The sequence below is a fragment of the Suncus etruscus genome, chromosome 11, assembly GCF_024139225.1.
Source record: "Suncus etruscus isolate mSunEtr1 chromosome 11, mSunEtr1.pri.cur, whole genome shotgun sequence".
Taxonomy (NCBI): domain Eukaryota; kingdom Metazoa; phylum Chordata; class Mammalia; order Eulipotyphla; family Soricidae; genus Suncus; species Suncus etruscus.
Window position 1 is genome coordinate 75,979,412 of NC_064858.1, and position 72,089 is coordinate 76,051,500.

The following is a 72,089-nucleotide window of genomic DNA, read 5'->3' on the forward strand; positions in this document are numbered from 1 at the left end:
AAAGTTTTGTGACAAAACCTTGCCAACTATTTGCTCAAACCAAGGCTCTAAGATTTCTAATCACACTGATTGTCTAAGTACCTCCACTAGCTTAGTACTGTACTGAGTCAGTCTCACCTATTCAGTGGCCTTCCTCCTCCAATTCAGGGTGGCAGGAAGGACATTCTGGAGCCCTTGGGGGGTAGACTGTGCACCCATCCTGCACCCTGCTTGTCTGCTTCTTCTGCATGTCTAAGGGCGGCTGAGGCTGCTTCTGCTCCCTCAGTTAAGCATCTTTGACCCCAGGATCCCTGACCTACCCATCTGGTCCAACCAACAGCCTGTCTCCCACAAACAGCTCAAGATTCCCTTATTTAGGAAATTTAGGTTTTCCAATCCAAACTGCAATGATTTTATGAGTCACAAAGAACCAATACAAAAGTGAATTATTTGTGAGATATCAGTGAGATTCTCTGAGTGGTGGTCATATCTGGGCTGCACCAGCAATTCTCTATCTAGCAAGCCCATCAGTTCAGTGCTCAGGCCTGAGGACAAATGCTGCTTAGCTCCTTACAGTGCCAAGAATACCCAGGCCATCCCAGTGAAGCTAAGAGATCTCTGGGGCTGCACCTGGAGATGTTTAGGTAACATGTGGTGCTGGAAACTAAAATCGGGTAAGGTGCATGCCAGGTATGTCCCTAGCTACTTAAAAAGTTTTAAAGTTGTATCTTGGGTTTAAGGAAAAGATCTTTCTCCTTCAAATCTTGTCTCTTTAAGTCTGAGTTGAAAAAGGAATGGAAGGCCTAGGTGGGACGACTCTGAATTCCTGGTCTTTTGCTTCCTAGGGGGATTGCTACATTGCCCTCAATTCTCTCAATTCTAACCTTTACTCACCCAGGACAGACAAAACAATGGCCATCTCCTCCTCATCAGGACAAGAAATCACAGATAAGAGCATGACTTTTTCCAGAGCAAAACAAACTGCAAACCACAGCACGCAGGAGTCACTGTTTTTTTGTTTTGTAGACTCTAGTCCTGTTTAATATTTTTTCCAGTTACAAAGTTATTCATGGTTGAGTTTCAGTCATACAATGTACAATATCCTTCACCTGTGCACATTTCCTGCCAACAGTGATCCAATTCCCTCCCACCCTCCTCTGGCCTGCCTCTATGACCAACATTTTTCTTCTCTTTCTTTTATTCCTTTTAGACACTGTGGCTTGCAGGGGTATTATGCACATCACTTTATCTCCTTTTAGCACCGTTTTTTTTTTTTTTGTCAGGGGGTCACTGTTTTTGAGATCAATGGCTGACACTACACCACCATTTATCCAGCCACTTCCCACTCCTCCAGGCCATCTTCCTCAAGTCTCCAGGGCTGTGCCACAGAGATGAAGATGCAGAGATTAGTCATTTTCTTCTAATCTGGAGAAGACAGCTCTGGTTAAGCTGCAGACTGCAGGCAGTTCCTGTTAAAGCAAAGCAGCTGGAAAGGGCTTAGCCCTTTAATGCCAGCAGCTGTATCTCCACAGTGTGGCTGCCCTGCTGAAGGGCTGGACTCTGTCCAGAAAGAAGCATCAGGCATTTGGCCCCACAGTCAATGCACATTAACCTAGGAGGAGAGAGCAGTCGGCTTCCGAGGGAGAGGGAAAGTAGTTCTGCAAGAACCTCCACTCCTAAGCATTGCTTTTCCACAAGGAAGAAAAAGCCTAGCCCCTGATATTTCTCCTCCTAAAATATGGACAGGCTCTATAATCTCAAAGGCAGAAAGAGTGTTCTCTGTGGCAGGAGCAACTTCATCTTAAAATTTTACCTAATGGGTGAGGATGAAGGGATTTACCTAGTGACAGATTCACTTGTTAGCTTTGACAACAAAGCCGTGGGCCATCAAGCAGAATGATTTTCCCTGGAGCTAATTTTTTTTCCTTTGCACTTTATTCAAATCCCAGGTGTGCATATGAATGGATACAACCTGACCTCTTCTCAGAGATCTCTGGATCCTAGGCAGGGGAGAAGGTTAACAGGCCTCAGAAAAGCCCTGGCACAGAGCAGGCTGCTGAAGAGAGATCACTTGAAAACTTCTTACTCAAAGCCAGATGGTGAACATGAGACAGGGTGAGAGCTAATGCCACTCATGGGGAAAGCCAATAAGCTAATCCACTGACACGTTTCTAGAAGCAGGCTGAAGGCTTTGGCTCAGAAATTTGCCTGTTCTTGGCTTTGAGCTTCAGAGCACATACGATACACATGAGTGGCCTGAGAACAGACTCCCACCAGGCACAATCTCCTACACTCCTATCAGCTCATGCTCCTTCTACAAAAAACCACCCCAGGTCCCTATGCCCGACCCTTCCATCTTACCAGTCAGTAACCTTGATCCAGACTTCCTCAGGCCCCAGAAGCTTTTTCCTAGCTTTCCGAGTCTTCCTGCTCTTTTCTGGGTCATCTGTTGAGTTCATTAACTACATCACATAGAGCATATACGAGTCACATATGAACGTACCATTAGCTGGCTCCTTGATACTAATAGCTGAAATAGCTGGCCTTTACAGTAGAAGTGACAATCCTCAGGTTCTAAGCCTAGTTTAAATTACAATTTGTGGGATTCGAGTCAAATCACCTTTCTCAATGAGGTAATCAGGTAACTTCACCAGTCCGGCCACCACACATGGGAGTACAGAGGATGATCCACAAGAACACATGCTGTATACTGGAAATCATCAAATGACATTTCAGAGGGACTTTACAGAACCTTCACTGATGATCATAGGCTATTTTAGAAGCCCAAACACTCCTTTACCTGTCTGAACCTCCCACAGATGGAGTCCAACTATGCAATGTGAGAATAATGCCGCACAAAGACGTGCACCTAGGAGCTGGAGAAACAGCCCAGCAATTAAGGTACTGGCCTTGCACATGGCCAACCCAGGTTCAACCCCTAGCATCTTATATGATTCAAATAACACCAGAAATGGTCGCTGAGTATGAGCCAAGAGTAAACCCTGAGCACTTCTGGGTGTGACACAAAAACTGGCATTAGGAAGATAAAAGAGAGGGAAAATTCCTGCTTCCAATTCCAAGTCCTTGAAAAATGACCTCCTTTCCCAACCTGCACTACTGCAGCGGACAAGGCCCCCAAATACAAGGTTATTGTGACTTCATGAATAGGAACCATCAACAAATATAGACTAGAGAACCAGAATCTAATAAAGTATACAAATTAAGGCTCTGCTGCCCTGGGGCCTTACCTTATTTACAAAATATACCCCCTACAATAAGCAGATAAAATAACTTACCATGTCCTTAGGTTAAGTGGTTGTTCTCCAAATCCTATTTATAGTATAAGCACATGTCCCAAACTCTATGTACTGAAAAGCTTTCAGCTTCAGGGCTAAACTAAGTCTATCATCAAAACATACTAATCAGAACCTACTGATGAGTTGTGCCTTCTCGGATTGTGGAGTCTACAATTCTTTGTCTACTCATACATACGGAGATTCTACGAGAAGGGGGTGCATGATTAAGCAAAACCTCTTAGTTTCAGTATAGCCAGTACAACAGGAGTTTCTGAGTGCTTTAGGAAATCAAATGCTGTCTCACTAGGTTTATATATTTGCCATTCTGAAGTTGATGTGGGCAGGGAGGCACTACTGAAAACAGCAAGTCTGTTAGATTGTGCTGCCCAATCACTGAAACAATAAAGTTAAAAAATCCAAGACCCCCATGGAGCCGGAGAGATGGAATAGCAGGGCACTGGCCTTACACAAAGGCGATCTGGGTTCAATCCCTAGAACCACATATGGGTCCCCTACAAACCAGTGGAAGTGATCGTCAAGCCAGGTGTGATCCAAAAACAAAACAAAAAAAAAAGGAATCCCTTTCATAAAACAGATTCAATTCATAGCCCAAATGGCCACCTTTTTCCTACAATAGAGTACCTGATAATCTTCTGGCTAAAATGCAAATGCCTTCTTGCTTTCTCTTTCTGCAAGCAAGAAAGTGTTGCTCCTGAATCATACCACATAATGCTTGTCCAGTTGAACATCAAATTTAGGAATCTAAATTTAGATGGATGGAAAACAGACTAGAAAGTGGTTAAGGCACTACTTGCCTTGTGTACATCCAACTCTGGTTTGATCCCCATCACTATACCTGGTCCCCCAAGCCCACTAGGAATGACCTGAACACAGAATCAGAAGTAGACCCTGAGTCTAGTTATTAGCAAATGAATTTAGTAATTTGCAGTAAAAGTAGATTAAGGGGCAGCCTTAGAGGGGAGACAAACACCTTTAAGCACTGACCACAGATCTCACACCAAGGAAATATAATTTAATTAAATCAAGCTGCTCTACATGAAATGCTGTTCAAGTTGAAGGAGGGTATATATTTCCCTCTCCTAAGATCAGGATTATCATCATGGCTATGGTTTCTTGGCCTGGTCCAAAAACAAAGCCTCTGGCTGCCAACATATAACACACAGGACCATTTCCTTTTTTGTTAATGGGCCATCAGTTCCTGCATACTGTTGTCTTGCCTTCACTAACATTATACAATCCATTTACTTCCTCTACATTAGTGACTTGAAATACACCTTGGGGAGATACTACAGAACAGAAAATATGGAGCCAGGCCAGCTCAAGGCTTGAAGAGACAAAGTGGAGATAACATCTCTAAAGAACATAAAATCTAACAGGCCTGCGTGCGTGTGACGGGAAAGGGTGATGGGACCACCCTCTTCCAATTTACTGAGGCAGATGGCCCCGCTGTGAGAGCTGCCACCTCCTGGGAAAAAAGCCAGTGGGTTGCCTCCCCTCTCCACAGTTACATATTAAGTCTGCAACTGTTTACGTTCAATTTCAGCTCCATCCTGTTCACTAGCTTCAGAGTTTCAAGTGCAGGTGCCCTCAGTGAATCATTCAGGCTCACCTCAGAGTCACTTCCCGCAGTGAAAGATGTTCTAAGCAGACAGCCAGAGTTGGGTATTTTATTTTTATTTTAATCTGCAACATTGTAGTCCCTAAAGACTGATTTAAAAGTTTGGTTTGTGTTTAAAGTAACTTTTTCAAACAAGAAGCTAACAGACATAGGATAAATCCAGGACTTAGATTTGCACAATGAAAAATCTTGAAGGAAGAGAGAATGAAGAAAATCTCTTGGTAAAAGTAGTCTAGAGTATGCAGGGAGGGATGAGATGAACAACAGACTGAAAACACAGGAGGAAAATAAATCTAAAATCGTACTGAAAAGTAACCTTCCAGAATAAGAAAATCATCCTCACATCATTTTGAAAGGATCTTTTTATTTTTTTTTCCAAGAAACTGTTTTACAGACTAGAAACCTTTGATAAAAGAACATAGTTCTAAAACATAATAGACTATGTGTTCTCTACCACTGAAACATATTCTGGCCCCAGAAATAATTTTAAAATAAGAAAATGTAGGGAGCGGAGTGGTAGCACAGTGGTAAGACATTTGCCTTGTGTGTAGCTGACTCAGGACAAACTCGGGTTCAATCCCTGGCATCCCATATGGTTCCCTGAGCCAGGAGTGATTTCTGAGTGCAGAGTCAGGAGTAACCTCTGAGCTATGCCGGGTGTAGCCCAAATCCACCACCACCACCAAAATAAAATAAAACAAGAAAAAGTTGGCTGGAGCAATAGCACAGCAAGTAGGCATTTGCTTCCACATGGCAGCCCTATGTTCAATATCCAGCTTCGATATCCCATATGGTCCCCCAAAACTACCAGAAGTAATTTCTGATTACAGACTGGGAGTAACCCCTGAGCATCGATACCACTGGATGTGGCCCAAGCCTCCTCCCCCCAAAAAGGAAGCTTACATTTATCTAAATGTGGCCATGTTTTATAACTATTTCAGCATCCAAAGTGCAAAAACAAAATGACTAGTTCTGGGGTCAAGGAAAGAGGCACAACTCGAAGGACTATATTGGGCGCTGGGTACAACATGATATCCCAGAAATTGCTGGGAGAAACTCCTGTAATTTTTTTTCTTTTTTTTTTTTTTTTTTTGGTTTTTGGGCCACACCCAGCGGTGCTCAGGGGTTACTCTCAGAAATAGCTCCTGGCAGGCACGGGGGACCATATGGGACACTGGGATTCGAACCAACCATCTTTGGTCCTGGATCGGCTACTTGCAAGGCAAACGCCACTGTGCTATCTCTCCGGGCCCATCTCCTGTAATTCTTGCCCATAAGAAAACAAAAACATTGGAGCCAGAGATAGCATGGAGGTATGGCATTTGCCTTGCATGCAGAAGGATGGTCTCCCGAGCCTGCCAGGAGCAATTTCTGAGCATAGAGCCAGGAGTAACCCCTGAGCCCAGCTGAGTGTAACCCCAAAACCAAAACAAACAAAAACCAGAAAACAAAAAACATTAAAAGACTGTGTTCCCCACCCCTTTTGGTATTTGGGTTACACCCAGAAATGCTCAGGGTTTATTCGTGGTCACTCCTGAAAGGCTCTGGGACCCATACAGGGTGATAGGGATGGAACCCAAGTCAGCCATGTACAAGACAAGCACCCTACCTGCTATACTATGGCACATAAAATACTGACAAATTTTTCCTTATAGCCTACTCTTAATTGCTAGGGAAGATACTAGACAGAAGTTGTTCTTGTCAATAGTGGACAAGAGGAACAAGTGTATGTGTATTTTTTTTTAACTTTATTGATTGATTGGTTTCTGGGCCACACCCGGTGGCACCCAGGGGTTACTACTCCTGGCTCTGCACTCAGAAATCGTCCCTGGCAGGCTTAGAGACCATATGGGATGCTGGCAATCGAACCGGGTCCATATCAGGTTGACTGCTAGCAAGGCAAACACCCCACACCATTGTGCTATCTCTCCAGCTCCCTGAATGTGTGTTTAAATTAACCACACAAACACTGAGATGGGAATAACTCCAAAGCGTCACTGGTTATGTCCCTCAAAAAATATATATATAAAAAAAGAACATAAATATATTATTAAACCTAATCAATTCAAATTAAAGCTAAGCATACTCCAATCTCTGGTAGATTCTTTCTCTTCCCATCCCATTTGATAGACTCCAAGTAAGAGATCACTTCATAATGGAGCAAAGTTCTCAGACTAAGCCATCCAAATCTGGCAAAACCTTTCCTGACCCTTCCCTCCCAACATGAGAGAAGTCAATCTCAGCAGAGAGAGGGCTTTTCTCATTTGTTCATGAAAATTGTTCTAAATAATACCAGAGAAAGTTAATTTTATGAGTAATAGTTAAAGTCAAAAGGATCTACCTGAACCCAAAAGAATCAAAAAGACATTGATATCACCGCTTCTAAGAAATTCCATAAAGATCAAAAGTGCCAGCAAAGACAGCACCAGGTGCTGATATTACATTACTTGAGGCAGAAAAGAAATATATTTTAATAAAACCCCCGTGCACAATTAAATTTGATTAAAAGCCTAAAGAAGACTAAAAGTAGAAGAGAGGACAGGAGGCTCAGAGCAGAGAGTACAGGTGTGCTCTTCCTTGTAGTCAGTCAACGATGGAAGGTAGCAGGATCTCGACTTCACTTGAGCGTTGGAGAATCAAAAAAGCTGCCGTGTCCTCTTAGATTTGTAGCAGACTTGCTTTTGCTCCCAAATCTAAAGAGAAAGAGAATGTACTGGAGAAGCATCCTATAAAAAGCATCTAAGTCCATAGGGCTCACTGAACAGTGAGTGGCATGCTTGTCTTGCATGAGAGGCTAGAGGAATCACATTCACTGTTTTTTGGGATTTCTGATGCCACAACAAAATGTGCATTCTCTGTAACTAAGGTTATGCAACCTCCAATCACTGAAGAAACAGCAATAAAAGGAGGAAAACGGGAAGTAACACTACTTGGTATGATCAACTAAATGTAGGGAATTCCCCCCCCCCAAAAAAAAAAAACCACTATAAGCTACTCATTGTGACCTAGGATAAGAGAAAAAATGGTAAGGAACATTAGACTAATTTAAAACTTGAGTCCGAGGGTCAAGGAAACAGCTTAAGAGGTAAAGTAAGTGGCCGGAGCAATAGCACAGCAGTAAGGAGTTTGCCTTGTATGCAGATGACCCAGGATGACCCCGGCATCCTATATAGACCCCCACCCCCCAGCCTGCCAGGACCAGGATGGTGTGCAAGTTGGACTCTAAAAATAAAAAGATCCTTGGCCAAAAGTGTTAAGGCTCTTTCTCTGCATGTGGCTACGCACATTTTGATTCCCAGAACTGCATGATTCCAGGGGGCCAGAGAGATAGCACAGCAGTAGGGCATTTGCTTTGCCATCAACAGACCCAAGATGGACAGTGGTTCAAATCCCGGTGTCCCATATGGTCCCCCAAGCCAGCAGGAGCAATTTCTGAGCTCAGAGCCAGGAGTAACCCCTGATCATCTCCAAGTATGATCCAAAAACCAAAACCAAAACCAAAACCAAAAAAAAAAAAAAAAAGAGCTGCATGATTCCCTGAGTACTACCAGGAACAAATTCTAAACACTTTGAGAGTAACTCAAAACAGTTATCCTGTTTCCAGCCTATCCACTAGTGATGCTCTAACTCATATTTTCTTTTAACCAGCTATAGTACGATGGAAAGTCTGCATTTCACTTCCTAAGCAGAGCAAATCCACATACCTGGGAGTGTTCCTGGTGAGGGTGGAGCGCACTCTCTGTGTGAGGGAGCTGGACGAAGGAGTCTTGAGGAGCTGATGTTCAGGAGTGGTCAATGGCCCCAGTAAACTCACTTCAACCAGAATTAAGACATTTTTTAAGGCAAGGGAGGGGTAAAACAGCATAATATTAGTCTAAGTCCGTGATGGCGAACCTATGGCACTCAAAGGCCTTGCAACTAGCACTTGGGAAGGTCTGCAATAAAATCTTGTTATTAAGGTTTAATTGACGTGCTGGCACTTTTGAGAAAGTTTTTTCGTTTTGTGCAGCAGTTTGGGTACTCGGGCTCAAAAAGGTTAGCCATCACTGGTCTAAGTTGTATACCCTGTGGAGCATTTTAGAGTTTTGCTAGGTCCAAAATGTAGCAAAGTCCCTTAAGTATCCCTTGAACTATGCAGAAAACAGCCCATGAACAGTTTCTGCTCACTTTCTAATTAATGTCAACTTCGAACTCTAAACCTGACAAACCTAATATCTGAACTTTTGAGTTTTACATATACTAGAAAAAGTAATATGCTCCCTATAAAAAAGAAGTTGCAAAAAAATGGGGCCAGAGAGGTAGCAGTAGGGCATTTGCCTTCCAAGGGGCCAACCTGGGACGGACGGTTCGAATTCTGGCATCCCATATGGTCCCCCGAGCCAGCCAGGAATGATTTCTGAGCGCTTAGCCAAGAATAACCTGAGCGCCGCTGGGTGTGGCCCAAAAACCAAGAACTAAAAAAAATAACAACTTGCAAAAATGAAAAAGTAGGTCTCCAATGCTGAGAGGTTAGAACCAGCCTAACATGTTGTTGGAGGCATAGAAACAAGCAAAAAAGCCTGGTTTAAGACACATTTTGGGAGTTGTCCCCCCCCCCAAATGTAGTTGGTAAAAACATGAAAAAAAAAAAAAAAAAGAATGCTCAAAATCCTTGAATTGCCTGCCATTCCTGAATTTTATCACTAGGAGTTAAAAAGATTAAAAAAAAAAAAAAAATATATATATATATATATATAAAATGTTAATGACAGCATTACTTATATTTATGAAAATAAATAAAATTTATGAAATTTACTTATATTTATTTTAAATAACATTAATTTTTAATAGAAAAATTCAGTAAATAGTTTATGAAGATAAAAATGACAAATTAGGGCCCGGAGAGATAGCATGAAGGTAAGGCTTTGCCTTGCATGCAGAAGGTCGGTGGTTCAAATCCCGGCATCCCATATGGTCCCCCCGAGCCTGCCAGGAGTGATTTCTGATCATAGAGCCAGGAGTAACCCCCGAGCGCTGCCCGGTGTGACCCCAAAACCAAAAGAAAAAAAAGACAAATTAGATTATGTAGTAACTGAGAAGATCCCACACCATACTAAGTGAAATAAGAACAAATTTCTATATATAGAAATTATTACTATATCCTTATTAAAAATATTCATATAGGGGCTGGAGCAATAGTATAGCAGATAAGGGCATTTGCCTTGCATGCAGCCAACCTGGATTCGATCCCTGATCACACCTGATCACCACTGGTGTGACCAAAGAAAAATAAAACAAACCAACAACAAAAAACCATTCATATTGATGGGTCAGAGAGACAATAACAGCAGGTAAGGCACTTGCCTTGCACACAGTCAACCCTGATTCAATCTGGGCCAAAGAAATAGTAAAGAGGTTAAGGTGCTTATTCTGCATGCAGCTAACCGGGAGTAATCCCTAGAGCCAGAAGAGTCCTGAGCATCATCTAGTTGGCCCCAAAACCAAAATAAGTAAATAAATAAATAATATAAAGAGGAAGACATGAATAATTTGGGGGACCCCAAAACCCAAGATATTAGAGCTATACAATTTGTCTTTAAATTTAATTTTACTGAAACTATTATTTTCAAACAGCTCTAGCTGAAGCAGGCAATTGTGAGCAATACAATGAAGGCCTTACCTGGTGTCTGTGGTGTTGAAAAAGCATTTGAGTTTTCAATGACATGCATGGGATCAATGTTCTCATGTTCCACCATCATAAACTGACTCCAATATTCCAGGGGTAGTGAGAGCAGGCGCTCTACCACCTATATCACCAAATACATTATCAGTTTCTCAAACTCAGGGCATAAGAGACTTCAACAAGGTATGTCATTATATCACACAAGAGTTTGTAATTAGACACGCAATAGACGTGTGTGTGTATTTACCTTCGGTTGACGCTTGATGTCTTGTAGCATTACCACTGGATCTGGATTGGGTACAGCATGAGCAACTATTGTAGGGCCAAAGACTTTGGCCAGATTGGTCACATCCATTTTCGTGTCTGGGCTCTGAGCCACTCTAAGCCAAAAAGCATTAAATGAGAAGATAGCATGCAGAAATATAAGTTCTACAAGAAAACAATTCACCCACTAGTTCCCTCCCTAACCCACATCCACATTTATCTTTCCTTTGGAAAAATTCCTAACTCCTAAAACAAATTTCTGCTGTACTCACCTCTGCAAGTGAATCATAAGGAAAGCTAATGTCTCTCTGTTGGCTCGGGGCAATTCACCAACAGCCTGGTACATGGCAGCTATGCTATTGTCCTCATCGGTGATTTCTGTAAATGAAAAGAAACACCAAGAGGCCTAAGATATCCTCTCCCTTGACAGCAGGCTTCCAAGTTATCGACCTAAAAGTTTCATCCATATAGTAAGCTTCTGAAACTTTTGATTAAGTTCATGACTGCATTGGACTCTAGTTTCATTATCAAGTAGGATACTGGCCAATAGCTCAATATTAGACAGAAATCAGAAGCCAGCTCTGCAAAGAGGCTCACAATTTATGTGCTAGGGAAGCAGACAACAACAGCAATGACTTTAACCATCAAGAAAGTATCAGTACAGGGACTGGAGCAATAGCACAGCAGTAGGGTTTTTGTCTTTTAGGTGGCTGACCCAGGACAGACCTGGGCTCGATACCCGGTGTCCCATATGATCCCCTGAGCCAGGAGCAGAAGCGACTTCTGAGTACATAGCCAGGAGTAACCTCTGAGCATCACCAAATATGACCCAAAAACCAAATATATATACACACATACATACATATACATGCTTACTGTACAAGATACTCTTCTAAGTGCCAAGAATAAAGCAGACCTAAACAAATACTCTGTCTCATATGCATACAATCTAGAATAGTTGGTGGAAAGCAATATATATTTATCAAATAGTCACAAACATAAGCAATTGTGAAGTTAGAAAATACTAGGACAGGGGCTGGAGAGATAGCACAGCAGTAGGGTGTTTGCCTTGCACCCAGCCGATCCAGGACGAATGGTGGTTCGAGTCCCGGCATCCCATATGGTTCCCCGAGCCTGCCAGGAAAGATTCTGAGCACAGAGCCAGGAATAACCCCTGAACGCCACCAGGCATGACTCAAAAACCAAAAACAACAACAACAACAACAAAACCCTAGGACAAAGTCATGACGAAAAGTTTCCAAGGACAAAATATCTTCCTAAACCTTGAAAGATATAAATGAGCAAATCATGAAACTTTATTTCCAGACCAAGACATCAATAAATGTGAAGCCCTCAAGGTGAGGACAAGCTTGATTATATCATAAAAATTTCAGATATTATAGTGTAACTGGAAAGAAAGAGTGCTGAAATAAATGCTGTTGGAGATACAACCAGAATCCAAATCAAGCAGGTCTCTGGGACCATGTGAAAAACAGTGGATTTTATTCTGAGAGTGATAGGAAGCCACTGGAAGATACCAACAAGAGATGGTATATCATCTAATTAAAACGAAAAGAAAAAAAAAACATGTAGAGGGGCTGGAGCAATAGCACAGCAGGTAGGGCATTTGCCTATACACAGCCAACCCAGGTTCAATCGCTGGCATCCTAGATGGCATTCTGAGCCTGCCAGAAATAATTTCTGAATGCAGAGCCAGGAGTAACTCCAGAGCACTGTCAACTGTGGACCAAAAAAAAAAAACAAAACAAATAAGCAAAAAACAAACAAACAAACATGTAGAGGGACTAAAGCACTTGCTTGTTTGTTTTTGAGTCACACCCGGTGGCACTCAGGGGTTACTCCTTGCTCTGCACTCAGAAATTGCTCCTGGCAGGAATGGGAGACCACATAGATGCCAGGATTCGAACCACCGTCCTGTCCTGAATCGGCTGCGTGCAAGGCAAATGCCCTACCACTGTGCTATCTTTCCAGCCCCAAAGCACTTGCCTTATATATAACTCACCCACCTTTGAATCCTGGACCTCATATGGTCTCCTGCACACCATGAGGTGTGCAGTAAGGAGTTAGCTCTGAGCACAAGTGTGACCAACCCCAAAACAAACAAAAGCAAAAAAACTTAAGATTTAAGGTATATTTTACAAGGCTTTGGCTGACAAATCTACTGATAACTAAATGTGGAGTGTGAGGAAAAGAAATCAGACAGCTCCAAATTCAAAATGACAACCTAAAACCACCAAATATCAAAAGTTTAGAAAAGAGAACTGGTGGTGCCAGAGTGATAACACAGAAGTAGAATCTTTGCCTTGCATGTGGCCAACCCAGCACAGACCTGGGTTCGATTCCTGGATTGCCATATGGTCCCCCAAGCCTGCCAGGAGTGATTTCTTTGGGGAGGGGCACACCCAGTAGTGCTCAAGGGGTTACTCCTGGCTCTGTACTTAGAAATTGCTCTTCTTATTTGCATAGGCACATTAAAATGGGAAAATACTATACATACAAATAAGATCCTATTTAATAGAGATTGGAACACACAAATCTTGTAGTGCAGAGGGACCTTACACACTGAACATTGACATAACGACCTGGCACAGACCTCAGAAGAAAGGGCATAATCCATTCTCCCCTGAACCAGGGAAGCCATCCACGAAACATCCAGGCTGGTCTATAACATCACCTGGAAGCAATCCTCTACCACGGAAGACCTATACTGCTCAGACTTTGACCTGCTCAAAAGAGACTTCCCTTAACACTGAGAAGACTTAACAACAACAACGACCTGCTTACAGGACAGAGCTCCCTGCATTGCCCTTTGATTGTGAGGTGAAAGGAGAGGATGCTCCACATCCTGACTTCAATGTAAGATATGCAGATTCCAGGATCTTTAATATAGAAACATGATACCAACAACAGAGACTGTGTGAAAAATAAAAGTGTGTTGGCACTACAGACAATGTATTGGATTGGATGATCTAGCTTGCTTGAAGCCTAGACTTGGTCTTATGCCAGGAAACTTCAGGGGTCGGGTCTCTTTGTACTTAGGGCCAAGGTTATTTCTTTCCATGTCCCTCATATTTTGGTGGGCCTATGCAAACAACAATTGCCACTCTAACACCATTTTTACTGTGCTCCTTTGACTCTAATCTTTAAAATGAACTCACTTAAAATTTGAGGTTAACGTAAGCTAATATGCATGTATATGGAAATGTAAGAAAATACTATGACTGTAATGTTTAAGGAGTTACGTAAGTTTTATGGCTTTAGATTGCTTTGTGTACTGTTAAGAAATATTATAATGTGTTACAATCTGGGGACTTGAGGGACAAAGTAATTGTACATGGATTCTGTCTTATTTATCTTAATGTTCTTTGGCTGAAATTTCAAAGTTAAGATATCAGCAAGGGGACTTCTGAGAATTATGTTATGGGTGATTGTCCTTCCACTGTAACTTTACCTTGTCCTCTTTCTTTGTACCTTTGTTCTCATAATTAAAAATAAAAAAAGAGAAAAAAGAAAACAGAAAGAGAAAAGAGAAAAAAAAATTTAAAAAAAAAAAAAAAAAGAAAAGAAATTGCTCTTGGGGCCGGCGAGGTGGCGCTAAAGGTAAGGTGTCTGCCTTGCAAGTGCTAGCCAAGGAAGGACCGCAGTTCGATCCCCTGGCGTACCATATGGTCCCCCCAAGCCAGGGGCAATTTCTGAGTGCTTAGCCAGGAGTAACCCCGAGCATCAAACGGGTGTGGCCCCAAAAACCAAAAGAAAAAAAAAAAAAAAGAAATTGTTCCTGACAGGCTCAAGGGACCATATGAGATGCCGGGGATTGAACCAGAGTCTGTTCTGGGTCATCCACATGCAAGGCAAATGCCCTACCGCTGTGCTCTCACTCCGGCCCTGCCAGGAGTGATCTGAGCACCACTGGGTATAAGAGTGCAGGAGGGAGGGAGGGAGGGAGGGAGGGAGGAAGGAAAGGAGGGAGGGAGGGAGGATAGGAGGGAGGAAGGAGGGAGGGAGGGAGGGAGGGAGGAAGGAAGGAAGGAAGGAAGGAAGGAAGGAAGGAAGGAAGGAAGGGAGGAAGGGAGGAAGGGAGGAAGGGAGGAAGGGAGGAAGGGAGGAAGGGAGGAAGGGAGGAAGGAAGGAAGGAAGGAAGGAAGGAAGGAAGGAAGGAAGGAAGGAAGGAAGGAAGGAAAGAAGGAAAGAAGGAAAGAAGGAAAGAAGGAAAGAAGGAGAGGGAAAGGAAGGGAAGTAGAGGAGAGAGGGGGAGGGGAAGGGGAGAGAGAGAGAGAGGGAGGAGAGAGAAGAGAAGAGAAGAGAACTGGAGAGATAGCTCAAAAGTATATACTTTCTAGATGAGTTTGATACCTGGATCCCTGAGCACCACTAGAAGTGATCCCAAGGTCAGATCACTTTCTGATGTAGCCCAAACCACCACGTCCTGCACCAAATCATTATTATTATTAATAATAATAATAAAAGGGAGAAAAGAAAAAAAAGGACAGAGTGATACCCAATAGAATATCTCATGACCTACTTAGATTTTTGTTGTGGGGGAGGGACCCACATCCAGCTGTGCTTAGGGCTTACTTCAGGCTTGGTTCTCAGAGATTGTTCCTGGAAGGGTTCGCATTGCCAAAGAATCAAAGACCAGAGACAACAAAGACCAGAGAATTAAAGGGCCAGAGACAAGCAAAGCAAGTATCCTACCCACTCTACTGTCTCCAGTTCAATACTAAAATACTTGGGGGCTGGAGTGATAGCACAGTGGTAGGGTGTTTGCTTACATGCCACCAACTTGGGAGAGACCAGGATTCGATTCCCAGCATCACATATGGTCTATTGAGCCTGCCGGCCTGCTGGGCGATTTCTGAGTGCAGAGCCAGGCTGAGTGCAGCCAGATGTGGCTCAAAAACCAAAACCAAAACCAAAAAATACAAAAACAATACTAAGATACTTTTTGTTTTGGTTTGTTTTTTGCTTAGAGGCCACACCCTAATCACATAACTTCTAAGTTTACTTGTCATTCCAATCCTCCATAATCAGACACTTTTTAATCTTATTTATCAAAGTAATTGAGTACCTACTATTTTCAGACACTGTACTTAGACAGGGGAAATAGAGTACAAAAAAATGTCAGAGGCCGGAGAAATAGCACAGCGTGGTAGGGCATTGGCCTTGCATGCAGCCAATCCAGAAGAGATGGTTGTTTGAATCCCGGCATCCCATATGGTCCCCTGAGCCTGCCAGGGACAATTTCTGAACGCAGAGCCGGGAGTAACCCCTGAATGCTGCCGGGAGTAACCCCTGAATGCTGCCGGGAGTAACCCCTGAATGCTGCCAGGTGTGACCCAACACCCCCACCAAAAAAAGTCAGGGGGCTAGAAAGATAGCACAGTGGTAAGGCATTTGGACAGACCCAGTTCGATTCCTTATGATCCCCAAAGCTTGCCAGGAGAGATTTCTGAACACAGAGCCAGGAGTAACCCCTGAGCATCGCCAGGTGTGGTCCCAAACCAATCAATTAATACATAAATAAATTGCTTTAAAAAAAACGTCAGGGCTGGAGCAATTGGCACAGTTGGTAGAGTGCTTGCCTTGTATGCAGCCAACCTGGGTTCTATCCCTGGCATTCCATATGGTCCCCAAAGCCTGCCAGGAGTAACCCCCATGCATTGCCGGGTGTGGCCAAAAACAAAACAAAACAAAAAATCAAAATATCCTGTCCCAGTGGGATTTATATTAATTATTAGAATTGGACTTACCTGCTGCTTCCATAAAGTTCTTGTTGAGCCGAAAGGTCAGAAGGGGTTCTTTAAGGTTTCGAAGGAAGTCTTTCAAAAGGCTGCAAATGGCATGGATATCATCCACCTTGCTGAGAAGTGGTACAGTTTTCACTCTGAGGAATTTCTCTTTCAGCTCTTTTACTGTCCGGTCACAGCCTGAGATTCGATACAGTCCTGTCTGTAATCAAAATAAATCTTTTGTTTAAGAAGCTTCAAACTAGGGCCAGATAACCTAATTGATTTCATCTCCAGAACCACAAAGTTCCCCTAAGCACCGCCAGAAACAATTCCCACATACTGAGCACTATTAGGTTTGGGCCAAAAGTAAAAAGGAAAGAAAAACATGGGCCAGAGTGATAGTACAGTGAGTAGGGTATTTGCCTTGAGCGTGGCCACTCAGTTCAATCCTCAGCATCCCATATGGTCCCCTGAGCACCACCACAAGTGATTCCTGAGTGAGGAGCCAGGAATAAGCTCTGAGCACTGCCAATGTGCCCCTCAAATAAATAAAAAAAGAAACATCCAAATTGTTAACTCAAAGACTCAACCTCCTCTCCTAATGCTTATATTTACCTCAGTCAGCCCTCTCTGCTCAATCTCATTTACGCAATGGACGATAATGGAGGGGATCATTGGAGAAGTCTGGGACACATAATCTGCCAGCATTCCCTGAAAAGGAAGAGATTTCAATTACTTATATCACATAGACAAGCAAATGAAGACTATTTCAGACTGATACTCGGACTGGAACATAATGTCTACTTTTAAATTTATATTCCCAAAGCACATATTAGCGTAGAGTGCCTCAATTTCTTCTCCCTCTATACTGGGCGGTGTTAACTACATAACTTTGCATGAACAAGTAATGAGACACTAGCTCCAACTCCCCCTTCTCTTCAACCAAAGGGCCTTCAAAATCAAGAATAATAAAATTATATCAGTAACATTTTTGTTTCTATTTTTGGGTTGGGCCACACCGGTGACGCTCAGGGGTTACTCCTAGCTATGTGCTTAGAAATAGCCCCTGGCTTGGGGGACCATATGGAACAACAGTCCTCAGTTAGTTGCCTGCAAGGCAAATGCCTTACCACTTGTGCCACCGCTTCAGCCCCCCATCAATAAAGTTTTTAATAAAATTGATAACAGGGCCCTAGTGAGAACATAGTACATTGGATATATGCCGTAGCATGCAGCTTATACTGGTTCATCAGTCTTAAGCACCACTTCAGTCCAATAAGTCATCCTTTTTTTTTTGGTTTTTGGGTCACACCCGGCAGTGCTCAGGGGTTACTCCTGGCTCTGTGCTCAGAAATCACTCCTGGCAGGCTCAGGGGACCTATGGGAAACTGGGATTCGAACCACCATCCTTCTGCATGCAAGGCAAATGCTCTGCCTTCATGCTATCTCTCCGGCCCTCAATAAGTCATTCTTTTTTTTTTTTAATAAGTCATTCTTTTTTTGTTTTTGTTTTTGGGTCACACCCGTTTGACGCTCAGGGGTTACTCCTGGCTATGCGCTCAGAAATCGCCCCTGGCTTGGGGGGACCATATGGGACGCCGGGGGATCGAACTGCGGTCCGTCCTACACTAGCGCTTGCAAAGCAGACACTTTACCTCTAGCGCCACCTTCCCGGCCCCATTAATAAGTCATTCTTAATGAATTAAACTGATCTTTAGAAACAAGTGACAATCTTACAGCCTGTTATGGAATCTCTAATAAAAAGAGAAAACATATTCACAGATAAAAAATCATATTAAGTATTTGCTTAAAAGTTTATTTGAAAATTTCAAGACAAGATAGGGATATTAATAGTCAAGATTAGATATGAATTAGTAACCATGGTAGTTAAATGATAGGAATCAGGTAATTATGCTAAACTTAAAACATTTTTTATGTCTGAAATTTTATAAAATATAGTACAGAGGGAAAAAGGAAAAAAAAAGCCAAATGAGGTAATAAGATGAGGAAGAGGAGTACAGACAAGAAGAGTTTTAGAAAGATACGAAACATAACCAGATCCAAACAGGATTCTGGTGCAAGTTAATATTTTACAATTTCTACGCAAATTTGTGAAAGGAAATGCAACTTGGGTTCTTTTAATTTAAAAGAAAAATTAGCATCCCATATCTTTTTTTTTTTTTTTTGGCTTTTGGGCCACACCCGGTAACGCTCAGGGGTTACTCCTGGCTATGCGCTCAGAAGTTGCTCCTGGCTTGGGGGACCATATGGGACGCCGGGGGATCGAACCGCGGTCCGTCCAAGGCTAGCGCAGGCAAGGCAGGCACTTTACCTCTTGCGCCACCGCCCGGCCCAGCATCCCATATCTTAAGAAAAGCTAAAGAAGTCATACACAAGGATGGCAATCACAAGTCATACCTCTCCAATCTTGACAGGTGTTCCCATCAGTGTGGGAATGCAGGGAAGGGGACACCGATCCCGACATTCTGGATGAGAGACCACACGGCAGTCTCGACACTTGAGAGACAACTTTCCAAATTTTATCCGCTTTCCACAAGGTACACAAGATTCAGGCTTAATAACCTAAGAATAAAATAGAGGAGAATGAAAAAACTGGTATACATTAGAAGAGCATCACCAGGGGCCAGAGAGATGGCACAGCAGTAGGGCTTTTGCCTTGCATGTGGTCAAACCGGGAGGGACCGGTTTGATTCCTGGCATCCCATATGGTCCCCAAGCCTGCCAGGGGCGATTTCTGAGTGCAGAGCCAGGAGTAAGCTCTGAGCACTGCTGGGTGGCTCCAAAAGCAATCAATCAATTGATAAAGTTAAAAAAAAAAAAAAGAAAAGAAAAGCATCATCATCAACCAACATTTATTGAGCATTTAGTTAAATTTCAAACTTGTTGACAAGTTTGTTAACTGTCACTATCAAGTCTGGTCCTATGGGCCTCCATCATTTTAATTATTATTATTTATTCATTATTTATTTATAATAATTTCTTTATTAGTGGGTTTTAATTTTTATTATTTACTTTTAGGCTTTTGGGTGGTACCTAGAAGTGCTAAAAGATCACTGTTGTTGGTGTTTTGGGAATCATATATATTGTCAGGGATCAAACAAGAATTTACTTCATACAAGACAAGGACTTTAATACTGTAACTACTTGGCCCTTGCTTACTGTATTTTCGGCATATAAGACTTTTGAAACAAAAAGAAGTCATCCGGGGCCGGAGAGATAGCATGGAGGTAAGGCGTTTGCCTTTCATGCAGGAGGTCATCGGTTCGAATCCCGGCGCCCCATATGGTCCCCTGTGCCTGCCAGGAGCAATTTCTGAGCCTGGAGCCAGGAATAACCCCTGAGCACTGCCAGGTGTGACCCAAAAACCAAAAAAAAAAAAAAAAAAAAGAAGTCATCCGAAAATCAGGGGTCGTCTTATAGGCCGAGTATATCCCGAAAAATGTTTCAATATGCCGCTAAACAAAAATTGTCTGAATATTGCCACAAAACGAATTTTCCAACTCGATCCTGCACCAATCACTGCCAGGCTGCTCGGACCGCCTCTCTAACTCAGCTAATCCAAGCAGGCTTTTTATGCATGCAAATTAGACAATGTCTGGACCGAATCTACACTGTAAAAAGCCTGCTCAGATTGGCCAGAGTAAGAGAGGACGTCTATTACAGTATAATCTTTGGACCTTTGCTTGTTGTGATTGGCTCACTGTGGAAGAAGATACAGTTGCAGCACAGGAACATTCTGTCTTATACAGCAAATATAGGCCTAAACCTATGTTTTAACTGTAAAATTAGGGGGTTGTCTTATATGCCTGGTCGTCTTATATGCCGGAAAATACGGTAGGTTTTTTTGTTTTGTTTTTGGGTCACACCTGGAGGCATTCATAGGTTACTCCTGGCTCTGTGCTCAGAAATTATTCCTAGCAGGCTCGAGAAACCCTAAGAGATGACAAAGATGGAACCTGGGTTGGCCACGAGCAAGGCAAACGTCCTACCCATTATGCTATCTTTTTGGCCCCGGTCCCTTCCTTAGGTCTTTAATAAGAAAAATAAAAGTTAGTACATGTCACATTCAAGCATAAAATAGAAATATATATCACTAAAAGGTACAAACAGATGTCTCTAAGAAGTAGTTGTTTTCATTTAGCATTATTCACAGAATAAAAACACATGGTCCATATCCTTGGAGAGTAGATTTAGGAGGATGAAGAAAAATTTCTAACATTAAACTGTACACAATAAAATAATTTTATTTCTTATATATATTATTTCTACAATAAAATTAAAAGAAATGCTTTGATCCCTCTAAGAATACCATGACATTCTTCAAAGAGTGGATCAAACACTCCTGAAATTCATCTGGAACAACAGTCAAGAATAGCTAAAGCAACTCTGAGTAAATAGAAGGGCAGCATCACTCTCCCCAATGTTAAATTGGACTACAAAGCAATAATCATTAAAACAGGATGGTACTGGAATTAAGACAGAATGTCACACTTACAATCAATTAATCTTTGATAAAAGGGCAAGAAATGCAAAATGGAGCAAGGAAAGCCACTTCAACAAGTGGTGTTAGGACAACGGGTCAGCCACATGCAAAAAAAGCAAACTCGACCTCTAACACCATGCATAAAGGTCAAGTCAAAATTAAAGACCTTAATATCAAACCCGAAACTATAAGGTATATAGAAGAAAACATAGGCAAAACATTCCATAACATTGAACAAATAAAATTACATTAAACTGAGAAGCTTCTGCACTTCAAAGGAAACAGTGACTAGGGTAAAAAAGCCACCCACTGATTGGGAGAAACTATTCACACAACATACAGATAAGATATATAAGGTATTGATAGACCTTAACAAGGAAAAAAAAAACACCTAACCATCAAAAAGTGGGGAGAAGAAATGAACAGTTATTTACTCAAAAAAGAAATACAGATGGCCAAAAGGCACATGAAAAAATGCTTCATGCTGGGCATGGTGGCACAGGCCTGTAGTTCCAGCTACTCAAAAGGCTGAGACCGGGGAATCACTTGAGTCCAGGAGTTCTGGGCTGTAGTGCGCTATGCCAATCGTTGTCCGCACTAAGTTCGGCATCAATATGGTGACCCCCAGGAGCGGGAGACCACCAGGTTGCCTAAGGAGGGGCTAACCGGCCCAGGTCGGAAACGGAGCAGGTCAAAGCTCCCATACCGATCGAGCCTGTGAATAGCCACTGCACTTCAGCCTGGGTAAAACAGCGAGACCCTGTATCTTAAAAAAAAAAAAAAAAAAAAGCTTCACATCACTAATAATAAGGGAGATGTAAATCAAAACAACAATGAAGTACTGTATCACACCACAGAGACTGGCACACATCACAAAGAACAACAACAACCACTGCTAGAGTGGATGTAGAGAAAAGGAACTCTCATTCACTGCCAGTGAGAATGCCGTCTAGTTCTGCCTTTTTGGAAAACAATATGGGAATTCCTTAAAAAATTGGACACTGAGCTCCCATATGATCCAGCAATACCACTCCTAGGAATATACCTAGGGGGTATACAATAATCCTTCTGCACTCCTATATTCATAGCAGCACTATTTACAATATCCAGATTCTGTAAACAACCCAGATGCCCAACAACAGGAGTAGCTAAAGAAAGTGTGGTATAGGGCCCGGAGAGATAGCACAGCGGCGTTTGCCTTGCAAGCAGCCAATCCAGGACCAAAGGTGGTTGGTTCGAATCCCGGTGTCCCATATGGTCCCCCGTGCCTGCCAGGAGCTATTTCTGAGCAGACAGCCAGGAGTAACCCCTGAGCAACGCCGGGTGTGACCCAAAAACCAAAAAAAACCAAAAAAACCAAAAAAAAAAAAAAAAAAAAGAAAGTGTGGTATATACAATGGAATACTCTGCAGTTGTTAGAAGAAATGAAGTCACGAAATTTGCTTATACATGGATGAATTTGGAGACTATTATGTTGAGTGAAATAAGTCAGAGGAAGAGAGATAAGCACAAAATAGTTTCACTCATATGCGGGATTTAAGAAAAATAAAAAACAGGGGCCCGAAGATATAGCATAGCGGCGTTTGCCTTGCAAGCAGCCGATCCAGGACCAAAGGTGGTTGGTTCGAATCCTGGTGTCCCATATAGTCCCCCGTGCCTGCCAGGAGCTATTTCTGAGCAGACAGCCAGGAGTAACCCCTGAGCACTGCTGGGTGTGGCCCAAAAACCAAAAAAAAAAAAAAAAAGACAGTATAATAACACCCAGATGGAAGGATCAGCCCATGATAACAAGCTCATCACAGAGTGGTAAGTGCAGTTAGAGGAATAACTACACTAACAGCTATCATGACAACGATAGAGAAATACAATGCCCGTCTTAAAGACAGGCAGGGATGAGGGGAGGTAAAAAATAGGGGTATAGGGGCCGGGCGGTGGCGCTGGAGGTAAGGTGCCTGCCTTGCCTGCGCTAGCCTAGGATGGACCGCGGTTCGATCCCCCGGCGTCCCATATGGTCCCCCAAGCCAGGAGCGACTTCTGAGCGCATAGCCAGGAGTAACCCCTGAGCGTCATCGGGTGTGGCCCAAAAAACAAAAAACAAAAAAAAAAAATAGGGGTATAATGATGGCGGGAAAGTTGCACTGGTGTGGGGGTGCATTTTATGGCTGAAACCCATTGTGCTTAAAGCAATCACTTAAAAAAAAAAAAAAAGATATGCTTTGCATATACGAGGCCCAGGTCTAATTCTTAGCAACTTATAGACTGTCTTCTGGACACCAATAGGTGTCCTGGGCCAGAGCGATGGCACAAGCCATAAGGTGTCTGCCTTGTGCATGCTAGCCTAGGAAGGACCATAGTTAGATCTCCCGGCATCCCATGTAGTCCTCCAAGCCGGGAGTGATTTCTGAGAGCATAGCCTGAAATAATCCAAGTGTTACCAGGTGTGGCCGGAAAAAAAAAAAAAACAAAAAACAGAAAACCTTAAATGTGCTGCTAGTGATGTGGTTCACTCCCAAGGTTAACACAAGTCATGTAAATATGGGATGCTGAGTTCTAGTCCAATATGACACACCCACCTTCCCTACTACTATTGGTGTGGACTCCTGGGCACCACCAGCTATGACCCCCCCCCAACAGTAGAAACCAAACAAAATAGAAAGCACCCAAAAATCACAGAGTTACCGTCTTAGAGACAAAGTAATGCAGGCGCATCCCTCCACTGCTCTGAGGCGTGCCAGAAGCATCTGTCTCAGTCTTTGATTCCAGTGGTCTATTGCTCAAGGTGGAGTCACTATTCCAAGGTTGTAAAGTACCTAGAAAACAAGCAAGCACTTCTAAGTTTAGTGTTTATCTTTTTTCTCTGAATTTGAATCCCAATTTTTTTGGGGGGTTGGGTCACAGCCAATGGCACTCGGGTTATTCCTGGCTCTGCGCTTAGAAATTACTCCTGGCAGGTTCAGGGGACCATATGGGATGCTGGGAATCGAACCAGGGTCTGTTCTGGGTTGGCCGTGTGCAAGGCAAACACCCTACCACTGTGCTATCACTCTGGCCCCATAAATCCCAATTCTGATATACATAGAACATAAGTAGTAATCAGAAGTGACTGTAATGGCTATGCAAAAAAAATTTTTTTTTTCAAGTGTAGTAAAGTCGTGACTAGTGACAGAGGCCAGGCTAACAAGTCAAAAGTAGAACAGGGTGCCAGAGCAATAACAAAGTTAGTAGGGTTGTTTGCCTTGCATGTGGCCAACCTTGGTTCAATCTCCAGCATCCCATATGCCCATATGGTCCCCAAGCCTGCCAGAAGTAATTTCTGTGCATAGAGCCAAGAGTAATCCCTAAGTGCTGCCAAGTGTGAGCCAAAAATTAAAAACAAAAAACAAAACAAGAAACCCAACAAAAGTAGAACAGGACATAAATAGTTCTTTGGTTCTCAGCAGTGAAAAAATTATACAACCATTCAAGCTGTTCCCCCAGGAGAGTTCTCTAAAACCAATTCTACACACATATATACAGACACATTCTCTCTCTCCCTCCCTCCCTGTCTGTCTGTCTGTCTGTCTCTCTCTCTCTCTCTCTCTCTCTCTCTCTCTCTCTCTCTCTCTCTCTCTCTCTCTCTCTCTCACACACACACACACACACACACACACACACACAGTTTTAGAGACAATTCAGTTCCAAACCCTACACAAACCTGCTTTTCTTTGGCTTCTGCTCCAATATGGCACAGTCTCAATGGTAGACACAGCTTCAATGGGTCCACCATCATTGGGAACAGTCACTGTAGTTTTGGCTACTATAGAGTCGTTACCCTGAAAAGTAGTAATGAGGATAGCACAAGAACAGCATAAACCCTGCCACTATAGGGAGCTTTGGAGTAAACCTAAAAATTCCTGGGTCTCAATCAGGACTTATGGGTCTAATCCATAATACTCTCAAATTAAGGTCTCATAATTTATAACAGAAATTTGTCACAGGGGTATAAATAAAAACAGCTTAAGACTTAAACATAAAACTGACATTTATACAAGTCAGAGCAATAGCACAGTAGGTAGGGCATTTGCCTTGCAAGCAGACAACCTGGATTCAATTCCTTTGCATCCCCTTTGGTCCCCTGAGCCTGCCAGGAGTGATTTCTGAGTGCAGAGCCAGGAGTAACCCCTGAGCGTTTAAAACAATAACATGGCATTTTTTACTTAATCAGAACAATTCCTTTCAAAAGGATAATAAGGATTTTATTATACAGAAAAACTCTCATGAAATAACTCTCTCAAAATACTACAATGTTGACTCTGGATTTTTGGTAGGTTGTGGTTTCTGGGTCACCAGGGGTGGACAGAGCTTACTCTTGGAGGGGTTGAGGGATAATATACAACACCGGGGATTGAACCCAGGCCAAGTCTTGTGCAAGGCAAACCACCCTACCCTCTACTATAGCTCTAGCTCAACTCTGGATTTTTAGTGTTTGGGACCATTAATCTCTGATTTGATTCTTCTTACCTGGTCTACTGTGGTGCGAGTTTTCTTTATAGGTCCAGAGGGACCATCAATGAACTGCCGGCTATTAGAGCGCTAGAGGAGATTAAAAAGAATTAACACATGTTTTGTTTTTTATTTTGTTTTTTTTGTTTTGTTTTGTTTTGTTTTCTGTTTTCATTTTGGGGGCTTTTTTTTTTTTTCAGATTTTTTTAAAAAATTGAGGCATAGTAAATAAAACTTCCATTAGACAACTTGAATGCAAATCCAAAGGACCAGGCTACAAAGTAAATAATAGCACTTTATACTGCCTGTATTTACATAAAGCTTAAGTTTTACCAATGCAAAAAAAGTTCTCAGTACCCTAGAGCAAGACTCTATAGAAAAATGTAGATGATAGCACCAGAAAAGTGGAGCAGTAAATCTATCAAAAGGCATTAAGTCGGGGCCGGAGAGATAGCATGGAGGTAAGGCGTTTGCCTTTCATGCAGGAGGTCATCGGTTCAAATCCCGGTGTCCCATATGGTCCCCCGTGCCTGCCTGGAGCAATTTCTGAGCCTGGAGCCAGGAATAACCCCTGAGCACTCCGGGTGTGACCCAAAAACCACAAAAAAAAAAAAAAAAAAAAAGGCATTAAGTCTTTGGAAATACTGTAAGTAACTTGCACAAAACTAATAGATCTCTGTATACCCTTTATATACACATAACATCTGAAGCATAGATAGAGAACGGAAGTTCTGTATAAAAATTCACTTCACTAGGGCCGGAGAGATAGCATGGAGATAAGGCATTTATTTGCCTTTCATGCAGGAGGTCATTGGTTCGAATCCTGGTGTCCCATATGGTCCCCCGTGCCTGCCAGGAGCAATTTCTGAGCCTGGAGCCAGGAATAACCCCTGAGCACTGCCGGGTGTGACCCAAAAAACACACACACACACACACACACACACACAAAATTTCACTTCACTGGGGCCAAGAAATACCACAGCGGTAGGGTGTTTGCCTTGCATGTGGCCAACCTGGGAGGTACCCAGTTCAATTCCTGACACCCCATGTGGGCCCCCGGCCTGCCAGGGGCGATTTCTGAGTGCAGAGCCAGGAGTAAACCCTGAGCACCATTGGGTGTGACCCAGAAACCAATCAATCAATCAAGTTTATAGAAATCCTTTTCCACTGAAGGAACTAAATAGCTGGCCAGAACAGTAAAATAGAATGGGTCTGTCTTGAGTTATAGCACCCAAAACACGATCTCTTTATACTTTGTGTTTAACAATGGCTAGAGCAACATGATATTGGAAGGAAGACAAGTCATATCAAACTTTCTGAAGAAAACCTCGATTGCTAAATTGTAAAAAAATAAAAGTCAAACATACCCTCTTTTCTCTCTTCTTCAGTTTAAATGTTTTTACCAAGGAAGAATCCCATTCCTGTAAGCAATTACATGATATTAATGTTTTTCTTGGATTAGGCCTTTCCTACTGTAAACTTTAAAAAAGGCTCTTGATTCCTGAGGCAGATTGCTATCACTATTAACTTATAGTTTAGGGAGAAAAGGAAGAAAGTATTCAAGTGGTATAGTTATAGAAGTTAGCATGTTTTCTTTCTAAAATTGAAGCTATTATAATAGACTCAGGAGCCAATACCACAGAGGCAATACAAGGTTAAAGAATCAAGCTCTGTCGTGATTCTCTCCTGTGTCTGGTCCTTTAGATCTGATTACTTTTGTAATTAGTTTTTGAACTTACAGAATGTTAGGCACCATACTGGTCATGTTAGATGGACTCTTGCTCTTAAGGGAATGCTATTTACCCATCAGATGTTCTCTGCAATAATATCACTTAAAAAGTTCCAGTTTCGATATATATTTTTTTTTTTTTTGGTTTTTCGGGCCACACCGTTTGATGCTCAGGGGTCACTCCTGGCTACACGCTCAGAAATTGCCTCTGGCTTGGGGGGACCATATGGGACGCCAGGGGATTGAACCTCGGTCCTTCCTTGGCTAGGGCTTGCAAGGCAGACACCTTACCTCTAGCGCCACCTCACCGCCCCAGTTTCGATATTTTAATCTCACAATCATCCCATTTCCTTGGGTCTTAAAAAGATGTTAACCCTTGAAGAGTAAGTTGTCTTTTACTATGCTCTAATTACATTTCACTTATTTTAACCATTTTCAGTAGCTATGTTAATTACTTAATCCTGGTAATCCCCGAAAACACAAAACTTCAAAAGAATTGGGTATAGTAAAAAGTAGCTTTTAAATCTAAATGAATTTAAATGAATGAATTTAAAGTCTTACTGGTTTTTTATTCAGCTTGTTATAAATTGTCATTAATCATAGATCTAACTTAAAAGCCAACGACTACATTCTAGTTTTATTATATATCCCAGAAATAACCTATCTATAAAATGACAATTATTTCCTAGTACAATACTGAATTCTGACAGAAATCTTCTAATCACATAACAAATAACAAAAAATAATCACTTGTGCTAGCATTAGAAAACTAATAACCGGGCCTGGAGAGATAGCACAGCGGGGGCAGCCGATCCAGGACCAAAGGTGGTTGGTTCGAATCCCGGTGTCCCATATAGTCACCTGTGCCTGCCAGGAGCTACTTCTGAGCAGACAGCCAGGAGTAACCCCTGAGCACCGCCGGGTGTGGCCCAAAAACCAAAACCAAAAAAAAAAGAAAAGAAAACTAATAACCTCCTGATTCATTGTTTAGTTTGCTAGCTTTCAGTAAGTAAGATAGGAAGGGTAGGGGCCAAGTGATAGCACATTGGTAAGGCATTTACTTTGCTTGCGGCCAATACAGGATAAACTCTGGTTCGAATCCTGGCATTCCATATGGTACCCCAAGCCTGCCAGGAGTGACTTCTAAGCAGAGCCAGGAGTAACTTCTGAGCACCACTGAGTGTGACCCAAAAAAAACAAACAAAAAAAAAAAGGAAGGGTGTAGTATCTCAGGTAGCTACACCTAAATCCAGGGTGGAGTAACAGAAGGGTACATAAACAATATAATATCCTAAATATCAAAGATGGAAATATGACCTTTAAATAGAAACATCACCATAAGTTAAACGAAGATGCCTCCAAAAGCAGAAAAGCAAATACTTCAAACATACTAATTATATGGAGCCGAGTGATTGTGCAGCGGTAGGGCATTTGCCTTGCATGCAACTGACCCAGGACGAACCTGGGTAGGATCCTTGGCATCCCATATGGTCCCCCAAGCTCGGAGCGATTTCTGATCACAGTCAGGAGTGACCCCTGAGCGCCACTGGGCATGCCCCCCACCCCCAAAAAAAAAACAAAACATACTAGCTATAATTGATTAAAGTTTATGGTTGAAGTGTTAAATCAATGTTTCCCTTCTCATTATAGGGATGAATAAGTTTTCCTCAAAATCAAACTAATTCAGAAATAAGGTACAAGTCTATATATCCCAAGAACAGCAAGTAAACCCTGACTAAGAAAGTCTCATTAATTCTTTTATTTTTTTTTTTAATTTTTTTTGGTTTTTGGGCCACACCCTGCGGTGCTCAGGGGTTACTCCTGGCTGTCTGCTCAGAAATAGCTCCTGGCAGGCACAGGGGACCATGTGGGACACCGGGATTCGAACCAATCACCTTTGGTCCTGGATCGGCTGCTTGCAAGGCAAACGCCGCTGTGCTATCTCTCTGGGCCCTAATTATTTTCTTTCTTATTTTTGGCCACACCCAGCAGTGCTCGGGGCACACATGCTCCTGGGTCTGCATTCAGGAATCATCCATATAAAATGCCAGAGATTGAGCCCAGGTCAACTACTTGTAGATAAGCACCCTAACCCAGTATCTTTGGCCCCTCACTAATTTTCAATTGATAAGTTGGTGCATTACGAGGTCAAGAGATAATCAATCAATACATGTGACTTATAGATCTGTTAAATAAATTCAACTTTGGGCAAAATCCTTAATTTTATATTTATAGCCTCACTACTAAAAACAAAAGATATAAATTGGTCTTTCATAGCTGTGTGAACTCATATTTTAAAGTGATTAAGTTCACGGCTACAAACTGGGCAACATTTGGACTCAAAAATGTCATACTGGAGCCCGGAGAGAAAGCACAGCAGTGTTTTCCTTGCAAGCAGCTGATCCAAGACCAAAGGTGGTTGGTTCGAATCCCGGTGTCCCATATGGTCCCCCGTGCCTGCCAGGAGCTATTTCTGAGCAGACAGCCAGAAGTAACCCCTGAGCACCACCAGGTGTTGCCCAAAAACCAAAAAAAAAAAAAAAGTCATACTGAATTGAGGTAAATACATCTAGACACTCTGAGCATGGCCAGGAAAAAGGACTGATGATTGACAGCTCGTAGCTGGAGGCGGTATTTGGACTTGAAAATATGACCCAAAAACAAACAAGCCAACAAAAAATGAAAACCCCTATTATGAAGTAATAGTCAAAGACATCATTGATGAGGAGTTTCCAAAGCTGAAGAATGCTTGCAACCATATTCTGGACATCTGGAAAGTAGCAGCTAAAAAGAAACCCAAATAAAAGCACCCCAAAGCACATCCTAGTCACAATGATGAAATCACAAATGAAAATAGAATAAATACTGAGAGGCTGGAGAGATAGCATGGAGGTAAGGCATTTGCCTTGCATGCAGAAGGTCACTGGTTTGAATCCCAGCATCCTATATGGTCCCCTGAGCTTGCCAGGAGCGATTTCTGAGCGTAAAGTCATGAGTAACTCCTGAGTGCCGCCAGGTGTGACCCAAAATCCAAAAAAGAAAATAGAATACTGAAAGAAAGGGCCATAGCAGGGGTGTAATGGTAAGGGGTTTGCTTTGCAAACTGCTGACCTAGGATGGACTGCGGTTTGATCCCCCGGTGTCCCAGAAGGTCCCCCAAGCCAGGAGCAATTTCTGAACACAGAGCCAGGAGTAATCCCTGAGCCTCACTGGGTTTGGCCCAAAAACAAAAACAAAACAACAACAACAAAAAAAAAAGAATACTGAAAGCAAGGCCAGAGAGATAGCATGGAAGTAGGGGGGGTTTGCCTTGCATGCAGGACGGTGCTTTGAATCCTGGCATCCCATATGGTCCCCCGAGCCTGCCAGGAGCGATTTCTGAGTGTAGAGCCAGGAGTAACCCCTGAGTGCTCCTGGCTCAGGGGACCATACGGGACACAGGGGATCGAACCTAGGTCCGTCCTGGGTCAGCCGCGTGCAAGGCAAATGGCCTATCGCTCTGGCCCCCAAATAAAATAAAAAGATGATAGCTCTGTACCTGTAATACAAGAATAAAATAGTAAAAAAAAAAAAAAGGGTGAGTCCCCCTAAAATAAATATGTTCCTGAGGGAGCAGGGGTTAAGAATAACAACACTTGGTTTTTTGGGGTTTTTTTTTGTTTGTTTTGTTTTTTTTTTTTTTTGGTTTTTCGGGCCACACCCGTTTGATGCTCAGGGGTTACTCCTGGCTAAGCGCTCAGAAATTGCCCCTGGCTTGGGGGGTGATCTTTCCTTGGCTAGCGCTTGCAAGGTAGACACCTTACCTCTAGTGCCACCTCGCCAGCCCCAACACTTGGTTTTGTTTTGGAGTCACATCCAGCAACGCTCAAAGTTTACTCCTGGTTCTGCAGTCAGGAATCATTCCTGGCAGGCTTGGGGACTACATGGGACTCTGGGGATTGAATCCAGGTTACCCACATGCAAGGAGGCAAGGCCCCTACCCACTATATTATCTATCTAGCCCTAAAAGTAGATAATGTTTATTACCAGCGATTCGTCAGTCTTGTCAAAGCTTATATCTGATAAAATGGAACCAGATTCATCAATCGTTGATAATCTAGATGAGTAAAACAATAGTGTTAGACACAGAAGACTGTGAAAAGTAAAGTGCATCACCACCCAAACAAGTCCTATTGGTCAGGTAATATCAGCAATTTCATAGCCTGGCTCCCTGTGCAGATAACTGCAAGCTCAAACCAGAGCTGTCCTGGTGGCTTTATGGTTTTACTGCTGGAGTTTGAGTGTATGCAGCATGGTTGCTTTTTCAGCAAAGGTCTGAGAACAGCAGTGCAAGTAATCTCCAGGCATGTGGGTGCTATTCCCTGCTGAGTTTATAAAACAAGGCTAATAAAAATTCATGATAGAGTTTTTATTTGATCTTAACTATTGGTGGTTTCTACAGTACAGTATTAGCTGGTATAAGTTTTCTAAAAAATTAAATCCATATATTTTAGCTATAAAAATTCTGTGTAAGGAAGCCAGAGAGATAGCATGGAGGTAAGGCATTCGCCTTGCATGCAGAAGGATGGTAGTTCGAATCCCGGCATCCCATATGGTCCCCTGAGCCTGCCAGGAGCGATTTCTAAAATTTCTGAGTGTAGAGCCAGGAGGAACCCCTGAGCACTGCTGGGTGTGACCCAAACACACACAAAAAAAGATTCTGTGTAAAACAACAAGCCTACAAAATAGTTCTAAAAATGTTTACCTTTCCCTCCTTACTGTACCGGAGATTTTAAATTCAAAGTCTGGTTGAGACTACTTTAAATAGTAATGCAATGAAACCAAAATTACTGGCTTAGTTCACAAAATGTCTTTCTAAACTACAAGAGCCACAAGAGCTCTCTGAAGAGTCACTACTGAAGATACTGCTGAACTGCCACTTTCACCTTTAGGTTTCTTAGAAATGAGCAGGGCTAGTTATTGATTTGCAATTTAGCACAAACATCAAAATTTTACCCTTGTGAAACAAAATCCTAAGATTTAAAAAGAAAAGACACAGGAGGCCCCTGTGTCTTTATTTCCTCCACCCTTTCTCCCAAGCCCTTTTTTTTTTTTTTTTTTTTTTTTGCTTTATTCAGCACACATTCCAGAAGCAGTAAATTTAAGAGTTCAGATAACAAGAACTTCTGACAGTTATGTTGCCTATCATCAGATAACAGCAGATGCAGCCCCCACCTTTTGTTCCCCGCATTGCTGGATGGTTGGCCTCTGTTGAGAAAAGCCAGAGCGGATTTTTGCTCCTCACTTAGTTGAATGCTACCAGATGTGTCACACATGAGCATTTCTCGAATCAGCTGAATCTGTCTTTCCTGCGGATGAAAGCAGAGTAAAGCATCCTGACTAACCAGAGTAGAAAGCTTCACCTCAAATTTATAGGATGGGTAGACCAGACATTAAAATACAGCATTATGCAAATGAGGCTTCAGGAAGGCTCGGACACCAATAGCATATTAATTCACATCAAGCCCTGATTGTCTCTGATTTTTGACTAGTAATATGAACATGGGGCTAGAGTGATAGTACAGAGGATAGGGCATTTGCCTTGCAATATGGCTGACCCAGGTTCGATCCCTGGCAACCCAGAGATCCCATGAGCCTGCCAGGAGTTATTTCTGATCACAGAACCAGGAGTAAACCCTGAGGTACAAAAAGATTTTTTAATCAAATTGCTAATCTAGGGCGGAGCGGTAAGGCGTCTACCTTGCCGGCACTAGCCTAGGACGGACCACCGTTCATTCCCCAGTATCCCATATGGTCCCCCAAGCCAGGAGTGATTTTTTTTTGGGGGGGGGCCACACCCGGTAACGCTCAGAGGTTACTCCTGGCTATGTGCTCAGAAGTTGCTCCTGGCTTGGGGGACCATATGGGACACCGGGGGATCGAACCGAGGTCTGTCCAAGGCTAGCGCAGGCAAGGCAGGCACCTTACCTTTAGCGCCACCGTCCGGCCCCTACCAGGAGCGATTTCTAAGTGCATAGCCAGGAGTAACCTCTGAGCGTTACCGGGTGTGGCCCCCCCAAAAAAAAAAAAAATCACTCCTGGCTTGGGGGACCATATGGGATACTGGGGAATGAACGGTGGTCCGTCCTAGGCTAGTGCCGGCAAGGTAGACGCCTTACCGCTCCGCCCTAGATTAGCAATTTGATTAAAAAATCTTTTTGTACCTCAGGGTTTACTCCTGGTTCTGTGATCAGAAATAACTCCTGGCAGGCTCATGGGATCTCTGGGTTGCCAGGGATCGAACCTGGGTCAGCCATATTGCAAGGCACTCAGAGTAACCCCTGAGTGTCACCGGGTGTGGCCAAAAAAAAAAAATCACTATATATATAATGCTAATCCAAGAGAAAAAAACATTTTTAAAGAGTCCCAAAATAGATCATGATAAAGCAAAAACATCTTAGCGTCATTTAAAATCTATTAATTTCTTATTAAGACTCCATGATTTACAAAGTTATTCATAATATTAGGCTGTAGAATTAAATAACCAGTGTCGACTTCCCTCCATCAGTGTCCCCAAGTTCCCTACCCAGTGTCATTTTATCAAGACAGATATTGGTTTCTTCTATGGATTGAAGCAACCATCCACCTTTCTAAATGGTGGAGCAAAATACATTAAAGTGAATACAGAGCTATGATGCACTGGAACCAGATAATATGAGCTTACTGAGGTATCTAACATTGTACCAAGATGGATTAGTTCCTCCTAGAAAAGGCAAGACTTTCTTTTGTACCATGATCCATCTTGGAACATTAAAATGATAGTGATTCTGATAGTCACAATGTCCAATTGGTTAAATGTTAGGAGCAGTAATAAAAGAAATAAAAAGTAAATAAGAGTAATAAAATAGTATAGAAATAGAAGTGAGCCAGCTCACATGAGGCTCAAAGTGCCAGCACAGATGTGCACTCCATCCATCCCAGCAACACCGCCACTACAAAAAGAATTATTAATGCAAGAGTAAATTTGTTTTGTATGTGTTGTAACAACTAATATAAAGTAAAATATGGTGGAAAACTAGAGCCAGTGGTAGAGGGAAAATCACACTGGTAGTCAGATTGGTGTTGAAACACTGAAAACCTGAACATTGTAAACCATGGTGTTTAAATAAAGCTAATTATTAAAATAAGCTTAAAGATTCTTTCCTATTAGGAAAATCAAAGTAATATGGGGCAAAAGTATACTCAGCAGTTCAATATTTGCCTTGCACATACAAGGTCCTAGGTTTAATACCTGGCATCAGAGACAAGGAAGGAGGAAAAAGGAGGGTGAGAGGTTTTGCCTGTAATAATGATACAGAATGAAACATACTACTGATATAAGTATGAGGACATTCTAAGTAGCTATATCTTGTGACAAGTCAAATCATGCCAAGATTTCACCCCATTTCCCCCAATTTTATTTCTTTAAATTCTCATTTGAAGTCTAATGATAGTTTTTAGTTCAATTATACAGAAAATGTCTTAAATTTTAACTTATGAAGAACAGGTTTCCTAAGCTACAATCACAAATAAATTGTCTGAAACAGGTGGCTTTTAGTTCTTAAAGTACAAAAAATAACTGAGTACATTCGACCAATGGGAATGCCCAGCCACAGTACCAACATGGAAAAACAATACACACCAGCTTTTCGCAGTTAGCCTCAGCTCGCTGTCTCCGTTTGATCTCCACATCCACCTGATTGCGTGCATGCTTCAGCTTAACATCCAGAGCACTGCGTTCAGTCTCTGCTTTCATCAAAAGATCCTTGTATTTCCCCAGTTCATGGTCTGTTCTCTGCCACTTTTTACGGATATCCTCACAGTCCTTTGCCAACTGGATAAATTCTATGGAAAGAAGGATCATTCAAACAACAAACTGGGTAAAATGCTCTAAAATAAATGAGTCCTCTGGTTTGTTTTATTCCAAATATGTAATTAAGGGACAAGCAGACTATGGGCAAATTCAGCTAAAAATAATCAGGTACAGGTCCTCACTCAGAGGAGTGCTTTGTGGGGTGTAATACTTATTTTAATAGACTACTTACTTTTAGCTTAGCTAGTGGCATCTGCTATAAACTAAGCAACTCATTAGTCACCTTGCTCCAGATGTAAAACTAACACTGAAAGCCTCTGAACAGAAGGCAATCAAAGGGGGATACCTTTGGGGCAGCTGTCACGCACCAGGACCATTATAGCTATAAAACAAAAGCAGCCTCCTTCAGAGTCAGGCATTTGCTGTGCCAGATATGTTAAGCAGCAAATTCAAATGTAACTGCTGTAATATGCTCCAGTGGGTGTAGATTAATATCATAGATATCGAGGCCTGTCATTTCATACAGTTATATAATTATACAAATATTGATTTGAAAGTAAAGAGCCAATTTGCTTTTGCTATTTAACACTGCCCTCAAGGTTATGTAAACATTCCAGTTCAAAAGACAAAGAAAGTGAAGATCACAGGAGCTTCATGTGAAACCCTAGAATGTGGACTCTTTTCCAGTATCTCCTAAGAAAGTCTTCCTTTTTCAAGGCAACACTTGCACAAGATAACCTTTGTGGCATTCATTCTATCACCTTTTATTAACAAAAACTTGACAACACCTTCTTACTTTCCAGTTAATCTCAATTTATCTCTAAGCATCAATTTCATAGAAGATGTTGCTAAGGTATACATCTGCTGCTGGTCAAACTAGCCATGTAACAGCTAAAATTAGGCCAAATTCTCATACCAAATTCTTGAGTCATAAGGGTTCTTTTCCTATTTGAATTTTATCTAATACTAGAAACAATACAATATTCTTTTGTGTGGGGGAGGTATTCAAATTCTGTAGTGTCATGCTGAGGGTGACTCCTAGTTTAGCGCTCAAAAAACTACACAACACTGGTGATTAAACTAGGGGCTTCAGCCACTATTCCATAGCCCAATAGTGCCCTTTTTCTTTTTTTTTTCCTTTTTTTTCTTCATTTTTGAGCCACACCAGCTGTGCTCAGGGTTTAACCCCTACTCTGTTCCAGAGGACCCTACAGGGTACTTTATTTGCTATATTATCTTTCTGGCCCTGAAATTGCTCTTTTCAAGCAATTTTAAAAATCTGAATAAATCAAGCCGGAGTGATAACACAGCAGTAGGGCATTTGTCTTGCATGCTGCCAACCCAGGACAGACCCGGGTTCAATCCCCAGCGTCCCATATGATCCCTGAGCCTAAGAGTAACCCCTGAACACCGCCGGGTGTGCGGGGGGGCCCCCCCCAATCTAACTAAATCTCAAACTTATAAATTAGGAAGATAATTCAATCTAAAGAAACCAAGTCCTACACACAGGAACTACAGTTTTTTTAAATAATATCTTTATTTAAACATATTACATGTTCGTAGTTGGGGTTTCAGTTATAAAAAAAGAGCACCTCCCCTTCACCATTGCAACCTTCCCACCACCAATAATCCCCATCTCCCTCCTCCCCCACACCCTGCCTGTACTTGAGACAGGCAATCTATGTTTCTTTTTTTTTTTTTTTTTTTTTTTGTGGTTTTTGGGTCACACCCGGCAGTGCTCAGGGGTTATTCCTGGCTCCAGGCTCAGAAATTGCTCCTGGCAGGCACGGGGGACCATATGGGACACCGGGATTCGAACCGATGACCTTCTGCATGAAAGGCAAACGCCTTACCTCCATGCTATCTCTCCAGCCCCGCAATCTATGTTTCTCATTCACTACCATTGTCATGATATTTGTTAGTGTATTATTTCTCTGGCTGCACTCACCACTCTTTGTGGAAACTACAGTTTTTTAACAAACACCAGATTTTAGCAAAATAGGGTATCTAGTTATCTCAGACAATGCACTAACAAGGATCAAATATATACTGTTACAGGGGCTAAAGCAAAACACAATGGGGAAGGTGTTTGCCTTGCATGTGGCCAATCTGGGTTCGATCTCCGGCATCCCATACTATCATCTGAGCCCTGCCCGAAGTGATTCCTGAAAGCAGAACCAGGTGAAACCCCTGAGCACATGGGGCCAGGAGTGATAGCATAGGGGAAGGGTGTTTTCCTTACACGAGGCTGATCTGAGTTCGGATGGACCAGGGTTTGGTTCCCAGCATCCCATATGGTCCCCCAAGACTGCCAGGAGTGATTTCTGAGGGCAAAACCAAGAATAACACCTGAGAGCCACTGGGTGTGGCGCAAAACTAAAAACCAACTAACAAAAAAACCCTGAGCTCTGCTGGGTGTGTCTCAAAAACAAAATAAATCATGATGATGAGGGAAAAATTGAAAATAACAAAATATCTATAAGGTAATCAAAATCATTTTTATTCTCATTTAAAAACTTCCTAGGGGGGCTGGAGAGATAGCACAGCGTTAGGGCATTTGCCTTGCATGCAGCTAACCCAGGACGGTGGTTCGAATCCTGACATCCCATATGGTCCCCCGCACCTATCAGGGGCGATTTCTGAGCACAGAGCCAGGAGTAACCCCTGAGCACTGCCAGGTGTGACCCAAAAACAAAACAAAAGCTTTGGGGCCAAAGCAGTGGCGCAAGCGGTAAGGCATCTGCTTTGCCCGAGTCACATATGGTCCCCCAAGCCAGGAGCAATCTGAGTGCATAGCCAGGAGTAACCCCTGAGCATCACCAGATGTGGCCCAAAAACCAAAAAAATAAATAAAATTAAAAAATAAAAACTTTCTAGGGGTATACCCTAAAAAAAACAAAAATACAATTCAAAAATCGCTTCCTCACAACTATATTCATTGCAGCACTATTTACAATAGCCAGACTCTGGAAACAACCAAGATGCCCTTCAACAGATGAATGGCTAAAGAAACTGTGGTATATATACACAATGGAATATTATGCAGCCGTCAGGAGAGATGAAGTCATGAAATTTTCCTATACGTGGACGTACATGGAATCTATCATTCTGAGTGAAATAAGTAGAGGGAGATAGACACAGATTAGTCTCACTCATCTATGGGTTTTAAGAAAAATTAAAGACATTATTGTAATAAGGCCCACAGACAATATTAAGAGCTGGAAGGGCCAGAAGGACTGGCTCACAATTTGAAGCACACCACTGGTGAATGCTGGTAGGGAAAGAACTACACTAACAACTAGCATGACAATGTTAAAAAATGAGAGAAGTAGAATGCCTGTCTCAAAAATAGGCAGGGGGGTGGGGGTTGCATTGGTGGTAGGAATGTTGCACTGGTGAAGGGAGGTACTGTTTATGACTAAAACCCAACTACAAACATGCTTGTAATCATGGTGCTCAAATAAAGATATTATAAAAAAATAAATACATAAAAAAATAATAACTTGGGGGCCAGAGAGATAGCACAGTGGCGTTTGCCTTGCAAGCAGCCGATCCAGGACCAAATCCTGGTGTCCCATATGGTCCCCTTGCCTGCCAGGAGCTATTTCTGAGCAGATAGCCAGGAGTAACCCCTGAGCGCTGCCGGGTGTGGCCCCAAAACCAAAAACCAAAAAAATAAATAAATAAATAAAAATAAAAACTTTAATTCTGATCTTTCAGTAACTTTTTTTTAAATGGCAGGCAGAAGGGATAATATAAAAGTTAAGGTACCTGTCTAGCATGCAATTGTGACTGTAACCCTGGTTCAAATCCAGGCAGACAGAATATGGCTTCCAAGCACCACCAGGCCTAGACCCTAAGCAAAGACAGGTGTGGGCCCTGAGCACCACCAGATGCAACAAATCCTACCCCCCAATATATATACTAAAGTTAGAAATAATAAAGGGGTTAGGCATTTGTAGTCAACCTTGCCTGGTCTCCAACATTGCTAGAATTCCCAACCCTGCAACACAAAGCTAACAGTAGTCCCTTGGCATCATCCCCTCCCCCACAAAAAGCTCTGTGTGTGTGTGTGTGTGTGTGTGTATGTGTGTATGTGTGTGTGTGTGTGTGTGTGTGTGTGGTGTGTGTGTTCAAGAGGAATGAAGTTATGAAGTTATAATGCAAGATAAGAGTATGCAGTTGAGTAAGAGGTAACAGAATACAAGTGAAACCTTGCACATGTGAAGCCCTAATTTCAATCCCAGGCATCCATGACCTTGGAGCCGATCCCCAGTACCACTGGGAGTGGCTCCAGCATACTGCCTGGTATGATCTCTATAATATCAACAAAACTTTGTGAAGGGTGGAAGCCAGAGCAATAGTACAATGGATAGGGCATTTGCCATGCACACAGCAGACCTGGATTCGACCCCCAACATCCTATATAATCCCCTAAGCCTGCCAGGAGTGAATTTTGAGCACAAAGCCAGGAGTAACCCTTGAGTGCCGCTGGGTATGGAACAAAAGCAAAAAAAAAAAAAAAAAAAAATATATATATATATATATATATGTGTGTGTGTATATATATATAATTAAATATAAATATATATATAAATATAAAATTGAGGGCCGGAGAAAAAGGGCATTTGCCTTGCAAGCGGCAGATCCAGGATGGAGCAGGATTCAGTTCCCGGCATTCCATATGGTCTCCTCGAGCCTGCAAGAAGTGATTTCTGAGCACAGGGTCAGGAATAATCCCTGAATGCTGCAAGGTGTGGCCCCAAAACCAAAAATAAATAAATAATTGGTTAAAATTATACATTGTAAAAAAAAAAATTATACATTGTATGATGAAAATTCAATCATGAACAACTTTATAACTGTAGCTCATGGTGATTCAAGAATAAATTAAAATAATAAATTAAAGAATTTATTTCTTGGGGCTGGAGAGACAGCATGAAGGTAAGGCATTTGCCTTGCATGCAAAAGGTCGGTGGTTCGAATCCCGGCATCCCATATGGTCCTCTGAGCGTGCCAGGAGCTATTTCTGAGTGTAGAGCCAGGAGTAACCCCTGAGATTTGCCAGGTGTGACCCAAAAACCAAAAACCAAAAAAAAAGGAAAAAAAAAAAGAATTTATTTCTTTAGAAACAAAATGAGTAAAATGTTGGGACACTTAGGGATAGAAAAATTTCTAAGATGTAACAAGAGAACTCAGGAGATCTAACAAAAAGTAGATTCTAGGGGCCGGAGTGATGGCGCAGTGGAGTTTGCCTGGCACACGGCTAACCAGGATGGACCATGGTTCGATCCCTTGGCGTCCCATATTGTACCCCAAGCCAGGAACTATTTCTCTTTTTTCTTTTTTTTTTTTGGTTTTTGGGTCACACCTGGCAGTGCTCAGGGGTTACTCCTGGCTGTCTGCTCAGAAATAGCTCCTGGCAGGCACGGGGCACCTTATGGGACACCGGGATTCGAACCAACCACCTTTGGTCCTGGATCGGCTGCTTGCAAGGCAAACGCTGCTGTGCTATCTCTCCGGGCCCCAGAAACTATTTCTGAGCGCATGTAGCCCCTGAGTGTCACCGCTTGTGGCCCAAAAAATTAAATAAAAAATTTAAAAAAAAGGAGATTCTAGTGCCTAGAAAATACTGAGTCTTTGTCCTTCAGGGACAGACTATGTTCCAAATTAGGGATTTGGAGAAGGGAAGAAAATGTACTCTATTTTGTAACACATCTATCTAAAAATAAATTTACTTATAAAATAAGGGTACTTGTGAAAATAAATACCTTGAGCTGTTATTTCATTGACAGAGGAGAATAACTAATTCAAAAATTATTTTCAAGAGCCAGGGAGATTGTAAGTACAATGGGTAAGGCACTTGCCTTGCATGCAGCTGAGCAAGTTCCATACTTAATACCCATATGATCAAGCATAGCCAGGTATGAATAATCCCTGAGCACAGAGCCAGAAGTAAGCCACCAGTGCTTATGGCTCACAAATTAAAAAGTATTGTCAGGGGCCAGAGTCAAAGCACAGTAGGTAAGGTACTTGCCTTGGGTGAAGCTGTAGTCACCGTGAACCTGTTTTGAATCCCTGGTACTATATACTATGGTCCTGAGTGCTACAAGGGGTTCTCCTGAATGCACATCCAGGAACGGTCCCTTCACATTTTGTTGTGTGTTTTTTTTTTTAGGTTTGTGAGCTACACACTGGATGATCAGGGTTTACTCCTGGATCTGTGCTACTAATCCTGGAGAGCTAGGGGGACCATATGGAGTGGCAGAGATTGATCCTGGATCGGCATGTGCAAGGCAAGTGCCCTAACCTACTGCACTATCGCTCCAGGAAACATTAAGGGTGTTTTTTTTGTTTGGTTTTGGTTTTGGTTTTTGGGTCAGACCCAGAGTCGCTCAGGGGTTACTCCTGGCTCTGAGCTCAGTAATCGCTCCTAGAATGGCACAGGGGACCATATGGAATGCCGAGATATGAACCATCATCTGTCCTGGATTGGCTGCATGCAAGGCAAATGCCCTAACACTGTGCTCTCTCTGACCCCATATATGAAGTTTTGGCCATGGTGACAGTAATTTCCTTTTAAGTGGTCAAATAAAAATACATTTTTAAGGGACTGAAAAGATAGCTCCATGGGCTGGAGAGCATGCTTTGCATGGAGGAGGCCTAGGTTCAATCTCCAGCACACCAGGAGTTATACACAAGCACAAAGCAAGGAATAGCCCGTGAATACTACCAGGAATAGCCCAAAAACACAAAAGGATTAGAACACACATAATTCAGCTTTGTAGAAAACCCAAATCTGAGATCTGCTTTTTCTCTTCACACAGGACAGCTCAGAATGACTTACGGAGATAATTTTCTTCACTGAGAAGCTCCACCCGGCGTACAATCTGCTCAAACATGTTCCGCAAATTCAGCATTGTAGTATCCATCGTTCTGCCAAAAAATCAAATATACATTAGGGGTCCTGCTTTCTCTCCTAGACAAAGGACTCAGTAGCAATCCATCGTAGCCATCAGTGACCAACATCTGTGCTCTTACAGTTGCAGCTAGTCTAAGAATCTCAAGTCAATAAATGATGTTTTGAGTAATCCTTATAAACAAAGTTAAATGTTTAAGATTCATTTGAAAATCACAAAAAATTAAATAAAATATTAAAAAAAAAAAAAAAAAAAAAGAAAATCGGGCCTGGAGAGATAGCACAGCGGCGTTTGCCTTGCAAGCAGCCAATCCAGGACCAAAGGTGGTTGGTTCGAATCCCAGTGTCCCATATGGTCCCCCGTGCCTGCCAGGAGCTAGCCAGGAGCTATTTCTGAGCAGACAGCCAGGAGTAACCCCTGAGCACCACCAGATGTGGCCCAAAAACCAAAAACCAAAAAAAAAAAAAAAAAAAAAGAAAATCACAAAAAGCATTTCTGACCTCTGAATACGATCCCCCCTCTTCCTGCCTATTTATGATGGAATTGAGATAAGCATATCAGGAGCTGGAGAGATAGCATGGAGGTAAAGCGTTTGCCTTTCATGCAGAAAGTCAGTGGTTCGAATCCCAGCATCTCATATGGCCCCCCAAGCCTGCCAGGAGCGACTTCTGAGCGTAGAGCCAGAAGTAACCCCCTGAGCGCTGCCAAGTGTGACCCAAAAACCAAAAACAAAAAAAAAAAACAAACAAACAAAAAAAAGAGATAAGCATATCAATTGAATATGAGGTAAACAACTAAAAGTGCAGTTACTTGGTCACATCTATTGATTAATCTAACACTTCCCCACTTTCATTCTTTTGAACTTTGAAGATCTTTAACATAACTTATAAGATTTATTTTTCATTTCATTTCTAGCTAGTACCCTGGTTACAACTGCCTTTTAAAATTCAGGACATGGTCAGCACATTTTCTACCAATAGCACAGATGACGTCACACTAGTGATTAAGTGAGAAAACAGCCAGCTCAGCAGCCCAAGAATTATTTCTGTAATGCAGGGCTCTGCTGGACTGCTGCAGACTTTGTCTAATAAATTTATACTAAGTATAGGCAAAGGATTATGTTGTACTACATTCTGGTATCAAGGAGACAATACACCACCTTCACAGTTAGAAGGGCAAAGGAAAAATCATTTGCTACTGTGTTCTTTCTATATGATGAATTTCAAGCTTCCTTTTCCCCACAAAGACCTGCTAATATTACATTTAAAATTGTATCCTTACAGTCAATTGTTTCAAATAGACTAACAGGGAACATATTGAGGATGTGTTTTAACCGTCAAAAAATAAAGACAACTGAATATTATGAATATTATCAAGGAAGTAAATAAGCTGAATATCATTCAAAATCTTGTCATCCCCCGGAAATACCATTGAAGAATTCTTAGAGCTTTCTTAAAGATTTTTAGCATTCTAGTTCAGGTTTCTTTTATTTCATAGACCTAAATAATAATATATTTTATTTTATATTTTTATTTTATATATTTATAAATTTATATATTTATATATCTATATAAATTTATAAATTTATATATTTATAAATATTTATATATTTGTATTTATATAAATATTTATATATTTATTTTATTTTTATTTATATTTTATATTTTATATAAAATAATATGTTTTATTTATTTAAATAATAATAAAAATAATAAATTTTAATAACTCTGATGATTTTTTACAATGTTTCTATCAGGGCAAGAAATGGGGGAAAAAACATGAAAGAAAAAGAAGTATACAAACATATTTTCTATTAGATGGACTCATGATGACTGCACTAGCAAAAAAGGCTTTCAATTCCATCTGTGAATGTAATATATGTCTGAATCAGGGAAGAAAACCCAATTTTCAAATGGCAATGTATCTGTTCCAAGCTACATAATCACAGCAAGCTGCTAAGCAACCAGACCAACTAATCTATTACAAAGATCTTTCTCTAAAGTAAGAACATAACTAAAAGAGTAGCTGTCATAGAGTCATAATCTCTGGATTCAATGTTTTTTGTTTTTTTTGGTTTTTGGGTCACACCTGGCAACTCTCAGGGGTTACTCCTTGCTCTACACTCAGAAATCGCTCCTGGCAGGCTCGGAGGACCATATGGGATGCCAGGATTCGAACCACCGTCCTTCTGCATGCAAGGCAAACGCCTTACCTCCTTGCTATCTTTCCAGCCCCTGGAGTCAATGTTTTACATGCAGTTTATTAACTTTATGTTTATCTATCTCAACACTCATTCCCAAAAGTTAAATCTTCCAGCGTCTCATAGAACATCTTAATATCCCACTTTAGTCACTACCTATACAAGCAAAACTAGCCCATGTATTTTTTTCAGCCCTAGCAACACTTCTTAATTCCCATCCTGGAGCTTTCCATTTGCTTGGGAAGCCCTGAGATGTTGAGTTGGAGACACTGTTCTCTCCTCCCCATATATACCATTAACTATATCCATTGACCTGCTCTATCCCCTACTATTAATTCCCAATTGTTAATTTCCTTTTGTTTCACATTTTCAGTCACTTAATTCCAAATCTCAGAGTCAGGGACAGAGACAATAAAGGGGTGAAGACCTGCCTTGCACACAGTCGACTATGATTCAATCCTCAGCACCCCATGTGGTCCCCAAGTGTCACCAAGGGATCCCAAGCACAGAGCCAGGATTAAGCCCTGAGCACAGCTGTCTGTGGCCCCAAAATTAAAAATAAATAAGTAAAAACAGGACATTACTATGGCAATAATGAAATTTCTGGTCTTTTTTTGTTGGTGTGATAGTTATTTACATCCTAAAATGTTGAGTACATAATTATAGCTGGAACCCAGACCAAGAATAATGGAGGATATAGCAAAAGTTGACAACTCTAGGCTCTTAAACTGTTCTACATTTGGCCTCTAGAGTCTAAGAGTTAAGTCTTTATTCTAACACAGATTTACTTAAAATAATCCAAAACAACACTGGTAAAATATAATCCTCTTTATATGCTGCAAGACCATGTATTATTAGCCTTCTATAGAAGTGACTCTCAGGAATTATTTTCAGGTGACAAAAAAGTAAATTAGAGCCAGGGAGATAGTACAGGGGCTATAAGACATCTTACATGAGCCAATTCAGTTCAACCCCTAGCATCATCAGATCAAGTTCTGAGGGTTCCTGGCACCATAGAACTAGAGCATCACTGCATGCTCGGGTCTCTGCATTGAACCTCCAGCCTGGTTGTCTTAGAAACACTGGAAGTAGACCAGAGGGTCCCTGAGGACAACTTAGAAAGCCCTACTACCCACCCCCAAACAACAACAACAACAGAAAAGGTTGAAATCTATTCAACCCTGTTCAATTCAACTAAAAAAAAAAATTTTTTTTTTGGAGAAGGGGGTTGGGGTCACACTCAGTGGTGCTCAGGATTACTCCTGGCTCTGCGCTCAGAAATCACTCCTGGCAGGCTCAGGGGACCATATGGGATACCGTAAATTGAACCAGGGTCCATCCTGTGTTGGCCGCATGCAAGGCAAATGCCCTACCACTGTACCATCTCTCTGGCCCCTCAACTAAAAATCCTTATTTTGAGGGCCAGAAAGAGCACAGGTAGTAAGGCAATTGCCTTGTATGTGATTCTTTTTTTTTTTTTTTTTTTTTTTTTGGTTTTTGGGTCACACCCGGCAGTGCTCAGGGGTTACTCCTGGCTCTATACTCAGAAATCGCTCCTGGCAGGCACGGGGGACCATATGGGACGCCGGGATTTGAACCACAAACCTCCTGCATGAAAGGCAAACGCCTTACCTCCATGCTATCTCTCCGGCCCCTTGTATGTGATTCTTAATGTTCTGAATTACATTTACTTTGTGAATCCTTTATTACTTAACGCCATAGCTAGGCGATAAACTGATGTAAAAGAAAACAAAAACGAAGTCATATTGTAGTACATTGGTTTGCAGCTGTAAAACAGCTGTCACTTCACTACAGAGGCAGCTGCCTTTTGGGAACACTGAAATGATCCCTGTGTCTAGCATGGGTATCTGTTTGTGGAGCACTTTAAACAAAAAGGTGCTAAAGAATCTCAACTATTATTGATGAGAGGCCCCAGAGGTGGAGAAGTCACTATGTTACAGATTCCCAATCTGTGAGTATCCCTAAGGGAGCAATTTCACATCACCAGGAAAGAGTCTCAGCTTGATGTGATTGCTTTGAATCTCCAATTTAATTTCAATCACCCAGCCAAGAGACAAACAATGTCCTTCAGAGTAACAGACTGCTACTGATAGCACTGCAGAATATCCTGCAAATTCTCTAGCATTCTCCTGTTTCCTCTATAAACATTAATAAGAGACCTCCACATCAGGTTTTTAGATGTATTAAGAGTGTTAAATATGGGCCCAGAGAGATAGCACAGCGGTGTTTGCCTTGCAAGCAGCCGATCCAGGACCTAAGGTGGTTGGTTCGAATCCCGGTGTCCCATATGGTCCCCCGTGCCTGCCAGGAGCTATTTCTGAGCAGACAGCCAGGAGTAACCGCTGAGCACCCCTGGGTGTGGCCCAAAAACCAAAAAAAAAAAAAAAAAAAAAAAAAAAAAAAGTGTTAAATATTGGGAACAGAGCGGAGGTGCAAGGGGTAAGGTGTCTGCTTTGCCTGTGCTAGCCTAGGACAGACCGCAGTTTGATCCCCTGGCATCCCATGTGGTCCCCCAAGCAACCTTTGAGTGTCACTGGGTGTGACCCTCCCCCAAAAAAGGGTGTTAAATATTGTAAGACAAAGTAATGAAAGGCTGCCTGAGTTGGTTTTAGGGGTGGTTTTTGTTTTGATTTTTGGGCCACACCTGGTAGCGCTCAGGGGTTACTCCTAGCTCTGCATTCAGAAATTATTCTAGGCAGGCTCAGGGGACCATATGGGATACAGGGAATCGAACTTCGGTCGGTCCCAGGTCGGCCACGTGTAAGACAAACACTCTAAAGCTGTGCTATTGCTCCCACTCCAGGCTGCCTGAATTGTGAGGCGTTTTAATAAAAATATATTCTCATAACCATTGCTAAGTCTGGAAATTCCCAAGAAATCAACAATATAAGTTCTACTGCTGCCAAGGAAAACCATTCTCTAAGACAGTCTTAATTCAACACGATTTTTTCCTCATGAAAGTATTTCAGAACAATTATTTTTCCCAAATGTCCAGCTTCTGCTTCACAATATCAAAAGTCTTGTACAAACGGCAGACAGAATGAACATCTTGAAACCAAATGTTCTTATGGGCAAATCAATCGTAAACAAAATGTCTTTGGTACAACATGAAGACCAAAATAAGGCAAGGGACCAGCTGATAAATTTTTTAAAAAATTGCCGCCAGTTAATATACTGTATTCCCTTTTCTTTTTGTCTGTGTGCCACACCCAGTAGTACACAGGAGTACTCCTGACTCTGCATTCAGAGGACCCATGTGGGATGCTGGAGATCAAACTGGGTTGGATGTGAGCAAGGCAAATGCTCTACCTGCTATACTATATCATTCCAGCCCCCTTGTTCCTTTTCTAAATTCTCCCCATTCCAAAGTGTTCCATTTCTCAAGGGTTTATAATTCAAAGAATACCCTAACCATTTCAGTTCAAAATTATTTTGTTTTTAGTTTTTTTGGGGGGGGATCATACCCAGCTATGCTCAGGGGATTATTCCTGGCTCTACACTCAGGAATCATTCCTGATGGTGCTCAGACGACATATAGGATGCCAGGGATCAAATTTGGGTTGGCCACATGCAAGGCAAACAAGCACCCTACTTGCATTACTAACGCTTCAGCCCCCAAAACGACCGTTTCTATATCTACAATACTCATCTGACATATAAAACACTACCTCAAAATGCTGATTTTCTTTGGGGAGCTGAGGAAGGGGGATTCTTGGTTGTGTTCAGGGGTGTGCTGAGGACCAAACCCAGGGCTTCAGTATTCAGAGCATATGCTCTAACCCTAAGGGTAAGACCAGCATTCACAACAAGGGCCTTATGATGTGGTACAGGGAACTGAACTGGGTCAGCCACCTGCAAGCTATAGAATTTACCATCACCACCCTACATTGACTTTTATGTTCAAAAAGTATTATTACCATTATTATATTGGAGGGGAGTCTACCCAGTAGTGCTTAGGGGGCTATATTCAGTGCAAATTCTGTGCTCAGGGATCATCCTATGGTACTCAAAATCCTATGTTTAGACACCAAAGATAGCGTGCAGCAGGTAAGACTTGCCTCCCAGGCAACCTGGATTTGATCCCTGGCACCATATATGGTACCTCAAATCTTGCAAGACTGCAAGAAACATGCATTGCATGTGGGATTTTAAAAAAAAATTTTTTTTTTTTTTGGTTTTTGAGCCACACCCGTTCTCAGGGCTTACTCCTGTTGATGTGCTCATAAATTGCTCCTGGCTTGGGGGACCATATGGGATACTGGGGGAATCGAATCGCAGTCCGTCCTAGGCTAAAGCTTGCAAAGCAGACGCGTTACCTCTAGCACCATCCTCTGGTCCCCCATTTTTGTTGTTAAAATTTTTTTTGTTTTTAACTTTTTCTCTATTTTGGTTTGGGGAGACACACTCAGTGGTGCTCAGGGTTTGTTCCGGTTCTGCACTAGGAATTCCTCCTGATGGGGCTCTGATTGTGTCTGACTCCTTTTCTCTCTCTAGCCTTGATTTAGGAGCTTTTTGTTTGTTTTTGGGCCACATCCAGCAGCGCTCAAGGGTTATTCCTAACAGGCTCAGGAAACCATATGGTATGCTGGGGATTGAACCCGGTCAGCCGCGTATGCAATGCAAACAAACACCCTCTCAACTATGCTATCACTCCAGCCCCTTAAAAATAATTTTGAGGGGCCGGGCGGTGGCGCAAGAGGTAAGGTGCCTGCCTTGCCTGCGCTAGCCTTGGACGGACCACAGTTCGATCCCCCGGCGTCCCATATGGTCCCCCAAGCCAGGAGCAACTTCTGAGCTCATAGCCAGGAGTAACCCCTGAGCGTTACTGGGTGTGGCCCAAAAACAAAAACAAAAAATAATAATAATAATAATAATAATTTTGATAGGGCCGAAGAGATAGCATGGAGGTAAGGCGTTTGCCTTTCATGCAGAAGGTCATCGGTTCGAATCCCGGCGTTCCATATGGTCCCCCGTGCCTGCCAGGAGCAATTTCTGAGCATGGACCCAGGAATAACCCCTGAGCACTGCCAGGTTGACCCAAAAACCACACACACACACACAAAAAAAATAATAATTTTGATAGTAAAGGGGCCGGAGAGATAGCACAGTGGTAGGGTGTTTACCTTGCAAGCCAATCCAGGACGAATAGTGGTTAGAATCCCGGCATCCCATATGTTTCCCATGCCTGGCAGGAACAATTTCTGAGCACAGAGACAGGAATAACCCTGAACGCCGCCAGGTGATCCAAAAACAAAAAAAAAATTTTTTATAGTAAAATTAAAATCTCAACAATTTATATGCACCTTCTTTTTGATGAGGATGGGAGTGAGGCCTTCCAAACAATTTAGAAGGATCCGTGAAACTAACAGTGACTCTCAGTCCAACCAGGCCAGCAGCGGAAGAGCCAAAGGATTCAAATGGTCATCTGGCCTCAGGGGTATACTCTACTGGACTGTCTCCCAACTCCTCTATGCAACCATTTTCCCCTTCAGTTTCTGGGTCACATGCAGCAGTACTCAGTCAGGCTTTCCCTTGGCAGTGGTGGGGGAAAAGTATGTGATGCCAGGTCAGCCACTTGCAGTGTTGTTCTCCAACTTCCATACGTTTTTATATCCAATCTTTGCCCATTATAGGGCTGGGGCAGTGGCGCAAGCAGTAGGGCGTCTGCCTTGCATGCACTAATCTAGGCAAACTGTAGTTCGATCTCCAGGCATCCTATAAGGTCCCCCAAGCCAGAAGCGATTTCTGAGCGCATAGCCAGGAGTAACCCCTGAGCATCACTGGGTGTGGCCCAAAAAAAACAAACAAAAATCTTTGCCCATTATGAACTTCTACTTCATATAATCAAAATAACACAGTAGATAAAAATTTGTTTTAGATGGGGCCGGTGAGATGGTGCTAGAGGTAAGGTGTCTGCCTTGCAAGCGCTAGCCAAGGAAGGACCACGGTTTGATCCCTGGTGTCCCATATGGTCCCCCCAAGCCAGGGGCAATTTCTGAGCACTTAGCCAGGAGTAACCCCTGAGCATCAAAAGGGTGTGGCCCCAAAAACTAAAAAAAAAAAAAAAATTTTGTTTTGAGGACAGAGAGTAAGGCGTTTGCTTTGCATGCAGAGGGATGATAGTTTGAATCCTGGCATCCCATATGGTCCCCCAAGCCTGCCAGGAGCAATTTCTGAGCATAAGGAGTAATCCCTGAGCATTGCTGGGTGTGACCCAAAAACCAAAATAAATAAATAATAAGTAAAATAAAAATAAAAACTTGTTTTAATATACTCTGGGGCCCAAAAAACACTACAGAAAAGGCACCTGCACTACTATATTGATTGCAACACTATTCACAATAGCCAGAATCTGGAACCACCCAAGTACTTGAGAACAGATGAGTAGATAAATAAATCATTGAACATCTACACAATATCATGGAATACCATGAACTGTTAGGAGAAAATGAAGTCATAAAACTTGCTTATACATGGATGGATATGGAGAGTATTATACTGAACGTAAATGAGTCAGAAAGAGAGAAATAGACAAAATGATCACACTCATTTGTGGGATACTAAAAAAATGATAGTATAGTAATAATATCCAAAAATAGATATCAGAGCCAGGAAGACTAGTCCAGTCCATGAAGAAGCTTGCCACAAATAGCACGGCAGTACAGTTAGGGCAGAGAAGAGACCACTATGACAATGATAGCTGGAAATGATCACTCTGGACAAGAACTGGGTGTTAAAAGGAGATAAAGTAATATGCATGATATCCCTTCAGTAACAATAGTGTAAACCAGTATCTAAAATAAAAAGAGAGCCCGGAGAGACAGCACAGCGGCGTTTGCCTTGCAAGCAGCCGATCCAGCACCAAACGTGGTTGGTTCGAATCCCGGTGTCCCATATGGTCCCCCGTGCCTGCCAGGAGCTATTTCTGAGCAGACAGCCAGGAGTAACCCCTGAGCACTGCTGGGTGTGGCCCAAAAACCAAAAAAAAAAAAAAAAAAAGAGAGAGAGAGAGAGACAGAAAGAGGGGAAATGTCTGTCTCAAAGGCAGGCAGGGAGAAGGGTGGGAGGGAAATTAGGGCACTAGTAGAAAATACTAGTGCAAGGGCCGGAGAGATAGCTTGGAGGTAAGGTGTTTGCCTTTCATGCAGGAGGTCATCGGTTTGAATCCCGGTGTCCCATAAGGTCCCCTGTGCCTGCCAGGAGCAATTTCTGAGCCTGGAGCCAGGAATAACCCCTGAGCACTGCCAGGTGTGACCCAAAAACCACACACACACACACACACACACAAAAGAAAGTACTAGTGCACTGGTAAAGGGAGGGGTGCTTTAACATTGTATGAAAGAAACTCAAACATGAACTACTTTGTAACTGTGTATCTCAGAGTGATTCAATTAAAGAATTTAATAAATAATAAAAACAGGGGCCGGCCAGAGCAATAGCACAACAGGTAGGGTGTTTATGCGGCTGACCTGAGTTTGATCCCCTGCATCCCATATGGTCCCCAGAACCTGCCAGGCGTAATTTCTCAGTGCCACTGGTTGTGGCCAAAATCCAAATAAAAAGAAAAATAATAAAAACAAAACACTAAAAAATTGTTAAGTGATTTCCATTAAGTAACAAAAACTGATAATTATTTAACCACTCTCTTCTTTGAACATTTATGTAATTTCCAGTTTTCCGGCTATATCTGCCTCAATTTCCCCAAATATATATGCTTGCATGGTCACTCCCTGACCTCCTTCAAACATTTATACAAATGTCATTTTCTTATTGAGGGAGGTCTTTTCTACTACCTTATTCAAAAATGCAGCCATTTTCACCAACACTCTCGTTTTATTTTATGTATATATATATATATATATATATATATATATATATATATATATATATATATATATATATATATATATATTGCTTTTTGGGTCGCACTCGGGGTTTACTCCTGGCTCTACACTCAGAAATCGCTCCTGGTAGGCTCAGGGGACCTTATGGGATGCTGATATTCGAACCACTGTCCTTCTGCATGCAAGGCAAAGGCCCTACCTCCATGCTATCTCTCCGGCCCCACCCTCGTTTTATTTTGCTCAAAATCACATCGCTATTGATCATGTACTTATAATAAATATCTACTGAATGAACAGTGTAGATGATATTTTTTTTTCTTTCTTTGATTTTTGGGCCATACCTGGTGGTACTGAGGGGACAATATGGGATGCCAGGGATTGAGCACAGGTCAGCCACAAGCAAGATACTGTACTTTCTCTCTGGGCCATAGGTGGTGTCTTTTATTTACTTTCTTTTCGCAAAATAGGAGTGGAGGGGTTGGCAGCTGTGCTCAGGGTTTATCCCATAGGCAGCACCAGGGACTGAACCTAATCAACTGCATGCAAGGCAAATATCTACCAGCTGTATTACACTTCCCTCAACCTTATATTGTTTTCCTTCAGAATAAATTTCCACGGCTGGAATCCGACGTTAAAAACTTTATAACTTTGTTTTGTTTCGGGTTTGGGGCCAAACCTTAAAGCGCTCAAGGCTTACTCCAGGTTCTGCACTCATATCATTCAGGGGATGCCAGCCATCAAACGTGAGTCAGTCTCATACAAGGCAATACTATCTCTCCTGCCTCCTCAAATTTTATACTTCCTCTAGCACAGGGAGTAAGCCACTTGCTTTGCACACGGCTGACCCTTGTTTGTTCTCAGGCGCTACAGATGGTTCTCCGTACATATGGTCCAGGAGTCTCACAAGGACAGGAGTGACCTCTCAGCATAGCCTGGCATAGCCCCAACCCACCCTGAAAAATATAACTTTATGGGTTCTTGGTAAACACTGTCAAAATCTTTTTTTTTTTTTTTTTTTTTTGGATTTGGGGTCACACTCGGCAGGCACTCAGGAGTTACTCCTGGCAGGCTCAGAGGACCATACAGGGATTCGATCCGGGTCCCGTCCTATGCTGGCCTTGTACAAGGCAAACGCCTTACCACTGTTCTATGGCTCTGGCCCCAAAAATCTTTTCTTTTTTCTTTTTGTTTGTTTTTGGTTTTTGGGTCACACCCGACAGTGCTCAGGAGTTGCTCCAGGCTCTATGCTCACAAATCGCCCTTGGCAGGCACAGGGGACCATATGGGATGCCGGGATTCGAACAACTGACCCTCTGCATGCAAGGCAAACGCTTTACCTCCATGCTATCTCTCCGGCCCCACCCCAAAATCTTTTCTAAGAGAAATGGTCTATCCAACAGTACTCTCTACAGTCTAAGGATCTACCAAAGTCACCAAAGATACCTTTAGTTCATTTTCTGGCTTGGAAGGCCACACCCTCCAATGTCTCTGATAAAAACTTCTCCCCAGCTGAGTTATCTGAGATGGTCCCCACAAGTTCGCTTTTGTAAGTACCAACCCCACGAATAAGCTACAGGTTCCTTTCATTAAGGTCAAGACGAGACTAAATTGATCCGCAAGAGCACTTACTTACCTGGCAGGTGTGAAACCTTGGAGGCTCATCAACAAGACCCAAAACAGAAAACTAAACCAGATTGTCTGAGTTCCTTACATTTTGCACTGAGGGTCAGCAGCCAGCAAGCACCTTCTCTAAAGACTTTCAACCAGCAGCTCGCAGAGCTCAACCAACCCCTTAAAATTAAGGACGTGTCTTCGTTTTTTAATTGTGCTTGATCTTCTCGCCCACTTCCCTCCAACTAAGAATGAATGCGGGAGGAGAAAGTACTTGCAAGTGTGAGAGGCCTTGCAGTCCCTGGGGATAAAGACTTGGGGGTGTGGGAAGGGGAACGAGGTGTCACCTCCCAGATTCTCGACATCTGGGGGGGCAAGGAGAGGGGAGACGACGGCTTCTGGGACCCCTCAGGTTTTTCAGTCCTGAAAACGAGGGGTTCACCCATCATCTCCTGCATCTAAGAATCCCCCCAAATTGGGGTCACCTGCACTTTTCAATGCACGACTCCCAAAGGAAGGCCCCAGATCGCCAGAAAAACCAGCGCCAAGAAAGAGGCCCCAACACCTGGACACTCGCTCAGCCACCGCCCCACCAGGCTACCCCTCTCCTCAGGCTCCTTGGGGTGCCCCCAGCTCGCCGCCCGGACGCTCCCCCCTCCCGCTCACCGCCAGACGCACCCCTTCTCGCTCGCAGGCAGGCCCGGAGCCCGCTAGACACGGTCCACGAGGCCCCACCTGGGGCGGCCTGGGTCTTCCCTCCTCGGCTCCCCGAACGGCAGCATAGCAACAGCCCGCCCGAGTTTGAAATCCCTCGCCGGCCAATCACAAGCCGCCCGCTCTTTCGCGTCTGCGCAGTGACGCACCGCACTCGTCCCAGCCGGGGAGCGGGCCCGGAGACCGGCACTGAGCATGCGTGTTGTCACAGCGACGCCCAAGGCAGCCGTGTTTAGTGAGGGCACCAGTCAGTCGCTTTTCTTTCAGTTCAGTCCTTTCCCGAAGCTGTGCAGTTACCGTGTTAACTAAGAGCAAATGACAGTTTCTTGAATGTCATTATTCTTGGCCTCATTTTCTTCCAAAAGGGCTTTTGGAATCCGTCTCACATCAAGAATTTCAAAAACTACAGAGGCCTTAGCAATATAGTACAGTGGGTAGGGTATTTGCCTTGCATATGGCCTACCCGGGTGTGAGCCCCCCAACCATGATGACTGGTGTCCCATATGATCTCCTGAGCCTGCCGGAGTGATTCCTGAGATAGAGTCAAGAGTAACACCTGAATACGGCTGTAAATGCATGCCTTTCAGCTGTGAATACACCTGAATAACACCTTATGTCATTGACACATAATTCAATGTTTTTATTTCACACAATGTGCTAAATTTGTATCAAGTGCTTTATTAGGACTCTGTATCAAGCACTTTATTATAAAAATAAAGATATTGGGCAGAAGCGATAGCACAGTGGAGAGCACACAGTCAAACAGATGGATTACCACATCCTAGATAATCCCCCCCAACACTGTAGGAGTGATTCCTGAGTGCAAAGCCAAAAGTAACCCCTGAATATCGTTGGTATGGCCCATAAACAAACAAACAAAAGTTTAAAATAATAAAGATGTGTTTACTTGCTGTGAATAGGAGGAGACAGCTCAGAGGAATAAAAATAAATAGAAAATGAAAGTGTATGGTTCCACTTGATAAATGATCATTTAGCATTGTTGTCTTCTTTGGGAGGGAGTCACACCCAGTGGTGCTCAGCGTTTACTCCCGGCTCTGTGATTAGGGATCACTCTTTTTTTGAGTTTGGTTTGTTTTTGGCAACACCCAATGATGCTCAGGGTTTGTGCTCAGAAATCATTCCTACCTTGGGGAACCATATGGGATGCCAGTGGATCAAACCCAGGTCAGTCCTAGATGCCTTGCCTCTGTGCTCCTAGGGATCACTCTTGATGGGGTTCAAGGGATCATATGAGGTGCCAGGGATTTAATTCAGTCAGCCTCGTGCAATGCAATAGAATAGTACCCACTGTACTATCACTCAGGTGCCTTCATTGTTGTCTTTTTGTTTGTTTGGCTTTGGTTTTTGGATCACACCCGGTGGTGCTCAGGGGTTACTCTTGGCTCTGTGCTCAAAAATCGCTCCTGGCAGGATTGGGGGACCATTTGGGATTCCAGGGATCAAACTTCAGTCGGCCTTGTGCAAGGTAAGTGCCCTACCCAATGTGTTATTGCTCTGGCCTCTCATTGTTGTCTTGGGGGGGGGGGGTTTGTTTTGTTTTGGTTTTGCTTTTTGGGCCACACCTAGTGATGCTATGTGCTCAGAAATCGCTCCTGGCTTGGGGGATCATATTTTGGAGGCCGGGTGTAGCCAAAAATAAAAAAGCAAAAAAAAAAAAAAAAATCCTTCAACGATCTGTCAAGGCCAAGAGCAATCTTTATCTTTTGTTTTCAGTTTGTTGTTTGTTTGTTTGTTTATTTGTTTGTTTTGGGCCACACCTGGCAATGTTCAGGGGTTACTCCTGGCTATCCATCCTAAGTGCAAGGCAAACACCCTACCACTTGCGCCACCACTCCAGTCCCACCCCACATATGTTTTTATTATTATTATTATTATTATTATTATTATTATTATTATTTGGTTTTTGGGTCACACCCGGCAGTGCTCAGGGGTTACTCCTGGCTCTGTGCTCAGAAATCGCTCCTGGCAGGCTCAGGGGACTATATGGGATGCCGGGATTCGAACCACCAATCTTCTGCATGAGAGGCAAACGCCTTACCTCCATGCTATCTCTTCGCGCCCCCTCCCACATATATATATTTTTTGGTTTTTGGGCCACACCTGGCTTGGGAGGACCATACGGGATGCCGGGGGATGGAACCGAGGTCCTTCCTTAGCTAGTGCTTGCAAGGCAGACACCTTACCTCTAGCGCCACCTCGCCGGCCCCAATATATTTTTAATACAGATACAAGCAAACATTTCTGAAGGTTTAGAACTATAAAAAAAAGTTTTGTGTCAACAAGCAGGTCATGTTGGGAGTTTTTGAGTGTGATGTTTCTTGGAAGTTTAGCCAGAAGAGGGGAAAGAGAAACTAATAAAACCTATTCATGCAAAGAGTATTAGGGGTCTGGAAAAACAGCTCAAGGTTCAAGGTTTGATCTAAATTTGATCAATGTCACTGCCTGGCACCCCAAGCACTACCAAGGTGACCCTGATGGTTCCCAGTACAGATGAACCAGAACAGCAACACATCACCAAGCCCAAGCATTAAACTATCCTGTCTGCTCAGTTGAGCATCATCAGATGATGCCTAAGCACTTTAGAGAAGACCTCCCTATCCCATCCAAAATAAAAGTGCATTAGGGATTGAATTTATTTCTATTACAGACACAATGACAAAATAATGGCTTTGGAGCTGATTTTTTTCTCGATTTGCTTTGTACATAAAGCATATGTTCAAGTGTCGTGGAAGATGGACTGGAGAAAAAAAAATCTAGGCAGAAAGATTCTTGCCCAGGGCCAGAGAAATAGCACAGCAGTAGGTGTTTGCCTTGCATGCGGCTGACCCAGGACGGACCCCAGTTTGATTCCCAGCATCCTATATGGTTCCCCAAGCCTGCCAGGAGCCATTTCTGAGCTCAGAGCCAGGAGTAACCCCTGACTGTCACCGGATATGACCCAAAAAACAACAAACAAAAACAAACAAACAAAAAAGAACGATTCTTGCCCTATTGTTAGGGAGACCAAATTGAATTGGGTCAATAGCAATGGATGGAAAATGGGAAAGGTGGGAAAGATAAGATATTCATTCATGCAATCAGGGCTGGAGAGATAGCATGCAGAAGGATGGTGGTTCGAATCCCAGTATCCTATATGGTCCCCTGAGCCTGCCAGGAGTGATTTCTAAGCACAGAGCCAGGAGCTGAGCACTGCCGGGTGTGACCCAAAAACCAAAAATTAAAAAAAAAATGATATTCATGCAATCAATGAATAAAGTGAACCTTATTATTAGATGGGGCATGAGGAGAGGAGTGAAGATATAAAGAGTTTAAGAAAAAATGACTCATCTTCTCCTTCTCCCTTTCATGCTAGTCTTCCAAGTGTCTCTTGCATGTACCCACTGTTCTCCCTTTTTGCCCCCACTCCTGTCAAATTTAGTTGTCCAAAATACCAGTAGAACTATGTCCTCACTATTTGCTTTATCACCTTAAATGAACTTTTACTTATTTATTTGAGGAAGGGTTGGGGCACACCCAGCAGTGCTCAGGGATTATTCCTGGTGGTACTCAAGAAATCATATGAGGGGCTGGGAAGGTAGCTCTAGAGGTTAAGGTGTCTGCCTTGCAAGCGCTGGCGTAGGACAGACCGAAGTTCGATCTCCCGGCATCCCATATGGTCCCCCCAAGCCAGGAACGATTTCTGAGCGCATAGCCGGGAGTAACCCCTGAGCATCAAATGGGTGTGCCCCCCCCAAAAAAAAAAGAAATCATATGAAATATTGAAATAGAACCTTAGTGGCCAACAGTAGAGGTTAGCTCTTTAAGCCCCATGCTACCTCTCTGACCCATGATCTTTTAAAAATGATGTTGCAAAGTGGTGTTGGGAAAAGTGATCAGCTACATGCAAAATAAATAAATAAATAAATAAATAAATAAAACAACTGATCTAATGTTGTGCAAAGGATTAAATCAAAATAAATTAAAGAGGGGCTAATATGATAGCATAGCAGTAGGGTTGTTGCCTTGCCCATGCCTGGCAGATCCAGGATAACCTGGATTTGATCCCCAGCATTCCATATGGTCCCCTGAGCCTGCCAGGAGTGATTTCTGACTGCAGAGGGAGGGAGGGAGGGAGGGAGGGAGGGAGGGAGGGAGGGAGGGAGGAAGGAAGGAAGGAAGGAAGGAAGGAAGGAAGGAAGGAAGGAAGGAAGGAAGGAAGGAAGGAAGGAAGGAAGGAAGGAAGGAAGGAAGGAAGGAAGGAAGAAAGAAGGAAGGAAAGAAGGAAGGAAGGAAGGAAGGAAGGAAGGAAGGAAGGAAGAAGAAAAGGAAGGAAGGAAGGAAGGAAGGAAGGATGGATTAAAGACCTTGACATCAGAGCTGAAACCATAAGGTATATAAAGGAAATGTAGGCAGAACACTCCATGATACTGAAGCTAAAGGCATCTTCAAGAAAGAAACACTGCTGGCCAAGCAAATGGAAGCAAAGATAAACAAACGGGACTAAATTAAGCTGAGAAGCTTCTCATACCTCAAAGGACATGGTGACTAGCATACAAAGACTTCTCACAGAATAGGAGAAACTGTTCATCCAATACCTATCTGATGAGGAGTTAATATCTAAGATATAAAAGACACTGGTAGAGGGCCAGAGAGATAGCATGGAGGTAGGGTGTTTGCCTTGCATGCAGAAGGACAGTGGTTCAAATCCCGGCATCCCATATGGTCCCCCAAGTCTGCCAGGAATGATTTCTGAGTGTAGAGCCAGGAGTAACCCGAGCACTGCTGGGTGTGGCCCTCCCCCCAAAAATCACAATATAGAAAATCCCTCAGCAATCTTATGTTCATCACAACACTATTTACAATAACCCAAGTGCCCAAGAACAGATGAGTGGATTTAAAAAAAAAAGGCACATCTACACAATGAAATACTATGCAACTGATAGAGAAAATGAAGTAATGAAATTTGCTTTAAATCTATGGCTATGAAGAGTATTATGCTGAGTTAAATGAGTCAGAGAGGGCCCGGAGAGATAGCACAGTGGTGTTTGCCTTGCAAGCAGCCGATCCAGGACCAAAGGTGGTTGGTTCGAATCCTGCTGTTCCATATGGTCCCCTGTGTCTGCCAGGAGCTATTTCTGAGCAGACAGCCAGGAGTAACCCCTGAGCACTGCCGGGTGTGGCCAAAAAACAAAAACAAAACGAAACAAAAAGAGTCAGAGAGAGAGGAATAGATATAGAATAATCTCACTTATTTGTGGGTTATAAAAAAAATGGCAGTTTGGTAATAATATCCAGAGACAATAGAAATGAGGACCAGAAGGACCAGTCCATGGTAGGAAGTTTGCCATAAATAGTGGAACAGAGCAGTTAGGGCAGAGAAAAGACCACTGTGACAAATGATAGTTGGAACTGATCACTCTAGACAATAACTGGTTGTTGAATAGAACATGCACAGTACCCCTTCATTAACAAAAGTACAAACCACAATGTCCAAAAGGGAAAAAAAGGAAATGAGAGAGAGAGAGAGAGAGAGAGAGAGAGAGAGAGAGAGAGAGAGAGAGAGAGAGAGAGAATTCCTACCCCACAGGCAAGCAGTGTAGAAGATAGAAGAGAAACTGGGGACATTGGTGCATTGGTGGTGGGAAATGTTTATGAGTGAAGAGTGGTGTACATTGTAAGACTGAAACTCAACCATGAACAATTTTGTAATTACAGTGTTTAAATAAGAAAAAGAAAAGTAAAGGAATGCTATTCTCATTTTCCATTCCCAGTCCAAAAAATGGTACTTAAATTTTTAAAAACATATCAGTCTGGGCCAGAGTGATAGTTTTCTTTCTCTCTCTCTCTCTCTCTCTCTCTCTCTCTCTCTCTCTCTCTCTCTCTCTCTCTCTCTCTCCCTCTCTCTCTCTCTCTCTCTCTCCTTCCCTCCCTCCCTCCCTCCCCATTCCAGTATTATTTTTCCTTGCTCCCTCCATGTCAAAATTATTGTTTCCCTGCCAATTAAATCACCATGCAACAAGCACTTCTGTGACTCAGACAGATTCTTATGCACACTAAACCCTTGAGCAGAGGTGAGGAGTACAATCATCACCTTGTGTGAAAGTGAGGATTGTATTCTGGGGGTTCAGGAAGGGTACCTACAAAAGAGGTCTGAGTGAGGCTTTGAATACTAGTAGGAGCCAGCCTGGATGTATGTGGAAAGAGAAAATAGAGAATTAAATTTGTGTCAAAAGTGCTGACTTGTATGGGACTGGAGAGATAGCATGGAGGTAGGGCGTTTGCCTTTCATGCAGAAGGTCGGTAATTCGAATCTGGCATCCTATATGGTCCCCTGAGCCTGCCAGGAGTGATTTCTGAGCTTAGAGCCAGGAGTAACCCCTGAGCACTGCCAGGAGTGACCCCAAAAAACAAAAACAAAAAAAAGTGCTGACTTGTATGGGACCAGAGGGATAGCATGGAGGTAGGGTGCTTGCCTTGCATGCAGAAGAATGGTGATTCGAATCCTTCTGGCATCCCATATGGTTCCCTGAGCCTGCCAGGAGTGATTTCTGAGCGTAGAGCTAGGAGTAACCCCTGAGCACTGCCGGGTGTGACCCAAAAAACAAACCTTATTGGTAATGGAAGTTTGAGTTGCTGGGAAAGCACCTGGGGGACTAAGGGCTTTTTTTTTTTTTTTTTTTTTTTTGGTGTTTGGCATACCCAGTGATGACTCTCATGGGTTACTCCTAGCTCTGCTGCTCAGAAATCATCACTCCTGGCATGCTCGGGAGACCATGGTATGCCGGGGATCAAACCTGGGTTGGCTACCTGCAAGTCAAAAGTCCTGCCCTCTGTGCTCTCTCTCCAGCCCCTGGGAGGGCATTTTTTTTATTTTGGGGCCAAAATGATAGCACAAGCAGTAAGGCATTTGCCTTGCATGCAGCCAACCAGGGACGGACTCAAGTTTGAACCTCGGCTTCCCATATGGTCCCCCAAGCCTGCCAGAAGCAATTTCTGAGTGCAGAGCTAGGAGTAACCCCTGAGCACTGCTATGTGTGGCCCAAAAACAAAATTTTTATTTTTCTTCTGAGACACCTATAATTCTTTATATTTCTCTAAGCAAAATGGCACAGAAGAGTCCCAAGTGCATGGACTCTCTATTTAATTTGGTCCTGGGTCACCATCTACTTCCACCACTTCTAAGCTATATTCCAGGCAATTTATTTCTCTGTACCTCCATTTTTCTATCAGATGGGGTTAATAATTATAAAGTAAAGAATTGCTAAGAAAATTAAATGAGACAGTGATTGCAAAACTCTTAGTATGGAACCTGACACATTCTAAATGTACTTTAATTATTACTCATGTCTTTTTTCTGATAACCCCTGCCCATAAAAAGACAAAAGTTCCTCCCAAGTCTGATATTTCCCCTTCCATAACCAGAAATCACCCTGATCAAAGAATCAAGTTCTCTCTGAGATACATCTGTGGTGGGGATGGAGTGATAGCACAGTGAGTAGGGCATTTGCCTTGCATATGGCCAACCCAGGTTCAATTCCTGATAACCCATCTGGTCTCCCAAGCATGCCAGGAGTAATTTCTGAGCACAGAGATATGAGTAAGTCCTGTTCATTGCCACGTGTGGCTTAAAAACAATAACAAGAGGGGCCGGAGAGATAGCATAGAGGTAAGGCATTTGTCTTGCATGCAGAAGGATGGTGGTTTGAATCCCGACATCCCATATGTCCCCTGTGCCTGCCAGGGGTGATTTCTGAGCAGAGAGCCAGGAGTAACCCCTGAGTGCTGCCAGGTGTGACCCCCCCAAAACAAACAAACAAACAAAAAACAAGAACAAGGGGCCCGGAGAGATAGCACAGCGGTGTTTGCCTTGCAAGCAGCTGATCCAGGACCAAAGGTGGTTGGTTCAAATCCCCGTGTCCCATATGCCCCCCCCCCCCCGTGCCTGTCAGGAGCTATTTCTGAGCAGACAGCCAGGAGTAACCCCTGAGGACCACCGGGTGTGGCCAAAAAACCAAAAAAACCAAAAACAAAAACAAAAAAAAACAAGAACAAGAACAAAAAAGAAATACACCTGTACTAGGACCAAGGCATTGACTTATATAGGTCTGGAGCACATACATTGTATGTATGTATTCTGGGTTTGATCTCTTGCACTGCTTGGTTCCCTTTCCATCTCTAGGACTGTCTCCCAAACACCTCCAGATGTGGTTCCTCAAAATATTACACTTCCAGTGCTTGCTTCGGCAGCACATATACTAAAAAATTACACTTCCAGGTATGCTCTCTTCAAGAAAATACACCTATCAGGGCTAGAGAGATAGTCAGGTGAGGTGCTTAAGTTATACACAGCTGGTGTAAATTCAATCCCTGGCATCTCAAATAGACCCCTAAGTGCTTCTAGAAGTGATTCCTGAGTACAGAGTCAGTAGTATGCCCTGAGTACTATTGATTGAGGCCAAAAAATAAAGCACAAAACTATGTCTATGCCTCTCATATGTACCCAGGTATAGCAGCACCTTGCATAGGAGAGTCTTGTTTTGGAGAGGGGTTATTAAACTAATTACCAGATTCTAATTTTCTCTCTCTCTCTCTCTCTCTCTCTCTCTCTCTCTCTCTCTCTCTCTCACACACACACACACACACACACACACACACACACACACACACACACACACACACACACTTCACTTGGTTGCCAGTTAAGAATATCAAGCCTGGGGCCAGGCGGTGGCGCAAGAGGTAAGGTGCCTGCCTTGCCTGCGCTAGCCTAGGATGGACCGCGGTTCGATCCCCCGGCATTCCATATGGTCCCCCAAGCCAGGAGCGACTTCTGAGCGCATAGCCAGGAGTAACCCCTGAGCGTCACCGGGTGTGGCCCAAAAACAAAAACAAAAAACAAAAAACAAAAACAAAAAAAAGAATATCAAGCCCGGGGCCGGAGAGATAGCATGAAGGTAAGGCATTTGCCTTGCATGCAGAAGGTCAGTGGTTCGAGTCCCGGCATCCCATATGGTCCCCCAAGCCTGCCAGGAGCAATTTCCGAGCATAGAGCCAGGAGTAACCCCTGAGCACTGCCGGGTGTGACCCAAAAACAAAAAACAAACAAACAAACAAAAAGAATATCAAGTCCAGGGGCTTATACATGAAAGTAATGTCTTCTACTACTGGGTGATATCATAATTTTTCCAACTACTAAAAACAGACCCTACCTGTCCCATGGCTAACTACACACCTGGCTTTCAGTAGGTATCTATATAATTTCAAAGCATGGTTTTACATAAGAATCCCCTCCAGGGTTATTTTAAACAGAACTTCCATCTCTACCTTAGAGTTCCTGATTTAGTAGACCTTTGAGAAGGCCTGAGAATTTAATTTTTACCACATTTCCTGGTGATTTTGGATACCATTAATATAGGCACCACACTTTAAGAACAGCTCTAGAGTAGTTGAATGCTCATAAATGAGAAGACAAAGTCGCCTTCTTCAGCTCCATTGATCATTAGCATCCACAATAGAGATTCAATATCTAGGGGCTGGAGAGATAGCATAGAGGTAAGGCTTGCATGCAGAAGGATGGTGGTTTGAATCCCATATGTCCCCCAAGCCTGCCAGGAGTGATTTCTGAGCGTAGAGTAAGGAGTGATCTCTGAGCGCCACTGGGTGTGACTCAAAAACCAAAATGAAAATAAAAATAAGGGGCCGGAAAGATAGCATGGGTGTTTGCCTTGCATGGGGAAGGACAGTAGTTCAAATTCCAGCATCCCATATGTTCCCATGAGCCTTCCAGGAGCAATTTCTGAGCATAGAGCCAGGAGGAACCTCTGAGCACTGCTGGGTGTGACCCAAAAACAAAATAAACAAAAACAAAAACAAAAGGAAGGAAGGAAGGAAGGAAGGAAGGAAGGAAGGAAGGAAGGAAGGAAGGTAGGAAGGAAGGAAGAAAGGAAGGAAGGAGGAAGGAAGGAAGGAAGGAAGGAAGGAAGGAAGGAAGGAAGGAAGGAAGGAAGGAAGGAAGGAAGGAAGGAAGGAAAAGGAAGGAAGGAAGGACGGAAGGAAGGAAGGAGGAAGGAAGGACGGAAGGAAGGAAGGAGGAAGGAAGGACGGAAGGAAGGAAGGAGGAAGGAAGGAAGGAAGAAGGAAGGAAGGAAGGAAAAGAAGGAAGGAAGGAAGGAGGAAGGAAGGAAGGAAGGAGGAAGGAAGGAAGGAAGGAAGGAAGGAAGGAAGGAAGGAAGGAAGGAAAGAAGGAAGGAAGGAAGGAAGGAAAGAAGGAAGGAAGGAAGGAAGGAAGGAAGGAAGGAAGGAAGGAAGGAAGGAAGGAAGGAAGGAAGGAAGGAAGGAAGGAAGGAAGGAAGGAAGAAGAAAGAAGCAAAGAAAAGAAAAGGAGAATGTGGACGCAATTGACTTTCTCAATCACTTTCCTGTGGGCTATCTTTTTTTGGGGGGGTGGAGAAAGCAGGCGTCCAAGCAGTCTTTCGGAGGCTACTCCCAGAAATATTCAGCCAAGAGGCCAGAGCACAGCAGGTAGGGTGCTTACTTACCTGGCACGCAGCTGATCCAGGTTTGATCTTCAGCATTCCAAATGATCCCTTAAGCCTGCCAGGAATGATTCCTGAGCAAAGATGTAGTAACAACAAGTACTGCATGAGAACCGCCAGGTGTGGCCCAAAAACAAACAAACAAACAAAATATTCAGCCAAGCAGGCTGGAGGGTTCAATGCTTAGGTGTAGAGATGCTTCACTGGAGCAGGAAAAGTACCTGGGATCAAATGCAAAGCACATACCTAAGTCCTTCAAGCTATCTTTCTGACATCACTTTGCTGTTTACCCAGAGCAGAACTTCCATATATATTTGGATTCTCTCAACAAACCTAGGGATTTAAAAAAACAAAAACAAAAACAAAAAACAACTATTCCCACAGGTAGGAAAACCTTTGATCACTAGCGACCCTTCATTTTTGGTGAGAAAGCAGAGCCTCTGAGAAGTTAAATACTTGCCTATTGTATAGAAAGTCTGGGATTGTAGGAAAAGGACTCAAAGCAGAGCTAACTTGATCAATTCATTCTGCTGTTTCTTGCCATCTCCTATTCTCGGAATTATTAATTCTAAATAGCTTCAACTGCAATCCTACATAGTTACATAGAAGAGGCCACCAGGGGGCGCTTCAGCTGTTTGTGAAGTGGAAACTGAGGTATGGTCCCATCCCGGCGTCGTTGTCATGGTGTCATTCCCCACTCTATCAGGGATGGAAAGCTCCTTCAAACCAAAGGAAGATGGGCCAGGGTTGCAGTCCTGGGTCTATAGACCACGGGTTCTAGGACAGATAAAGCTCTAGAGTGGAGGAAGGTGAAGGATCCAGTGACTTAATATGATCATTCAGCACTGCGCACACACCTGCGGTTCTGGATGGTCATTGCTGACTGCATGGACTTTGAATTCCAGTTGCTGACCTGCCACATAGAAAGTGTCACATTTATGAGTTCAGAGCAATAGCACAGTGGATAGGCATTTGCCTTGCACGTGGCCAACCTAGGTTCAATCCCTAGTATCCCTGAGCAGCACTAGGAATGATTTCTGAGTGCAAGAGTAAGCCCTGAGCACCATGGGTGTGCCCCGTCCCCCATAAAAAGATACCTCTCTCTTTTCTCTCTCTCTCTCTCATCTCCTGCTCTTTTTTTTCTGCTCTTTTTTTTTAATTTGGGGCAATGCCTGGTTCAGGAATCACTGGTAGACTCAGGGGACCATATGGGGTGGCAGGAATTGAACCCAGATGCACTACAGGCAAGGCAAGTATCCTACCCACTGTACTATTGTTCCAGCCCCTGAAAGTTTGTCACATTTTACTTTGGCTAGCATTAGATCACAGGAAGTTACCGAGGAAAGAAAAGGTCATCTTGGAAGATGACCAACCCATGTGAACTGCTCAGACACAAACCCAGAAGCACAGGAAGACCTATATGGCAGGAAGCTTTTCCAAAGGTGAAGCTGGCAACAATAAGAGAGGAACAGGAAGGTTCGGAGGGGCCAGAGCGGTGGCACAAGCGGTAAGGTGTCTGCCTTGCCTGCACTAGCTTAGGACAAACTGCGGTTTGATCCCCCAGTGTCTACATGGTCCCCAACCCAAGCCAGGAGCAATTTCTGAGTGCATAGCCAGGAGTAACCCATGAGTGTCATTGGGTGTGGCCCAATAACCAAAAAAAAAAAAAAGCAATAATTATAATAACTCAGCTGTGTTATATAACTCATCTAGGAGGCAGCAGCTCACAACCAAAGAAGAGGGCAGGAGAGGCCAGCCTTCCTACTCTCCCATTTCATTTCCACTCCACCCTAACTCCACTGAACCTGAGAGAGCTCTATCCAATTTAGCCTCTTTGATCTGGCAGGGGCCAGAGAACCTGGGGAAGATGAGTGGAATCTTTCACATATACCCCAGAGGCTGAAGAGCAGCCATATTTATAAACTGTCAAAATACAGAGAACAGGGGCCAATGAGATAGCATAGTGGTAGGTGTTTGCCTTGCACATAGCCAATTCAGAACAAACAGTGGTTCTAATCCTGGCATCTCATATGGTTCCACATGCCTACCAGGAACAATTTCTTTTTTTTGTTTGTTTTTTTTGTTTTTTTGGGGCCACATCCATTTGATGCGCAGGGGTTACTCCTGGCTAAGTGCTCAGAAATTGCCCCTGGCTTAGGGGGACCATATGGGATGCCGGGGGATCGAACCGCGGACCTTCCTTGGCTAGCGCTTGCAAGGCAGACACCTTACCTGTAGCGCCACCTCGCCGGCCCCCCAGGAACAATTTCTGAGTGCAAAGCCAGGAGTGGCCTCTGAGTGATGCCGGGTGTTACCCCAAAATGAAAACAATATACAGAGAACATTCCAGCCCCACCTGCAGGATTTCCTAGACAGAAGACAGACAGGAACTCAACCATGATGGAACACAAGAAATTTACTCTATCAGGGAACATATTCACAGACACAATTACATACATACATACATAATACATACATACATATATATGTATATCTATACATATATATATATACATACACATGTTGGGGTTGCTTTTAGTGCCTCACAAGCCCTAGTCCTTTTTTTTTCTTTTTGGTTTTTGATTCTCACCCAGATGTACCAGGGTTTACTCCTGGCTCTACACTCAGACAGGCTTGGGGGACCATATGGGATGCTGGGATTTGAACCACTATCCTTGCAAGGCAAACACCTTACCTCATGCTATTTCTCCGGCCCCCACCTTCAGTCCTCTTACACCTCTGGTCCTTTCATCCACATTTCTCAGCTTGGCCAAGCCTAAGTACGCCTCTAAGCAGAGAACCTGAATTAGGGGCAGTTAACAGAGCAGGGGGCTTTCACAAGGGCAATAGAAGAATGGGCCCTAGAACTATGCACACCTGCTGCCCTGCTGCCTACAGGCTCAGCTTCCAAACTTAGAAATTTTACTCTAATATATATAGGCACAATATGTATATCACCCCTACACACACACACACACACACACACACACACACACACACACACACATCCCACACACTTTCCCAGTCGACTTTCATAGGGGATCCCTCATCATGGACTTCCTCTAAAACTTTCCACATTCTGCCTTCTAGAAACAGGGTCGTATCAAATCTGGGATCTCTGCAATCACCCCACTTACACAGCCCAATTCCTGAGCTTCCTTACTGCCCAATGTTTCCCTTCCTCCTCTATGAAGCCTTTCTGGCTGGGAGGGAAGTCAGACTAGTACCCATTCTGGCAAATGAGAAAAAATTAAAGCAATACGTTTTCTGTCAATGGCAATAAAGCTGCCTGAGCAGGGGAGGAGAAATATTTGGTTTGGGGTTTTCTGGGAATCTTGATGGAAGAGCACTAGCAGCTGGCAGCCCCAGGCATGATGGAGAGGGGAGGGCTGATCCCAATTCCAGCCAACTGAGGACCCCGGTGTCCCCAACCTTCCATCTTTTTATCAAACCACCCCATTGGCTGTAGTCTCCTGCATGGTTCTCACTCTCTCTCCCTCCCTTTCCATTACTTCTGCCTTCCCGCTGTTAAACTTGGTTCTAGGCAGCAGCTTTCCTACCCATGCAAGGAGATGGAGCAGAAGAAACAGTGCTGTGGGGACTGCCGGGGAAGCCTGAATGCTGACCCCCTACTTGTCAGGTCCTGAACAAGTGCAAGTCACAGAGTCTCTCTGGGTAAGTCTCTCTGAGCAGTGAGAAGTGGACACCGAAGGGGCTGGAGAGGTAGCATGGAGGTAGGGTGTGTGCCTTGCATGCAGAAGGACGGTGTTCGAATCCCGGTGTCCCATATGGTCCCCCAAGTCTGCCAGGAGCAATTTCTGACTGTAGAGCCTGAGCAAAAAAAAAAAAAAAAAGAAAAAAAAATGGACACCTAACCCCTGGATCAGCTCACTCCCTCTGTTTCAGGAGTCCAGGGCAATGTCATTGAACCTCTCTGAGATGTATGTGTCCACCTATAAATTGAGAGTAAAACAATTATTGAGGTCTCCATTGTGGGGAGGTGTGAGTATCAACAAAACTGCAGATATGAAAGATATAAAAGCTGTAATGCATGGAGAGCACTGTCAGGCCCTGTGGTCTCTGACCCTTTGTCCCTGATTGGAGGCTGCACCTACACTTCTATCTGAGACTTTAGAGTTTTCCTTTCAGGGGCTGGAGAGATAATACAGTGGGTAGAGTGCTTGCCTTGCATTCATCCAACATGGGTTTGACCCCAGTACTCCATCATGGTTCCCTGGTCACCACTAGAAATGATTCCTGAGCACGGATCCTGAGGACAGCCAGATGTGGCCAAATAAACAAAAATCAAAAGAACAAATAGGGGCTGGAGAGATAGCATAGGAGTAAGGCATTTGCCTCGCATGCAGAAGGATGGTGGTTCGAATCCCAGCATCCCATATGGTCCCCGAGCCTGCCAGGAGCAATTTCTGAGCATAGATCCAGGAGTAACCCCTCCTGAGCGCTGCCGGGTGTGACCCAAAAACTAAAAAAATAAAATAAAATAAAATAAATAATTAAAAAAAAGAACAAATAAACAAAACCCAGAGGATTTCTTTTATCCCTGAGCCCTGTCTTCCCTGGAAGAGAGGACTCAGTCTCTCTGGGGAAAGCTGGGGTTCCCTGAAGGAACAATACTGAATACCTCTCAGGAGGAAAGCTATAAAGAAGCAGAGTAGTGTCTCCTCCCAACTCCTCTGTTCTCATATCCACAGGTAGCTGGTTCCATGAGAGGCCAGTTCTGCCAAGCCTCTGGACAAATGGCTGAGGGTCTAAACTGAAAGGACACAGGCAGGTTAAGGTTATCTTACCATGGAGTTCCGTGGAAGTCCCAGAGCTTCCAGGTTTTTTTGCTCTGGATGACAGAGTTTGTCAGTGATCTCTGGCCTCCCTGTGCACTGCCTGAGAAGCACCTGGAATTGTTTCTTATTAGCTGCAGAAAAGATCTGGCTATATGGGTATCATATCAGATCCTGTCTTATCAGATCAGGCTTATGGGTGTCATTATACCACACACCTTCATGCTTAGACTGGGTGCCTCGTTGAAAAACTGGGCAAGGGTGCTGGAGAGATAGCATGGAGGTAGGTAGGGCATTTGCCTTGCATGCAGAAGGACAGTGGTTGGAATCCCGGCATCCTATATGGTCCCCTGAGCCTGCCAGGAGCAATTTCTTTTTTTTGGGGGGGGGGCCTCATCCGTTTGATGCTCAGGGGTTACTCCTGGCTATGCACTCAGAAATCGCTCCTGGCTGGGGGGGGGGACCATATGGGATGCCAGGGGATCAAACCGCAGTCCGTCCTATGCTAGTACTTGCAAGGCAGATACCTTACCTCTAGCGCCACCTTCCTGGCCCCGCCAGGAGCAATTTCTGAGCAGAGAGCCAGGAGGAACCCCTGAGTACTGCGGGTGTGACCCAAAAACCAAAAAAATAAAGGAAAAACTGGGCAGATCTTTAAATCCTCTAAAGCAGTTTCCTCATCTAGTTGGACTAAACTAAAGAAACAGTACAGCAGATAAAGCATTTGCCTTGCACATGGCTGCCCTAAATTTAATCTTCAGCATCGCAAAGATCCCCTAAAGCCCACCACATGTCATCTTCGAGCACAAAGCCAGACGCCCTGGGCATTACAGTGTGGCTCAGAATTTCTTCATCTTTGAAAGAGGAGGGCACTGCTTCACCCCCTTAGCACAGAGATGCTTTATAAAATATGTAGTCCTACACAGGCCCATGGGAGCCCCCTGGCTCCCCTCATGGCTACCACTGCCCTTTGTGCTCTCCTGTACAGGTCCTTCTGGAAACCCTCATTTTATTGGGGGGGGGTCACACCCAGCGGCGCTCAGGAGTTACTCCTGACTCTGTGCTCAGAAATCACTTCTGGCAGACTCGGGGGACTATATAGGATGCCGGGATTAGAATCACCATTGGTCCTGGTTCAGCTGCTTGCAAGGCAAACGCCTTACCGTTGTGTTATCTCTCCGGCCCCCTAGTTGGGTGTTTTTGCTCAAGATTCCTATATAAGGGCCAGAGCAATACACAGCAAATAGGGCATTTGCTTTGCAAGCGGTCCACCTGGGTTCCATCCCCAGCATCCCATATGATACACTGAGTACCACCAGGAATGATTTCTAAGTGCAGAGCCAGGAGTAACTCCTGAGTGCCACTGGGTGTGGCCCAGAAACTATAAAAGAAATATAAAATAAAGATTCCTACACATTGTTACAAGCAAGATGCCAATAGAGGCTGCAGTCTTCCCAGGACAAGACCTACATCTACTCACCCTCCTATAACTGTTGAGAGGACTAGGCTCTTCTGCTCTTGGATGTTGCTGGATATTGGCCTGAGATTTCCTCACTTGCTTGCTACCAAGGCTATCTTCAGGGTAGCTGAAAGGTAGCTCGAGGTAGTAAAAGAGTACACAAATGATAGAGCCACAGTATGTCTGTAGTATTTCTGAAGCCTAATCTTGAAGTAACATCCCATCACTCTCCTGAGTTTGAGTCTCTAAAAATGAACCATTAAATATAGCCACTCTTGGAGCCAGAGAGATAGCATGGAAGTAGGGCATTTGCCTTGCATACAAAAGGACGGTGGATTGAATCCCAGTGTCCCATATGGTCCCCTGAGCCTGGCAGGAGCAATTTCTGAGCATGAAGCCAAGAGTAACCCCTGACCGCTGCCAGATGTGACCCAAACCCCTACCCAAAATATATATAGCCACACTTTAAGGGACAGTGTTGTTAGAAGGGCATGAATAGCAGGAGGTAGGGACTCCTAGGACCATGCTTTAGAAGCTACTACCACAACAGCAGGAATGTGGTGATGGTAGAGAAGCAAAGTCAGTGAATCAACTGAATCAGGGATGGTAGAATGTTTGAGAGTAGTATTGGGGTCCACATTAGGTTGAAAAGTGGTTCCTTGGGACAGAGCAATAGTACAGGGTGTAGAAAGTTTGCTTTGCTGTAGCCAAACTAGATTTGATCTCCAGTACCCCATATGATCCCCTGAGTGCAACCTAGCCAGGAATAAGTCCTGAATATAGCTGAGTGTGGCCCCCAAACCAAATAAAATAACATGAAATAGTTCCTTCAACAACATCTGAGCATAGAAAT

General features: G+C 43.3%; 1 protein-coding gene across 1 annotated transcript; it reads right to left on the reverse strand.

The window, feature by feature from the left end:
• Positions 1-7,531: 7,531 nt before the first annotated feature.
• RACGAP1 (Rac GTPase activating protein 1) lies at positions 7,532-54,520 on the reverse strand. Its single transcript, XM_049783400.1, has 17 exons — positions 54,411-54,520; positions 41,984-42,072; positions 34,966-35,168; positions 32,520-32,653; positions 31,332-31,401; positions 26,944-26,997; positions 25,595-25,666; positions 24,789-24,906; positions 23,774-23,904; positions 19,009-19,173; positions 17,206-17,301; positions 16,612-16,810; positions 11,113-11,218; positions 10,824-10,956; positions 10,574-10,700; positions 8,619-8,727; positions 7,532-7,607 (listed from the first exon to the last, which is right to left on the reverse strand). Exons 2-17 carry the CDS (start codon positions 42,066-42,068, stop codon positions 7,532-7,534), a joined length of 1,878 nt encoding a protein of 625 aa, XP_049639357.1. The 5' UTR covers positions 42,069-42,072; positions 54,411-54,520.
• Between the last annotated feature and the right edge of the window lie 17,569 nt (positions 54,521-72,089).

Coding starts and splice junctions, on each gene's coding strand:
- RACGAP1 (XM_049783400.1), bottom strand. CDS start 42,068: ATGGATACTACAATGCTGAATTTGCGGAACATGTTTGAGCAGATTGTA. Junction 24,907..25,594: donor CTCGCACCACAGTAGACCAG/GTAAGAAGAATC, acceptor ACTACTTTTCAG/GGTAACGACTCTATAGTAGC. Junction 16,811..17,205: donor AGCAGAGAGGGCTGACTGAG/GTAAATATAAGC, acceptor TTTTGATTACAG/ACAGGACTGTATCGAATCTC.